The sequence below is a fragment of the Castor canadensis genome, chromosome 10, assembly GCF_047511655.1.
Source record: "Castor canadensis chromosome 10, mCasCan1.hap1v2, whole genome shotgun sequence".
NCBI lineage: Eukaryota > Metazoa > Chordata > Mammalia > Rodentia > Castoridae > Castor > Castor canadensis.
Window position 1 is genome coordinate 146,034,876 of NC_133395.1, and position 71,087 is coordinate 146,105,962.

Consider the following 71,087-nt stretch of genomic DNA (forward strand, 5'->3'; position numbering starts at 1 on the left):
TTAATGAGATGGACTTGTCTAAACACCAGTGTTTTAGTTGCTCATCACAGTTGCTCTAGGAGCTAAACCCAGGCATCTTGGTAGCTTAGCAACACCTTTGTGTTTGGTTCCTTACATTGCAGCAGTCTGGCAGTAAGCGGTCCCATATGGGACCAGTCAGGCCCAGGCTTCTGCCACCTCGTGGCTCCTTATCAGGTAGCTGTTGGGCAGAGAGGTGAGCAAGACCCCTTTGCTTCTGGATGTAGTACATTTCTACTCCTGTCCACTGTTCCCTAGAGAAAAGCCTAACTGTAGAACCATCACCCAACTGCAAAAGGAAGTGGAGAGGAAGATGCTGGGGCCTACAGCAAGTGGCTGTGCTCTGAGAAGTACAAGCACAAAGACTCTTGGCCTCTCTGTCTTTTCTCTTGTCAATAAAGCTGCTATAACTTTCGAGTTATGAGTGGGGCTCTAGAAAGAAACTAGATGGAATCGCCTAAATACAGGGTGGACCTGGCTTCAAAGGTCCTCAGAACTACTTCAGGAAGAGGTAGGGAAGGCACAGAGGTCCCATCCAGAGGCTATTCTGTTTGCTGTAGACTTGGCATCACTTAGCTTCCCTACCTCTAAAACCTAGTCATCAAACATATGAACCACCTGATGATGGTATAGTAAGGGTCAGAAGACAGATGGAGCAACTGGGCAGGGGTTGGGGTGGCACAGGGGGCAGTATACAGGTGTTTCAGGCTGTAACTGCTGTGTGGAAGTTGGTGTGTGTGTGTGTGAATAGCAGGTGCAGCTCAGCTAGGAAGTCCAAGTGGTCTAAGCAAATGAGAAAGGACTTGGATAGTGCTGGAGTTGGCATGGCCAGGTCGTGTGGACGGTCTGGCCATCCATAGGAGTCTGCTGAAGTTAGAATTATTCAGTTTTGATGGGAAACCATCAGGTGTTTATCACAGAGCTGTCTTACACCCACCTCCCTATGCCGACCTGAATGGAGCTCAGATTTGGGCTGGGAACAGGGGCTTTGTGCGGGACACATTGCTCTGTGTGAGGCAAGAGCTAAGCCTCAGAAGCTGTGTGTCTCAGGCCTTGGAGGCTTGCTCTTTTCCTACTCAAGTGTGTCCTGAGTGAGGCCTCTGAAGTTCCCTGTAACCTCATGTCCTGAGTCCTCTCCTCACAACACCCAACACATGCTTATGCCTGCACACCTGCATACGCACGTGAATACTGGGGCCCACGGATGAGCGTCTGCCAGGGACTATAGGTGAAGACCAAAGGTCTAGCTCTGTTCCTCTGGGTAAGGCAGAGTTGCCAGGCTTCATCTAAACCCTTGGACCACTGTAAGGGTCTTAAAAGTGTGAGTGTGGGCCATTTTATGGTCACTAAGTTTCTGAGAGCAGGACTTTGTCTTGGTTGCTGCTGGGTCCTCTGTGCCCAGCACATAGATGGGGTTAATAAACCTTTGAGGGCTTGATCTCTTCCTTGGCTGTCTCTGGCTCAGTGTCTTTGTGTGACTCTGGAGCTGTGTATATGTGTGTGCATGCGTAGTGGGACACTTTCTCTGCTATTTCAAGGGCTAAGCTGGAGGGTGGCGGGCCAAGCTCTCCTGTTGTCTCCAGCACATTCTTCTGGGGCCAGGAGTGTTGTTGTGGCAACCAGTGACTGCCCTGTCAATGGAGCAGATGTGTGTGGCCACGTCAAGGGGCCTTGGTCTGTCTGGACACCCTTAGCTGGCCCCTGGGCAGGCCGGCAGCCCTCAGGCAGGCCTGCCTCTTTCCTCCAGGTCCTCATCCCAGATGCCCACCTGAGCCCACCAGCCCCCAGCCTAGGCCCAGGCAGGAGCCTGGCAAGTCTGGGAACAGGTTCTGAATGTTCATTCTTATTTATCAAGTATTTATTAACCCCATCTGTGTGCTCTGCAGCATCCAAGGTGAAGTACTGCTCTCATGAAATTTAGTGACCATTAAATGCCCAACACTCACACTGCTAGATCCTGACCATGGGCCAGGCACTATGTGTGTTAGCTGATCTAGTCCCTATTGCAATTCTGTTACTGCCTCCAGCTTTCCAATAGGAAAATGCTGACAAAGAGAGGTAAAATTCCCTACTCTAAAGCACACAGCCAGAAAATAGCAGAGCCAGGTCTGAACCCAGGGCATCTAGCTCCAGGGTCCATACTCTTAACTATTTTGCATTTTGCACAGTCCCTAATAAAGGAGAAATGTCACTTCAGGTAGTGGTACAAAGAAACAAAAAATAATAGATGAAGGGCACTAGAAGCCAGGGCATGTATCTGATGTGTTGGCATTTGAGTAGAGTCCTATAAAAAGATTCACCCATGTGAAGATCAAAGGAACATGTGCAAAGGCCCAGAGGCGGGTTAGGAATTGGCTTGTTGGAAGACCAGAAAAGACCAGCCATGGTGGCTAGAGCCTAGTGAGGGGGGCTCTCTGTGCTCTTAATAGGCAGACTCCCAAATCTTAGTGTCTCCCATAGTAGCTGTAGCTCTTGCCTATGGGTTTTCCTGGTCAGCAGGTGGTCATTCAGGGACTTAAGCCCCTGGGTGGCTGTGGCCAACTGTGTAAGGGAAGAAGTGGGAGAAGTGTTGATGGGCCAGGAGGTGGAGCACGTTGGCTCTGTGGTTTAGAACCCAATCACATGGCCTAGCAGAGGAGCTGAGTGAGGTGGGAAGTTAGCCAGACCTGGACACAGGAATGGCTGGCGGGGTGCAGGCAGAGAAAAATCAGGTTTGGTGTAGTCTGTACAGTTGGTTGGATTTGCTGATGGCAGGAGTGAAGGAAGACAAACCCCAAGAGTAAATCTAGGATGCTTTGCTGCCCAGGGAGAAGCCAAGGCTTGAGCAATAGCTATGCTCCTTTGTGCTGACAGCGCTGTCCTGCTGACATGATTATTCTCACACTGGTCCTCCTGGCTGTCCCTGTGCCCTTTGCCGTGTGACTGGGCAAGTCTCCCCCATGCCTTGAGTCTGGGCTGGGCCTGTCACTTGCTTCTGCAGTAGGATGCAGTAGAAGAACGGTGGTGTCATTTCTCAGCCTGGGGCTTAAGGAACCTTGTGACATCTGTTCCCACTCCAGGGTCCTTGGCACCTGATGCTGATGAGAAGTTATTGGAGGATGAGGCTGTGTGGAAGACAGGGCCCAGTCATCCTAACAGAAGCTGTCCTAAACCAGACTGTAGTAGGCTGACTGCAAATATGGGAGAGTTTTGCCAAAATCAGCAGGCCCCTACCTGATCTAGGCTGTCTCCAGGTGTTCCAGGGAACCCAGCCAGGCCCAGAAGTGCTCAAAGTGTCTGTGGACTCGTCAATAGCACACAGTCACGTGCTGTATCATGACATTTACTTCAACATCAGACTGTACACACCATAGCACTTCTGTAAAATTACAATGCAGCTGAAAATCACTATTGCCTAGTATGTTTAGTGTACCTTTTTTTTTGGAGACAGGGTCTTGCTGTGTAGCTCAGGCTGGCCTTAAATTCACTATATAGCTGGGACTATAGGCATATACCACTAGCCCCTGCTCCTTGCTTTACCGTTTCTATGTTTGCATACACAAACACCATTGTATTACAGGTGCCTACAATATTCAGTACAATCACAGGCTTCACTATATCATCTCGGTGTGCAGTGGTTACACCATCTAGCTTGTGTCAGTATACTCTATCATGCTCTCACAAACTTACTGTTTGAAGATACTGGGTGTTATGGTGATTTGTTCCTCACAACAGATGACTGATCGACTTCCACAAGTAGGCAAATATGGTCATGGAACCCAGAACAAGGATCTAGGTCTGTGCCTGTCAGTGACTTGTTATCTTCCTGCCTTGTAGCTGGCCCTGGAGCCCTGCCAGGGAGCATTCTCTGATTGCAGTGGCCCAGGAAGAGATGAGGTTGATGGCTGCACATGGGCAACACCAGGTCCATGCTCCCACTTCTGCATTCACCCACACATTTCTCTACCCACCCACCCACTTCTCTGCCTATGTTCCCACCTCTCCATCTACTCACTTCTCTATTCATGCCCCCACTTCTCCACCCATTCTTTCATCCATCCACCTCTCTTTTTTTACCTGTCCAGGTACCCATATAAAGAACACTCTGCAGCATGGTTCTTGGCACCAGCTCATCCCTTCAGGGCTTTTGAGAAAGCACACATCTTGCTCCATGGAGTCTTGATCTCGTCTTCAATTCAAGTCTACAGTGTGTGCGTGCATGTGCAGGAACTTTATCTTTTCCAGCCTTCCCTCTCCCGCAAATTGATTTGCTGCCTTAGTTGGTGCTTTGTGGTGAAAAGCCATCCCAGGAGGCACAAGTCCTGAGCTTTGTCTTCATTCTGCTGGGCATGCTGTGTGACCTGGAGTAAAGTCCTGCCCTCTTAGGCCTGAGTCCATCTCTAAAACGAGAAGTGGGCCATGATGGTGGCACAAAGTCCAAGTTCAGCTTGAGGTCGTGTTTTGCTTTACTCAGTGGTGTCTATCAACATGCCAAAAAATTGTGTTTAGAAACCCAGATGTTTGGTCTTTCTTGAAAAAAAGGGCTGGGTGGTGGCTTAGTAGTAGTGTACTTGCCTAGTTTATGTGAGACCCTGCTTTGATCTGCAACAGCACAAAAGAAAAAAAAGGGAGAGCACAGGATCCAGGGTTGGGAGCCTGTAGTATGATATGGGACCAATCCAGCCATTCTTCTCACAAGCCCAGCCACCCTGACAGGCCCTTTCATCACCTGGACAGTGAAGGAGGACTGGGGGTGACTCAGTTAGTTTATGTAACCGCAAATAGCCATCTGGGGAGGCTGACCAGAACCTCCTCTATTCCAGATGCCAATTTGACCAGGAAAAAATTGTATTCTGGGAAAATCCCCACTCTTGAGAGACACCATAGGTTTTCCGAAGGCAGAGAAAATGTGTCACAGAGGCTTCAGGAAACTCTTGTATGTTTTCTCCTTACCTATTCATTTATCCACCCATGAATTTATCTGTCTACCTACCCAACCATTGATCTATCTGTCCATACAACTGTCTATCCACCCAGCTATCCATTTATCCTCCTATCTATCCACTCACCCACCTATCTGTCCATTTGTCCACCTACCTATCTGTCCGTCTGTCTGTCCATCTATCTATCCATATATCCATTCACCCGTCCATCCATCTCTTTATCCACTTACTGCATTTTTCTTCACATGCCCACTCATCCAGACACACAAGTAAAGAAAAAGTTTTAAAAATATATCCAAGGGAGGAAACTGACCAACCGTTCAGCCACATTTATTTCCCATGCTGTGATCCATGCCTGGTGCTGCGATCAGCAAGTTGGACATGGCCTACGTGCTGAGGGACTCTCAGCACATGGAACCTGGGGCTGTGGTCTCAGAGGTATCTGAGTTTCACCAGCAGGTGTGGGGGCAGAGTTCAGAGGTGCCATCTCTGGTGGCTCAACACAATCACAAAAGTTCCCTGCTGTGTGCCTCACTGCAGGCCCTCACCTGTAAGCCTACACACCTCAGCAATACACGGGGGACCAGCAGATGCTCAGGCCATAGCTCCATGCATATGACTCAGTCTCCCAGGTACATGGAGACACACAGATACACACACACACACACACACACACAAGTGCTTTTGGGTGCTTCAAGGCATAGTCACGTGAGTGCATACACACATGCGCACAGGTAGAAATGCAAGTGGACATACACGAGAACATCCACAGCCTCTTAGAGGGAGTTTCCAGGTTTAGAGGCCTAGAGTTAAGCTAGAGTTACAGCAGAGAGACTGTGCCCACACCTCTTCCCTGGGAACAGGGCATCCAAGAAGTCCCTGTAAATCTGACTGCTCATGCTCCCACCCCGCCTGCTTCTCTACTCCTTATTTGAGGTCTGTACCTTAACTTCCTGGGATACAGGCAGTAGCAGGACTATGTTGGTTAGGTACAAGAGTCCCTGAGCTGGCCTCTGTCTAATGACGGCCAAGTCCCTGTGATGATTACATTAAGCAGAGGGTGCTGGCCCACCCTCCACAGTAGCTAGCGCACCCAAAGGTTACCACTCAGTGACCTTGCTCAAAGGCCTGAGCTTCCTAGGATGAGGTTGGGGTATGATTTCTTCCCAGTTACTATGGCTGATGCCCCAGCCCCAGGCAATTGTGGGCAACCCAGTTGTGTAAGGTCCCTGTTGGACCTGGCCTTACACCCTGGCCTCACCCTCCTGCCCCCAGTGAGTACCAGCATTAAGAAGCACAGACCATGGGGGCAATATAGGAAACTCCATATAAATAAAATATTCATAGAAAAATAGTCTCTTACAAAATTTTCTGTTATCCAGTGGCTCACTTTCCAGAAGATGGAAACTGCTGGGAGTTTATTATTATCCTTCCTCACTCTAATGCAAACGGGATTTTTCTAATGGCAAAATTTGAACTGGGGAGGACAAAAGAATTGGAAATGTATTCTGGAAAAATATGTCTCCAAATCTGGACCAGCTTAAATTTCTGGATAAGTAGCAGCAAACAGCAATACATATATGAAGTATGTGTATATATCTATGTAAGTATAAAGGACATCTGCTCTTTGTTCTTAAACATCTGGTGCTGCAAGGGGGCACTGCAAAATCAGCTAGAAGGAGCATCTGCATAAAGAATAACTATGCACAGTTCTAGTTGGCTCTTGGTCCTAGCGACAAAATCATCCTGCCAGGAAAGCAAGCAGTCCACTTTGATTGCAGAAAACGGATCTCGATGAGGTGGAAGAATTTTTTAATTAAATAAATTAATATTATTTCTTATCAGAATAAATTGTTAAATATTGCTATGATGAGGCCCAAGGATCAGAGTTTTTGCTGCAGAAGACTTTTATCCACCATGGAGGGACCTGGGCGGTGTCAGGGGGAGGGTGGAGCAGCATTGGCAATGGGGCAGAATAGGGGAGGGCTCTGAGGGATTTTCCTACAGGTGTCTGCAGGAAACCCAGAATCAGTGCCCCTCAGCAGAAAAGACAAGCTCAGTGCTTCTACAGATCCCTGTGAAGATGGAGGCAGTGGCCTACAGAGAGATTGCAGCTTGGAGACTGTCCGGTCCTCTCTGCGATCTGGCCAGTGACAGAGGGTGCTCAGCCATGGCTCACTTGCAGGTGTACATCTCGGTGCGCTCACTGCAGGTGTTGCACTTGACGTAGCAGCACCAGTGGAACTTGCAGTTGCATTGCCACACGCGGGCGTACTGGTGGGTGTTGTAACCACGACCACAGCACATGAGGTCGCAGCCGCTGGCCTGGGGAGCCGTCTTGTTGCAGGCACGTCCCTGAGTGCCTACACTGCCTGTTACGGGGTCCTCCTCACAGTAATTGGGCGACTTCTCAATGTACACCAGGTCTGTGTCCATGGGCTTGCGGTAGGATAGTGGCTTCTTGATTTTCAGGAAGGTAGGTCTCTTATTGCGGCTGGCGCGCACAGGTTCCACGTGAACGGCCTCATTGTACTTGTCCTTGAGCACGTAGCCCAGCTCCCGGAACTGTGGCAGTGTGGTCCAGCATGTCTTTGTGGTACAGGAGCCTGATACACCATGGCACTTACACTCCAGCTTCATGTTCTCCTCCAGGATCTATAGGGCAGGCAGGGAAGAGCACAGCGCATGTCACTGCAGGCAATGAACAGCCAAGTGCAGCCCCCAGCCCACCTACCCCTGCCCCACCTAGCTAATTGTGGCTTTGGGTATTTTTGTTTTTTTTTGATGTGGGGAACTTGGACCTGGACTCCAGTCTTATCTCCACAGCCTTGGTGCTGGACCTCCCACCTGGACCTGCATGCCCTGCTTGCCTGTCAACATCTATGTGGTACCTAGTTTGGTGCTGAGACTGGAGCACACATTGGTTCTCTTTGGCCTGCATAGGTCTAATATCAATTGTGAACCAATGTTTAAAAACTAGGAGGGTTTACTTTCAAAGGTAGGATTCCAGGTTTTCTTGTAAAATTTGGGGCATCTGGCAACACTGGGGTAATAATCAAAATAGTTAATACCTGGCGCAGTTGGGCCCTGAACTGTTGGCATAGAAACTGATCCCAAAAGACAGCGTGGCCATTCACTGTGCCAGGCTTACTGTGTTTTTCAGACACTGCTGGGACGTGCAAACAGACTGTGGGTATGTCAGAGACCAGCTTTTCAGAATCTCATGTAGATGAGGATGCACACACCCAGGACTCAAGACATTTCATTTCCACACCGCACATGCACAAGGAACAGGGTCAAGAATGGGTATAGCAGCCACATTCCTAGGAGCTCCCACCTGCTTATCATCCTGTGGAATACCTAGCTGCAACTACAGGCACTGGATGGAAAATGGCAGGGCAGTGACAACCAATGGTACAGCAAACCACACTAACAGGACCAACGTCAGAAATACATGAAAAGAAGTAGTCATGCTGGATTTCCACAGGATGGCTTCTTTTGAATAAAGGCAGGCAAAGCTGGGTTGTGTTGTCCAGGAGCCCATAGGGAGGGAGATGGTATACTTAATTAGAAGTAAAGAAATGAGGATCACAAATGTCAAGGGGGAGAGGCTTTGGCTGGCCAGGGCCACCCAGGGATCTTCTAGGGTGCTTGCAGTGTTCTCTTTCCCATATTTTCACTTTGGAAAATAATTTGACAGTTCCTCAAAAAGGGAACCTAGAGTTCACCTATGACCCAGCATACATACCTGAGATAAATGAAAATATATATCCACATAAGAACCTGAACATGAGCGATCATAGCACCATTAGCCATAATAGCTGAGGTGTGGGGACCACAGATGTCCAACCACAAATGAGTGGGTATATGAGACGTGGAATACCATATAATGGAGTATTAAGTAGCCAAAGCCAGGAAAGAAGTGCTGATAGATGCTGAGAGTGTGGTTATTATTAAAGAGGCAAAAGTTAACAAGTGTTGACAAGGATGCAAAATTACTACCCCTTGCACATGGTAGGAATGTTAGGACAGCCATTATGAAAGTCAGTATGGAAGTTCTTCAAAAAATTAAAGTAGACCTACCATAGGATCTAGCTACGATATATGTCCATCCAAAAGGAAATGGAGTTAACATGTGAAGAGACACCTGCAGTTGTGCTCTCTAGTCACAGCAGCCAAGGAGTGGAATCAACATACATGTCCATTGATGGATGAATAGATAAACAAAAATGTGATCTCTACACACAATGGAATATAATTCAGACAGAAAAAAAAATGAAATCCTGTTGTTTGTGACAATATGAATGGAACTGGAGATCCTTTTGTGAAGTGAAATAATCCAGGCACAGAAAGACACGTACACGTGTTCTCACTCGTGTGAAGTCTAAAGACGTCTCATACACTGGGGGTTTCCAGAGGCTGGGGAGAGTGTGGATGCTAAGTTATAGATGGGAGAAAGAAGTTCTGGTGTGCTAGTGATAAGAAGTTGCATTGTGACTACAGGTAACAAAAATACACTGTGTATTTTAAAAAGCTAGAAGAAAGGATTTTGAATGTTTTTGCCAAAAAGACTACATGGCTACATTGTGTGGTATGTGATTTATACCAGTAAAGCTGTTTAATTAAAAAGGCAATGCTAGCACTGGAAGGTTCTAGTGAAAAAGCAGTGTGAATGCCCTTGTGATTGTTTTTGCTGTAGTGAGCCCTGGGCAATGGGCCCTGAGCCAAAGGCTGGGATCCAAGTCCTGGGGGCATAGCTGCCACTCCTGCCTGAGGCCACATCTCTTCCGCATGGGTCTCCCTCTTCCTCTGGGGTCACTGATGGACTGAAGCTGTGATGGCATTGAATTGGCCATTAATCAGGTGACATCCAGCCTAACTCTGCTAACTCTGCATTCTGAGAGCCACAGGGACCGCATTATGTCTGCATTAGTTGGGCATAATCACAGCTGGCCTGGCCAGGGCTGGTCACCCAACGGGTAGCCAGCTTTTCCCAGAGGTAGACAGCCAGAGGCAGCATGTGCAGGACACAGCTGCATTCTTTGCCTCCTCCCTGCTCCCAAAGGCCAGGCTGACTCTAGCTTCCGAGCTGCCTGAGGGGACAACTTTCAAGCTGTCTTTTTTACCTGAGGATCAGGATCCTGCACTTCAGTTTCAGGTAGTCTGAGGCTCTGCAGTCCCTGTGATGATACGGTTCAAGGCACTTTCCCAGGTTCTGGCATGTAGTAGGTGCTCAGGAAGTGCCCAAACATAGCTTACTAGGGGAAGGCATTCAAGCCATTCCACAGGCTGCCTCTGGGTCCTGGAGTAAAGACAAGCTGCATAAGAATGCTAGGGTTGTGGGCTTGGCCAGTGGAAGGCGCTGGTGGGAGACCAAGGGGTAGAAAGTTCTGGGAGTTAATGCCCCTGCTTACTCCCAGCTGGGCCCCAGAGGATGGCCACAGAAAGCTGTGCCCCCAGCTCCTCCTTGGGTCTCCTCTCTGTAAAGTTCCTCTGGGTCCTAGCAACTCAGCCTTACATCCTTCAGGCTTCTGATGCCAGCCCCAATGTGCTGTACCATCCTGGCTCCATTAATTTTGTCCTATTTGATTAGCAAACTTTTTTAATAGCTTCATTGCAGTATAATCGTCCACATACCAGACAGTTTTCCCATTTAAAGTGCTCAATTTGGTAGTTTTGAGTATGTCTCCAGAGCTGTGTAGCCATCAGCACAATACAGTTTTCAAATGTTTTCATCACCTCCAAAAGAGCCCCCTTGTTTTTGCATCATTCCCCATCCCACTCTTCCCAGTCCCAGGAAACCACTAATCTCCATTCTGATTTTATAGATTGGCCCTGTTCTTGACATTCACATAAAAGAAATTGTATAATAGGTGGCCATTTGTGTGTCTGGCCTCCGTCACTCAGCATAGTGTTCAGGCTCATACATACTCCACATGGTAGCGTGTGTCAAACTTTCCTTCCCTGTCCTGGCTGAGCAGCATTCCCTGGTGTGGGAATCTCACCCACCCATTCACCAGCTGTTCCACAACTTTCATTCCCAATCTGAATGTGCCCAGTGCCCCTGCCCACTACTGTGGGAATCCTCTTGGTACCTCCACAAGGCTGAGCAGAGCTTGTCCTTCTGGCTCTAGACCCTTCCAGCCATTCCAGGTGTCTGGCTCTGCACCTGCCACTTCCTCATCTGAAAGCCAGTCTTTGCATTTAGATTGTTCCAAGAATCAGCCCACAGTTCTACTGAATGTGTAGTGTAGCCTGTGAGGATGCTCACCCGTGTGTGGTTGACAGAGCCTCAAAGAGGCAGCTTTGGAGACATCCGAAGGCTGAAAGAATGTAGAGGCCACCAAAGGGGATGGTCCTATCTGTAATGGCAGATCTACCACCTGGAATGTTCTGCAGCTGTTCAGGAGAAGGCAGAGACTCTGCACTCACCCAGGAGGGCCAGTCTACAAGGTGCATTCTTAAGAGAACAATAGGAAAATATGAAGTGTGCTCTTGTTTGTGTGAGAAAAAAATCTGTTCAAGAATGCACCAACAAGTGCAGAGTCTTTACAGGACCACACATGGGAAGTTGGCAGGAGTGGCTGCCTCTGGGGAGGGCACCAGGCGCCTGAAGACTGGGTGGATCGACAAGGGTCTTACTTTTCCTGGGTTTGCTTTTTTATTTTTATGTTTTTAGTGGTGATGGTGATAGAACTCAGGGCTTCACATGCTAGGCAAGCATTCTACCTCTGAGCCACATCCTCATTCCTGGACCTACCTTTTGAATATTCTACCATGTCAGAAAAAAAGTCACCTCCTCCACTGAGCCTCTCCTGATTTTCAGGGTAGACATCCTCCTGGTTTTCACAGCTGTCCTGTTGGAGCCCTGTCTTCTGGTCAGGGTGATGACCCATGCATATGTCAGTGTCCCCCACTAGGCCAGCAGCAACTTGGGATGGACACAGACCTTGACCGCTCTGGTTGCCCTGTAAGAAAAGACTTGCCTCATAGCTGCAGCAGCTCTGTGCTGGTGAACTAGCCTTGAACCAAACCACACCAACCCCCACTTTGTTGTGATTTTCAGTTTCTGTGGGGTGACTGGATGCTCCCTTCATGGCCATTTTTAAGCAACCACCAGTTTCGCTGTGGGCTTACAAATTCTTGCATATTTACTGCTGGGTCTTGGAAGTCCACAGGCAGGCTCTGGCTCCCCATGGCCTGAAGTGTGAGCAGCATGCAGCCTCCAGCTGTGGGAGCACTGCACCTTCCCTGGTGGCCTGCCTCTAGGCCCTGAGAGAGGTGGGGTTTCAGGGTCTGACCCTTCTAGCCAGAGGTGGGATGCTTGGGTGGGCAGTACCTGCTCCAGAGCTCCCCACCAAGGTTTTAACATCCAGCTCCCCTTCCCCTGCCAGTCCTGCCCCTACTTACCCCATTATGGTCCCCAACAAAACCTGGACTGAACTTCCATCTAGACTTTGTTCCCAGAGAACCCCACCTCTGATACTTCTCAGGAACCTGGCCAGTATATTCACCTCCAGGCTCTGACGAGTGGCCTAGAACAGAAGGGGCACTGACCCCTGTTTGCAAAGGGAATGTCCCTACGTGTACTCATTTGTGCAGTGAGAGTGAGAACCCATTACTGCCTGCTTTGGGCCATCACCCCTGTGGGGGGTTCCAGGGAGGGCTGAGTGCAGAAGGTACTGTCCTCTCCTGTCCAAGCTGCAGCCTCTGTGAGCTCTCTTGCAATCCCAAATCAAAAGCAGCTGTGCCTTACTCACCTCCCCAAACCTAATTAGAAACCCGTAGGTGCTGTGGAGGGGATGGGTGAACAAGGACAACTGGGAACAGGAGAAGCAGCTCCAGGAAACTTCCCGGAAGGAAAGGCTGTGCTGGGAGCCCGGTGGCAGAAAGGGCAGACTAGAGTAGCAGATCTAGAGATGGAAAAGGGCACTTCAGATGTGCCAAGGCCTTTAGTGTGAAGCTGAGACAGGAGAATGCAGCCCAAGGGGAGTGGAAAGGCAGAGGCATGGCTGGAGAGCAAAGGGACAGGGTGCCGGAGCTGAGAGGCGGGCAGGGAGGTGCCTGGTTCACCAAGGCGTCCATGTGAGGCATTGATGAGGTCTGCTTGGCACCTGTGGAGAGCATTCTGGATAGAGTGGAGATTATTTTGGAGGCCAGAGTGGCAGGCTGGGCACCTGGGTGGAAGCTGTCACCAGTGCCCAGAAGTGCTGGCTCCAGGACCTGGGAAAGAAGAGAATGAAGGAGCACAGAGTGTGGTGCTTGGGCTATAGTTGATGGGGACACTGGACCTGAGCTAGGGACCCAGGGTTTGCAGGGGAGACAGGCTTGAGGGAGAGCATGTGTTGAGGGCACAGTGAAGATGGTCAGGTGCAGCAGATGGCCAGAAAAAGGGACATACGAGGAATGTGTATGTGTGGGGTCTTTGGGTGCAACTGAACTCTGACTTCAGTCACCTGGTCCTACAGGGGACCATGCAAGTGGAGTCCCAGGCAGATTTCCTTCCTTCCACAGACTAAACTGTGCCTCAGCCCAGCCAGAAAAGGGGTAAATGCCTACAAGTTTTAATGCAAGAAGTAGAGTAAAGAAGCACAGGTGGGAAGAGACTGAGAGAAACTCTCATGGTCCAGGATCAACTATGATGGTAAAAAGCCAAGAGGCTTCATACTAACTGAGGTCTGATGCACACAACCAGTGAAGGGATGGTCTTCCTTTGTGACTTCTCCATCAGATGGACAGAAAGAGATAGAGCAGCCAGGCATGGTGACTGTAATCTTAGAGCTTGGGAGGCTGAGGAAGGAGGATTGTGAGTTCAAGACCAGCCTGAGCTACATCATGGGACCCTGTTTGATTATAGAGGGAAACAGAAGAAGGAGCTAGAGCTGTTCATCCTAGAGAAGGCAGTCTCTAGGGTCCCTGAGCACTAGCCCCACAAACTCTGCAGACCTATCCCAGGGCAGGGTGAGCAGGGAGGGACTGTGTGTCCAAAAGGCAGAACTCTGACCTAGGATTGCCTAGGACAGCAGAGCCTTGCTCAGTGAGGGACCAGAGCTGAAGGGGGTTGCCAGAGGGGTAAGCTCCCCATCCTGGAGTATGTGCAAGCAACAGCTGGGGTCTGAGAGGGGATTCCTGTACCCACATGGGTGGGGCTGCAGCTGAGATCCTTCTCTGTCCCCCAGAAGTGCCCCAAACCTGTCTGGAGCAACAGGAAGGATTTTCCACACCGCTGGAGGGAGAAAAATCAATCTCTTTCTGACAGGTCCCCCAGGAAGGGCCAACAATGTACCAGGTGCTGATCAGAGCCCAGAAATACTCAGGGTGGGGTTCTCAAGCCTGGGAGGGGCCTGGGGAGAAACTTGGCTTCAGAAAATCCCTTGATTCATAATGCCAAATAGATACCATCAAAGTCAGCCTCCTGGGTCTGTCCCAGACTCTTGGGGCTGTCCAGAGGAGCTGGAGTAAACTTCCTGGGAGAAGAAAGGGGTTTTGAGATGATGGCAGTGCCATGAGGCACTCCTGTGACTGGGAGTATCTGTCATTCTTCACTGGCATTTGGAAGGGCACTTAATTTTAAACATCAAAAGCTTCTTTCAATGACCCTAACTCTGAGCCACCCTGAAATACTTGGTGGCACCAAGAAAATCAGGAGGATTCGCAACCTCCCAGAATGTATGGCGCCTGCTGTGCTCTCCTCCAGGAAAATAGTGCCATTCAAGCCTGACCCAGGCCTTCCAGGGACTCCACAAATGCCACCTTTCCCTCAGAGCCACCCTATGCCACCACCCAGCCCCAGCAGGTACTCTGCCAGTACCTGACACCCTTCTCTGGTGTGTTGTTTTCCAGCAAGCCTGGTATAGCATAGAGCTCTGCATGCATTGGCTCCTCTATGAGGCTTTCCCCCGATAATGAAACTGAAGTAGCCCCACAGATCACTGATTGCAGTCCCCACAGTCACCTCTCCCAGTCCCCAAGTTACCTCTCCCACTTCCCACCAGTCACCTCTGCCAGTCCCCACAGTCGCCTTTCCCAGTCCCCCAAGTCACCTCCCCTACTTCCCACCAGTCACCTCTCCCACGCTCACCTGTCACCTCTCCCAGTCCTCACTGGTTACCTTCCCCACTTCCCACCTGTCACCTCTCCCGTTCCCACCAGTCACCTCTCCCAGTTTCCACTGTCACCTCTCCCTGTTCCACAGTCACCTGTCTCATTTCCCACAGTCACCTCTCCCAGTCCTCATCAATTACCTTCCTCACTTCCCACCTGTCACCTTGCCCAGTTCCCGCTGTCACCTCTGCCATTTCCTACTAGTCACCTCTTCTGGCACCCAGCAGTCTCTTCTGTTTCCTGCCAATCATTGCTAATAGTCTGGTGACACAGGCCAGTCAGGGCCAATCAGAACAAGTCTTGGGTATTCTTTGTGAACTTAAGTCAAAACCTGTTGGTTATTTCTTACCAAGATACACAGAGGAGCATGCAGGGGTCACAGCTGTGGACTGGCATCTTGCCACAACATGAAGCAGAGACGGGAAGTAGGGGTGGTTATACAATGAGTTATACAATGAGTTCCTAAGAATATTATTTGTGCCCTGGATCAAGGTAGATCTGAATTCATTATTTTCAGTTCTGTGAATTAATGAATGCTTTTGTTAAGGCAGTTTGAGTCAGTGAAGCTGAAAGTATTCTAACTGGTACAGTAACCCTTTCATCTGTGCAATCGAGATGACTTGTAATGCAGGTGGCCATCTCTAGTTGATGTGTTTTAAGCCACAAGTGATGTGGAGCAGGCTTGGGAGCTGAGGGAGGGCTTGCTTGTTGAAAATGACTTGGGGAGGATAGGACCTTAAGGATTGGAGACTGAGCTCTGCAGTAGCTAGGCACTTGCTGCTTCTTCTCCCTTGATCCCCTTGAGCTTGGCCAGCCTGGTTCCTTCACAGGGAGGGGTTATTTCTGGTCCATTTGCATCCCAGCTGATGAGCAGTGACCAGGCAATCAGAACCAGTCTCTACATGGCAGAGAGACATGCCATGGTTTGACAGAGGCATCTTGAAGAAGCAGAACCAAGCAGCCCAAGAATGCTAGTTCAAATTCTACCACTGCCACTGTATACCAATGATAGTTTGAAGAGAATAGGGCATGCTTGCTACAGCCTGCCTCCCTCTGACTGCAGAGGCCGAAAACAAAAGGAATTGGAAAAGGAGACTACTTCTTTCTTCCTGTCTTTGTATCTTGAGCTATAAGAGCATGATTCCTGGAGTTTAGCCATACTGTGACCAATAGGCAAGAAAACCAGAGGTCAGCAGGGTGATAGTGGCAGAGTGGTCCCATAAAGTGATTGTTGAGCCTCTGAAAGAAACTATATCCAGATGTTTATTTTGAAAGAAAAAGGAAACTCCTGTTATCAAAGCCACTTCTGGTTTGGTATTCTGTTACTTGCAACCAAATGTATTTGAAGTGATTTGTTCCTCACTATAAAGCAGAGGCAAGTCTTGCCTCAAAGACAGTGGTGGGAATGACATGAGACAAGGGCTGCTGGGAGCCTGCAACCATGTGTCCCATCTAAAAGGGCTCTAGCCTGGGGGGCCTGGCTCTCTTTGTTCCCTGAGGGCTAGGATGAGCTGGCACAGTGCTAGGAGGGCAGGGCAGGGGCAACAGACAACAATTGGTTGGGATTTCTGGTTCTACCTCCATGCTGCTGTGAGGCTACAGGCAAGTTTCTTTCCTTCTCTGGGCTTTGGTCTTTCTACATATATAATGAAGCAGCTAGAGAGAAACCAGGGTCAGAGGGGAGAAGCAGGAAGGTGAAGTCAGCCATATCCTTGCAGATGTTCCTGAGGTAGGAATCAATTCTGAGTATTACAGTAGCTGCAGAGACCCAGGAAGTAGCCATTTCCCCACAGACCCCCTCCTCCTCCCACTCCTCTTCCGCATCATTTTCCTGCTTCTCCACCATCTCCTCCTCCCCTTGTTCCTCTTGTCTTCTGATCCATCATGCACCAAAAACCTTGTTGCACTCCGTGGCAGCTGTATTCCTCTGGGCAACTCAGATGAAAGAGGGAAAAACGGCTCTTGTTTTTTTCCTGTAAACATTTGGGGCATTTCTCTTTGGTTGCATTCTTTAAGTCATACTGGACACAGTGACTTCAAGCAAGTGTTCCTGACTGGCTCAGGTGGGGTGCAGGTCCAGCTGCATTCCACAGACCCAGACCTGGGGCCGCTGCAGTGTGTACAGGGCTGCCCTGACTGCAGGGAGAGCTCCTGCTTTAGCTTGAGTGCTGTAGTGCCTGCCAGGTTATAAGTGCTTGGATAACTGCTGTCCGGCAGTTAAAGCCCAGAATCCCTTGCTGGTTCTTCAGGTCCCTGTGAACTGACCTCTGGTCAACTCTGGTTTCTGGTTAGAATGCTCTCCCTTGTTCTCACAGACACACACACTAACCTGCCCCTGCACTTGTGCACACACACACACACACACACACACACACACACACACACACACTCACACTCACACAGACACACACCCTGGTGCCCCCTCCACCCAACTTGTGGAGGCCAGCTGTCCCAGGCCTGACCTCAGCTTTGCTCACTATAACTAGGGTCTGATGCCAGCCCTTGGTAGAGCCCTTAGGGGCACTTGGAGCAGTAAGACCCATTCAGAGGAGGGAGCCGAGCCTGGGGAAGCCTCCTACCCCTCCTGGCTCTCCCAACACCATCACTCCACTGCCTCTCTCCTGCACTCACAAAAGTGGTCCTGTGGTCTGGGTTGGGTGAGGACTGTGGACTATGGACTAGAGGGACTCTGTCAGGTGACTTCACCTATGGCAAAGGAACATGAACCCATGTCCACATGTGCCTTCCAAAGGAGCATCCTGGCTGGGACTTGGTATCCATCTGCTCATTCATTCATTCATTTATTCATTCATGCACCACATGCTAAGGGCTGATACACCACTGCCCTGAGGTGGGCAGCCAAGTGGGCAGGAAGAGGCTCACCTCTGTGGTGGGAAGTGTTCACACATCCAGCTGTCACATAGGCACAAGGCTAATGTCAGCCCTCTGAGTGGTGGCTCTGAAGGATAGCACTCCACAGCCTGCCTGGAAAATATGTATAGGAGAAGGGGAGCGATGCAAATCTATGGGGTGCTGGCCAGCATGGGGCCATTGTGGACATCATGCAAGTGACACTTGTGCTGTGGCTGTGCTTTGCAAAGTCCTTACTATCAGAGACACACACAGGAGTCTGTGGGTATAAAAAAATCACACTGCCTGGGATTTTCCCTGAACCCCTACAGTTCAGGGAGGCTAGGGAAGAAATAAAACAGCGCTGATGAGCGTGGGCAAATGTTGGGGCTGTTGAAGCTGGGGGATGGGTATGTTGGGCTCTCTGTTCTGTGTTCCATCTGTCCTCCAGTTATCTCCTCCTGTCTGTTTGACCTCATTCCCTATGCCCTGTTTATTCCACTCTGGTCACAGTGGTTCCTTCTGCACACCAGGCATGCTCCTGCCTCAGGGCCTTTGCACCTGATGTTTCTTTCTGCCTGGCATGCTCTTCCCTGTGCTCTATATGTTTCCCTTCCTCATTTCCTTCCAGCCTCTGCTCAAATCCTACCCAATGACACTCTAGTGGGGCCTTCCCTTCCCCATGCCCTGCTTTGTTTTGTTCCCTCAAACAGTACTTGACATAGCAAGCATTTTCTTTGTTGGATTTATGGTGTCTCCCAGGAAAATGTAAATGGCCCAAGGGCAGGAATTTGGCCTGTCTGTCCCCTCCTGTGTCCCCAGCACTTAGATCAGTTGCAGGAACATAGCTGGTGCTCAATAAATACTTGCCAAATGACTGACTGTTTGACAGCAGTAACAAAGAGACAGCTTATGTGAGGGACGAGGAAGTGGCCCCTCAAGCTGACAGGAAGGAGTGAGGAAGGGCTCACTACACAGGAGGGATGAGAAAGGCAGGGCAGTCAAGAGAAAGCATGTGGGCAAAGGCCTGGTGTGGTAGGAAGTAAGGCAAAATCAAGAATTGGGAAGAGCTGTAGACCAGGCCACATGGCTTTGTCCTGGTGAGTTCTCACTCTGTGTGAGATGGCATTTGAAAAGGATAGACCAGACATCTGAGCAGATGCTGGAAGATGTAAACCAGTCATGGCCAGAGTTAAGAGCAGAGAAGAGGCATGCAACAGGGGATCCCTGGGCCAACTTCCAGAGAAGGGCCCTATAGACATGCTCAGCAGTGAGCCAGCTTCGGTCTGCACAGCTGCATGGGGCTGCACCAGCCCCACAGCACTTGCTGACCTGCCATGGGGATACAGAGCCAGAGAACCCAGGGCATGGCTGACCTGTATAGCCGGACTGGTCAGACTGGACATCATCCAGTCCCTTTTCTCTTTGCCAGAGACCTAGGCTCTTTCAGGGACAACCTGAAGATGGTGAACTTTAAAGATGAGTGCCTTAGCACAAGTGTAGTACACAGGTCAGACCAGAAACATACGCCACACCAACCTTGTTCACGAATGTTCTTAGCAGTAATTGTCAAAACAGCAAAAATGTGAAACAATTCAAATGTTCCCTGATGGATGGGTGGATTGTGAAGAGTCATTAGACTACATGGAGTTCCTATTGTCACATTCCACTACAATGGAGTTGAGGGAAAGCATTCAGGTCACAGATGCCTGCTCCAGAACTCCCTCTCAGAACCAATCCCAGGAATCACTGCCTCTCCTTATGGCTGTCTTTATTTATGACTGGCTTTCCACAGGAACTGCTGCCACCTGCCAGTCAGTCAGCTAGCCAGTCTCCCAGCACCCAGCAGGCCAGTGGACATTCTTTCAAAATAACTTGCGTAGACTTCTCTGTTCTGTTAAAACTCCTGACCTTCCCTTTGTTTCCCCAACAAAGAGGCCATCCCGGCCTGGACACATGTTCCAGATTGCAATCCTGTTCTTTGTTTATTCCCAAATAAAAGTTCCCTTACTGGAGATTCAGCTCTATATTTTTGTTTGACTTTGACATTACAAACAAAATGTGGCCTGTCCATATAATGGCATATTATTCTTCTATGAAAAAGGAATGAAGTACTGTTAGCTTTCTGTCACTGTGATGAAGCACCTGAGACAATCAACTTATAGGGAGGAAAAATGTATTTGGCTCACGGTTTCAGGTTTCAGGCCATGGTCACTCTGCCTCGTTACTTTGGGCCTGTGTGGCACGGGACAGCATAGTAGGAGTATGTGGTGGAAGACATACAGACCAATGAGTCTTTCTGTGGGAGACCTGTCCAAAGGGAGAGACCTGTGCATGCTACCTTAGGGCAAGCAAACAGTGCACCTATGGGACAGGAGATTACTTGTGGGCTTTGAGGAATGAGGAGGAGTTTACTACTGGAAAAGCAAGGGAAGGGCATCACCAGTAGGGATGTCTACACAAAAGCCCACTGTGTGTGTATGGCGGGGGCCATGGGCAGGAAAGACGTTTGGTGTGGAGGCAGCGATGGCCCAAGGTAGGAAGGGAAGGAGCATTGAGATCCGATGGAGCCCTGAATGGACTTGCCAAGAGACCGAGAGTGCAGGGCTGGGGGGTCTTGCCCTTCCTTACCAGAGCCCGGCACATGGCTAAGCATAATGGGGGCTCCTGGGGGGCAGTTATGAACAACTTTACCCTGGAACTTAGGACTCCCCACTGCCTCTCAGTCAGGTCAAATAAATATTCTCAGTGAACACTTAGCATTGGGTATTCCCAGGCCACAAAGCCCATTCCAACCTCAGGCCTCTGCAGCTGCTCTTCCCTCTGCCTGTGACATCCTTTCCCCAGTTGTTCCAGCTCCACAGCTCCAAGCACTGCTTGCCAGCCACCCCTCAGCCAAGTTCTCAGGCATGTCTCTCTGTGTGAGCCTTGTGCCATCCTGTGTTACAGCCTCCCAGCCAACATGCTTTAGGATGACTGCTAGGCTCTCCCTTCCCTGCCCCAATGCATGTCTTGTGTGTGAGGCATCTGCTCTCAGGAGACAGTAAGCACCTGCCATGGGAATGAATGGGTGAGTGAGGGAATGAATGAATGAATGAACTCAAAAGCCTAGATGGCCATTTTATAATGTGGGATCTTATACAATAGGGGCTTACTCAGTCTACAGAAGATCAAGGCTGAAGCTCCCAGGAGGGGCTTTGGGACAAGGGCCAAGAGAGGATACCCCTGACCAGGAGCTAGGTCAGGCCTGGTCACCCACCCTCTGTGTCTCTGACACCCCCAGCTAAACTGCCCAGACCCCAGCAAGGCTCTTCCTGGGCAGCCAATGATTAATGAAGCCCTTGGCACCCCTATCCCACAGCAGCTCCTTAAGTCAGGAGGGCAGCCCTGTTCTTTCCCTACTTAGCATTGGTGTCTGGGGCTGACCCTAGTCAAGGTTCCATGCTGCTCTGCAGGCAGCCAGGGCCATATGCACCCTGAGGTGCATATGAGGTACCCTTTGTCTAGCCCTGGCAAACTCAGGCTTTCCCAGCTGGGTAACTGGGAAGACAAAGTGGATATCTTCCCCTGGCCATCTCACACTGAGTGAGTAAGGGCCTCTCCCCCTGGGTCCATGTTGGGGACAGGGTTGAGGGGTGTGAATTCCTGAGTTGCAAGGAGCTTCTGTGGGAGTGGAACCCAGGGCTCCTGAAGGGCTTGGGTTGTCAGCCCTGTTACCAAGGGCTGCATGGCTTCTGATTCCTACTTTTCTGCTGTTCCCGAGGCTCTCTGGAAATCCCAGGCAAACTCAGTGTGTCTATATGAGTGTGGCGGGGCTGGAAGGGCTCCTGACCATGTCCTGCTGCAGGAGCTAGAACCTCCTAGGCTGAGGGAAAAGAGGTTTCGAAGTCTTGATGTACAGTGAGTCCCAGCTTGGCCAGCTTCTGGCCAGCTCACTCTGAGGACGTCTCTTATCCTCTCTGGCCTAGATCTTTAAAGGAAAAGCAGGGATTGTTCATAGCAGAAGTCATCTCAGGGCTTCTGTGAAAGCCAACCGAGGCAGAGTGTGTGATGTACCAATTCACATGAGGGTGCTGGAGGAGGTGGCTTCAGGGGACCTGGTTGGAACTTCCACATTTTTCTAGGAGTATCCTCAACAGAGAATGTCAACTGGCTTGGGGACTTAGAGAGTAACATTGATCTCTCCAGCTAGTCCTGGGGCAGCTCCAACTCATTACCTATAGGAATAGTATGGACGTCCCAGAAGATAGGGAGGTCTCAGTCAGCAGAAGTATGCAATCCAACTTTAGATCTGTCCCATCCAAAACAGGAGCCACTGGCCACATGAGTGAGCACTTGTAATGTAGTGGTTAGTCTGCAGAGATATGTTCTAAGTATGATATTTCAAAGGCTTACTACAGAAAAGAATATAAAAGATCTCAGTGTTTTTATATTGATTACATATTGAAATGATAATATTTTGGATAGATTAGATTAAATAAAAATATTATTCCACTTAATATCACCTCTTTTTATCATGTGTGTGTGTGTGTGTGTGTGTGTGTGTGTGTGTGTTGCTACAGATGGAAGCCAGGGCCTTGCATGTGCTGGGCACATGCTCTGCACTGAGCTGTGGCTACTGGACCTTGTTACTTACACATGTGGCTCATACTGTGTTTCTGTTGAACAGTGTTGATTAGAATCCTTGCTGCTCAAAGTGTGGTCCTAGAAACAGTGTCTTAGTCTGTTTTCTGTGGCCCTGGGCTGCAAGTCTTAGTGGGGACCCCAGCTTCAGGAAAGGAATGGGAGCCCATGCTGGTGCCCAGTTGCCACTAATGCTTTTGCCCCTTTGTCCTACACTCCACCAGTGGTGCCTCTAAATCCATATATGCTGTCAGGGAAGAGAGGGCAGCTAAGCACAGCCTGGGACTCTTACTTGGAAAGGAGAAGGATCATGCCTTACACCATTAGTGGCCACCTGTAACTTCATAAAGTCTGGGAAATAACCTCAGACAATAACTGAGCAATAGATCTTTGTGTTTAAAAAAACAAAACTGAAAACCTTAACTCCCCTCCCCACATTCCTGTTCTTCTCTCTGAAAACTTGGCCAACAGCATTCAGTGGCACTAAATATAGAAATGGTGAGCAAGTAAATCACTCAGAGGTGCCACATGTTGCCCAGGGCCTGTTTCACGGTTGAGCTACAAACCATTGAGAGCTGGGAGCTGTAATTAAAATGCTGACGGCCTCCCAACTGGGAGCCTGTCCAGGGGTGCAGGGAGAGGGGCCTCACCAAACAGCCTCCCTGGCTTCCAGGACACGGCCAAACCCATGCTTCTCTTGCAGGCCTAGGGAGTGAGTGTGGCCATCTTAGCACACCCACCTGTGACCTGATTGTCCCCTGTGGCTCACTGCTTACCGGTGAAGCCTCTGTGCCTCTGGGTTCTTGAACTTGCTGCTCCTTCTGACTCAAGTGGTGTAGCCCAGAAGCCTTACTTCCTGTTGTTCTAAATCACCTTCTCAGAGAGGTCTCTCCTGACCACCCCAGTCATGTCCTTTTCCTGGCACCCCTGCTCTCTCATCCTGCTTTAGATTTTCATCATAGCATTTATTACTCTCTGCAATACATTCTTTCTATATTGGATGTTTGTTGTCTGACTTATCCCAGAATGTCAGCTCCATAAAGGCAAGAAGCATGTCTAATCCCAGAGCCTAAAACAGTACCAGACACACAAATAGGTGCTTAATAAATATTTGTTGGATGAGTGAATGCATGGATTTCCAACCTTTTCTTTCAGCTGGTCTGGTGATCTCACTGGGAAAATGTCCAACATTCTAGCAATGAGCTCAGCTTTTTACCCATTCATTCAATCAACTATCCTTCCAAATAACTATCCATTCATCTATCCACCCATCCATCCATCCACCATCCATCCATCCATCCACCATCCGTCCATCCATCCATCCATCCATCCATCCAACTATCCAAACATCCACTCAGCCATCCATCCATCCATCCACCAATCTATACCAGTCCCCAAAGGGAGAGCTGCTCTTCTGGAGTCTCATGGTGCCCTATACCTCTGTACCATGACAGCCCATGCTGTCATGTCTGCATGCAATAACAGACTCTTCTCTGTCTGTCATTACAATGACAGCCTCTCAAAAGCACAACTTCTGGCTTACTTGCCTCTGACTTCCAGAGCTGACACATGTAGGTGTCAGTGAAGGTTTGCTGAATAAACACATTTTCCCTTCCCTTTATTTACTTGCTCAGCATTTCATTCTGGACTATGAGGCAGGGACCATTTTTTAGTCATCTGTTGGGCTCCAAAATCTTGCACCTAACACAAAGAAGATAGTCTATAAATATCTAATAAATGAGTGAGTGAACTAATGAAGAAGAGAGAGGAAGCATCTCAAGAGTGTAGATTCTGGAGCCACACTGCCTAGATTCCCATTCTAGCTCTCTATTAGCGTGTGACATTGGATGAATCACTGAACCTGTGCTTCTGCTTCCTCATTTGTAAGAGGGAGATCCAATAGTATTTACCTCACTGGTTCTCAGGAGGATTTTATGAACTGATACACACACACACACACACACACATATGTCTATATATATGAAGTACTTAGAATAGTGCTTGGAGTAAGAAAGAGGTATACAGATATTTTAAATAAAATAGCCCTTCACTGCTGGCCTTTTGGAACAAGTATTGAAGGCACAGACTTGAACTAAAAAGGTGGGAGGGAAGCTTTGGTCTGAGCCCACGCTCACAGGAGGCCTTCTACAGCAAGTGCTCTAAGTTTTCACAGCCAAATTGGGATTCCTTGGCAAACTAACAATATTATGTTAGGTGGTCAAAAGTGCTATGGAGGAAAATGAAACATGGAAGGGAACAGGAAGTGGTGACAAATTGGGGGGCAGTTTCAAATAGATGGTTAGGAAAGGTCTTCTTGAGAGGTGATATTTGCACAAAGATTTGAGACAGTAGGGGGATAAATGTCTGGGAAGACAGCATTCCAGGAAAAGAAAAGAGAAGCACAAAGGTGCTGAGGAAGGGACATACCCACATGTATGAGAAACAGGGAGATGAACGTAGGTGGAAGAGAGTAAGCAAAGGAGAAGTAGGAGATGGGGTGAGAAGGGCAGGGTACCCAAGTCACATAGACCCTTCTTGGACATTGTTCTGAAAGAGATGGGAACCATTGTGAGGCATGGGCTAAGGAGGAAAACACTGCAAGAGGCCAAGCTAGGAGCATGTTGTACTGCTGCTGGGAGATGTTGGTGGCTTGGACCACTGGGTTGAGGGGCAGGTTGTTATAACGGGGAAGACTCGGGTTTTTGTTTTGTTTTGTTTTTGTGGTGCTGGGAACTGAGCCCAGGGCTTCATGCATGTGGGCAGAATCTGGATGGACATTGTAGGTAGAAATGAAATATTATTTTTAGGGTGTGAAAGAAAGAGCATAGTGGTAAGGCCAAGGTTTATCCCCTACACAGGAAATGGAGCCACTGCTTCCTGAACTAGGACAGGGAGATGAAGCAAGAGCGAGCCATGTTTGGGTAGGTAAGTTCTCAGTGCCGGTGGGCATCCTGGATCAGCTGGATGCAGGATGCTTGATTATTAGAGGGCAGTCTGGGCTGGAGACAGGCCTTTGTGGACAACTTTTATGTCCTGGGACATGGGGTGTACTTGGGTGTATGTGGCATGGGTCTGGAGCAAACAAGGGCAGGACCCTTTATGGATTGGCTGCTCAGATACAATTGACTGAGAGACCCAAGTGGACATCACCTATGTCAGAAAGGGGAGGACCATCAGGTGTCATGATGGCTTCCCTGTGACCTTCCTTTTCATCAAGGGGACAAATTTCAATGACTTCCTAACAGCTCCTTCTCCCCAAGTCCTTATAGCATGCTATGTGAGCAGGATGTGGAAAACAATGCAATTGTAGAGCTAAGAAGATCCTTAGGAATGGAACACAGATGTGGACAGCAGATTATGAGAAGCCTATGAGAACTTGACATAAGCACAGCTGTGCCCAGTAATTGTCAGGATGGTTTTGGCATGGCCCCAGCCACAGAAGAGTGCAAAATGCTGCACAGCTGCTTTTCCTAAGTTGTTTAAATCCAGAGAAGTAGGAAGGCAGGTTTCTCTTGTTACAATGTCACACCCCTCCCCAAGAACTGTTGCTCCACCTCCTTGTTTACCACTGGATATAAAAGACTTGCTGAAGGAGAATGTGAGGCTTTTTTGATGGGGAATGGATTGATTGGTTGGTGGCTTGCGAGTGGACTGCCGCAAAATGACGTTGTTGGTACTGAGTTATGCTAGAGATTAGAGGAAACATGGGACAGTGCAAGTCTGAGCACCAAGACTTTAAGAAAGCTAAAGAGAGAACACGGGACAGTGCAAATCTAAGGACTGAGACTTTAAAAGGGAACACGGGACAGTGAAAGTCTGAGGGCAGAGACTTTAAGAGAGATTAAAGAAAACATGGGACAGAACAGGTCTAAGGAAAGAGACTTTAAAGAATAGAAAAGAAGGAAGGTTTTAAAGAAAGACTTTAGAAGTAAGACCTTAAAGAATAGAAAAGAAGCGAAGTAAATGAGGAGAATAATAGAGAAAAGAAGCAACCAGGCTGTTGTGCGTCTCCATCCGAGTGCCCAGCACACCTGGCCCCAGCTTTATGCATGTCTGTCTTCTATCGTTTGTCCTTTCTGCATCTCCCATTCACCCCCCCCATAGGAGTGTGAAAGAGCTCGTTCTACACAGGGACTAAACTTGACTTGCTTTCAAGTTGCTATGGTGATGATGGCTCCTAATCTTGTATTCATAACAGCAGCTTGGGCTTCCTAGCATTCTGTGCACAAGCGTGTTCACTGAGACTCTTTGTGGGTGTCACCTCAGTGAATCTGTACAATGTTTCTGAGATGTACACTCTCAGTACCTTTTTTCCAATGAGTAAACTAAGGCTTAAGAGGGGGTGACTGCCCAAGTCGTGTAGCAAAGGAACTGCACAGTCAAGGTTTTCTTGGAAGCTCTTCCCACGTCCATGTCATTTCCACCACAACACAGAACAAAGACCAACTAGAATTCTTAATGAGTCAAGAGCAGGGTGTGACTGTCAGCTCACGCCTGCCTCCTGTCTGTCCAGGCCTCTCAAAGCCCAGGGAGAATAGCTCCCACTGCACTGAGCTGCATCAGAGCTTCAGCTGCCTCACCTGTAAAACAGGCACAGTGCCACCACTCACCTGGAGGAGAGCTGCAGGGCTTGGCCAGGAGTGGCAGGAAAACAAAGATCTTGCAAGTTATATGGTGTTTCACAAATAGAGTTGTCAGAGCTATTATGATTTCAAAATACTGCCAATCCTCCCACATCTAAACATACACATGCACAAGCATATGCACGCACACACGAAATTGCACTGGGGACCAACAGGCAGAGGGCAGGTGGCAAGGTGGGATAGCTGGTAAGGAATCCTGGCTCAGACATTCTGCCTGGGTAACCTCAAGCACACAGCTTTTTGCTGTGTATCTGCCAGATAGGAATGACAGTGGGCTCCGAGAGCATGTGGGAAGAGCATGTGGAATGGGGCAAGCACATGGTAGGCTATCCTTGGGATGAGTACATGGTGCCATGCAGTGAGCATCTGAGGGCTGCCTTTACGCCTGCTCATGACCAGCTGGCCAGGGCTGGCCCCTTCCCTTAGTGTCTCAAGCAGAACTTTGGGACTGCCTGACTCTACTGCTCAGCAGCCTGGCATGCTGTTTCTGTCACTACCTGAGTAGTGCAGTGGCATTAATAGCCCCCCAGGATGCTGGACAATGATGTGGTTTACCCCACAGCTTAGCCAAAAGGGAGAGCCCTGCTGGATACAGTATTCATGAGCTGGGTATCAAATGCACAGTGAAAGGGGACAGTTTAAGAAGCCCCTTTGCTAGGCAAGGAGTTCTTTTTTAGGGATATAATCATAGTTCCATTCTCCTCCAAGGACTCAGGATTATGGTGCCAATCCCTCTAAATTACCTGGCTGCCTCCTCCAGGACCACCTCCCTCCTTTTCCCTGCTGCCCCCACCAGCACTTGGATCCTTTCCCTTCCCCTCACCCCAGCAGATTTGATAACACCTGGGAACTCCAGTCCCCTCCAGAGGACAAAGGAGGCAATTGTGCCATTGGGCGCCTTTCGACTTGGTCTCACTGTGGTGTAACTGAGCCCCTTGACTTCACCTTGCTTGGGAGGCTCATGGTGCCTCAACATGACCCTCCCCTCCTCGGGATGGTCTCAGAGCCACTGGCTGAATTCTCCTGAATCCTTCCAGGAGAAACTAGATGGCCAGTATTGGAGACCCCCTGGGATGGCTGGAGACCAGGGAGGTGAATGAATTGGCAGCTACCACTGCTGAGGCCTTACTGGGTCCCCTTAATAACACTAAGGTCTGAGCATACTGTGGCTGCTTGCATCCAGGTCAGAGCTGCCCAGTGAGACTCCCTGTACCCAAGGCACTGTCTCACTTGGGAGCTGCCAGCCACATGTGCCTACTGACACTGGAAACATGACTAAGGAAGTGAACTGTTAACCTTATTTATTTGCAGTTCATTTACATGTAATAGACACATATGACTTCTAGTGTCTGTATTGAACAGTTCAACTATAACCACCTTAAATTCATTTAATCATTTAATCATCACATTACTATTATTATTAATATTAGTTATTTAATCATCACTAAGCTATTATCATTGCCCCTATTTCACAGATGGAAAAACAGAGGCACAGAGAGGCAAAGTAACATGCCCAAGGATGCATAGGTAGGAGGCAGCACAGCCAGGATCATGCTCCAGAGCCCATCCCATATACCACAGGCTCTCCTGTAAATGAGAAGGGAAGGCCAGCTATTTCTAATCCCACTGCGTGTAGCCCTTTAATCACTATTTTGAGACACTGGCCTTGGATTCATGTCACCCTATGTCACCAAGAATGTGTCAGGTTCCAGGCTAGGCTCTGGGAAACGCTGAGGTGAATCTCACAATTGCCTAGAAGAACAAAGAGGACCCTTTAGGGGAGAGGATGGGGCTTCCCAGCTTGCTCTTTGTCAGGCTAAGCAATCCCAGAAATGGTGAGCGAGGAGGTGGCCCTGATCTCTCCTCCAGGTTTGGGTGCCTCTGGACATGGCCTTGTCTATGCGTCTCCTGGTCCAGCTCCTCATGACAGCCTAGGTACTCTCACCTGGTGAGAAGGAGGCATGTAGAGTCCCCCTCTAAACATAGCCACCACGTCTCCTCCTGGCCCTGAAGTGAGCTCTCCCAGGCAGAAGATCCCAAATGAGGGGATGCACAGTGTCTGAATGACCATGATCCCCAAATGGCTAGAGAGTGGGGTCTTTGGAGGGGAGAGGGAATAAGGCCTGAGGACTGCAGTCTCTAATTTGCCCATTTCAGAGGATCTGAGAATCTTACAGTAACATTTTGGACTCTCAGTGTGTCAGGATCGGAAGAGGACAGGGCTAAAAGTATTTAAGTCCAAGCCCTCTGGGATGTCAGGATGGCTTAGTGGTTAAGAATTGAACCTTTAGGCAGGTGCTGGTGGCTCACACCTGCAATCCTGACTACCTGGGAGGCTGAAATCAGGAGGATCATGGTTTGAAGCCAGCCTGGGGAGCAAGTTTGTAGGACCCATCTCAGTGGAGAAAGTTGGATGAGGTTGTGTATACCTGTCATCCCAGCTATGGCAGGAAACCTAAAATAGGAGAATTGTGGTCCAGCCTGTCCGGGTAAAACCTGAGACCCTATCTCAAAATAACCAGAGCAAAAAGGACTGAAGGTGTGGGTTAAGTAATAGGGTGCCTGCCTAGCAAATGTGAAACCCTGAGTTCAAACTCTAGTACCATGAAAGTGAAGGAGGGAGGGAGGGAGGAAGGAAAGAAGGAAGGAAGGAAGGGAGGAGGGAAGAAAGAAAGCAGGAAGGAAGGAGGGAAGAAATAAAGCAGGAAGGAAGGGAGAAAGGGAGGGAGTTGAGTCTTCAGCTGGACTGTTTGGGTTTGGTAGCCAGCTGTGTGGTCTTGGGCAATTTTCTTTACCTTTCTGTGCCACCATTCTCACATTTGTAACATGGAGAGGACAGGGAATTCTAATCTGGTGGGAGGTTAGCAGCAATTGTGAGATTAAATTAGGACTGGTAGTGTTAAGGGCTAATATTAGACTCTTACCTATATGTTCCCTCAATCTGCACCAGCTTCTCTTACAGAGGCCTTATACCATTTTCTTTGTCAACTGAATTGACACTTACCTTTTCCCTATACCATCCCATCCCATGAGCCTTGGGCTTGCTGCCCTATCCCCCATCCTTAGGGACCAGGGATAGTGAGAGCCCCCCCAACATTGCTTCCCTCCTGGCTAAACCACTGGGCTCCCTCCAGGGCCAGGGTGTCCAGGCTGGCCAAAGCTGCCTTCTCCATGCATGCTAGATTGGACGTGAAGGGGGCTTTGGGGGCCCGAACACAGTGGAATGCCAGGGACCAGACCCCACAGATTTGGGCACCCAGAGGTGTGTCCTTTCTCCATGGGAAGGGCTGCTTCTGTCCTGCCCTGCTCCCCACCCCATGGCCTCCTTATCTTGTTCTCTTCCTTCTAGGGCACCTCTTCCTTCCGGGTCACATCCACTGCTATCACTGTGGCATCGATAACAGGAGCTTACTGGGCCTTGCCCTCACTGAGTCAGTGGGGAAAAGTGGAAAAACTTCAGGCTTCATGGGTATCTTCTGTCCTTGCCTAGGCCGGCCCTGTTTTGACCTGTCCTCAGTGGCGTCTGCTCCTATCCCGTTCTGGCTTCATCCTTTGGCCCCACATAACTGGCCTGGTCATCCCATTGGGGATCCCCCAATCTCCATCAGGGATGCCAGACCCCACCTTCACCCCTCATCCAGCAAAGTTCCACTGCCTGGTCAGCTACAGGGGGCAGGCAGGAGGAGCCTGAGCTGAGAGCCACTCCTGGGAACCTGCTTCTCTACTTGTTTGGTACAAGTGGCCTTAGCCAGGACCCTCTGGGTCTGGGCTGCAGGTTCCCATTGATACAGTGAGTCTCATAAGGGGAGAGTCTCCAGCTCCAAACAGTTGTACACTTATTCTCCCTGGCCAGGTCCATGGGCTGCTCTCTTCTCAATCACCAGGTTAGACTGTGCTGCCCCAGGTGCCTGGTTACAACAGGGGCCATGACCTAAAATTCACACCTTCTACCAGAGCTCATTCAGAGGGGTCACATAGAACCTTTAGATGTTATGCCAAGTCAGACACAAAAGACAAATACTTTCTGATTCCAGTTCTGTGAGGCCCTCAGAGTCCGTCATGCTCAGAGACTGAGAGTGAATGGTGGCTGGGGCTGTGGGACAGGAAACAGGCGTTGTGTTTGGTGGGGACAGAGTCACAGTTTGGGAGGATGGAAAAGTTCTGGACATGGAAGTGGTTATGATGCACAATATTAGTGCTCCTTGCTCCTAATATCACCAAATTGTGATAAAAAATGTGATTAAACAATGGTTAAAGTGGTAAGTTTTATGTTAAAGATGGCATATTTTGCCACAATTAAAACTAAATAAAAAATTTAGATAAATTTAAAAAAGAAACAAACTTGTTGACTAAAAAATTAATTAAAAGGAGAAGATCTGGACTTAATTTATTTTTATTATTTTGAGACAGGGTTTCATTATGTAGCCCAAGCTGTCCTCAAACTGGTGATCCTCCTACTTCAGCCTCCCTAAGTGCTGAAGGCATGCCCCATTGCAACCAGACACTTAAAACTTTTAGGAAAAAAATAGGGGAAAATCTTCAGCATGTAGGGCTGAGTGAAACAGGCTTAGACAATATCAAAAGCACTATCCATTTGCAAGTTTGAGGCCAGCCTGGGCTATATAGTGCCACCTGTTTCCAAAAAACAAGAAAAACAAATGCGCTATCCCTACAAGAAAAAATTGACCTCACCAAAGTTAAAAACTTTTGCCTCATGAAAGACTATTCATGCTACAGAGTGGGAAAAGATATTCACAAGCCATGTATCTGACAAAAAGCCTAGCATCTGAAATATATGAAAATGTCCACTCTCAACAGTAAAAAAGTACACAACCTAATTAGATTTTGGGCAAAACACACGAACACACTTCCCACTGGGGGATATACAGATAGCAAACCAGCACGTGAAAAGATGTTCAACATCCCTAGTCATTAGAGAATGATTGTTAAAATGGCAAAAATAGACAAAATAGTGATGTCACCAAATGTGAGTGAGGATGTGGGGAAAGTGGATTACTCACACATTGCTGTTGTGAATGGAAAATGGTAAAGCCACTCCTATATTTGGATCTTGAATGTCCCCAAAGGCCATGTATTAAAGTCCCAGTGTGGCACTGTTGGGAGATGGTGAGCTCTTTAGGAGGTAGAGCCTAGTGGGAGGTCTCCAGATCATTGGGGTTGTGCCCTCAAAGACCATAGTGGGACCCCAGTCCCCTTCTCTATATTTTGCCTTCTAGCTAGGAGGTGAGCACTTTTGCTTCACCATGCACTCCCACCAATATGTGCTGCCACAGGCCCAAAGCATGAGGCCAGCCAATCCCAGACTGAACCCTCTGAACTCATGAGCCCGAATCAGCCTGTCTCTGTATAAGTCAATTATCTCGGGTTAATAATGGAAAGCTAACACAGCTGCCATGGAGAACAGTGGAGCACTTTTTATAAAGGTAAACATACAAGTATGTACATTTGCACTCTTGGGCATTTATCCTATAGCACTGGAATTTTATGTTCACATGAAAACCTACACACATGTTCACAACAGCTTTATTTATGATAGTGCAAGCCTGCAAACAGCCCAGATGTCCTTCAGCACAGTGGTTGAATAGACAGCGTGGCATCCATGCCATGAACAGTCACTGAGCAATAAAAAGGAACTGTTGATACACATTACAACTTGGATGAATCTCAGGAACTATGCTGAGTAAGATGATCTCAGAAGTTTATGTCGTGTGCTTTCCATTTGCGTAATCTTAAAAGTGATGATATTAGAAATAGGCAAAGGAGTAGTTTCTGGGAGCAGGGGCAGTTTGCAATGAGGAAGGAGGCCATAGATGTGGGTGTCAAAGGGTGGTGGGTCCTTGTGTTCCCTGCCTCAACTGTGTCAGAATCAGTTTCTCGCTGTGGTATTGTTCTGTGGCTTTGTCAGCTGTTACCATGGGAAAACTGGACAAAGGAAACACAAGGTCCTTCTGTATTCTCACTGCTGGCATGAGAATCTATAATTATCTCAACATAAACTTTGCTTTAAAGTATAAGAAACCTGGGTAAAATTAAATTTGAGATCAATAAGAAATAATTTTTCAGCGTAAGTATGTCCCATAAAATATTTGGGACATAACTTAAAATAAAAATTACATGTTATTTACCTCTAATTTAAATTTAAGAGGGAGTCCTAAATTATACCTGGAAATCTTGCTCCTGAGAAATATTCCTAAGAAAGAACTGACCCTTGTTATTTCATTCATTCACTCAACAAATGTTTCTTTCGCACTTACTTATGTACTGGCACTGTCCAAGGCTCAGGGATACAGCTGTGAACATGGCCATCATATTCACATGTGGTACTTACACCTTGTAGTGGGAGGTGACAGGCAGTAAAGACAGAGAGCTGTGCAAAGAAGGTAATTTCATATGGTGGTATTAAGTGGTAAAAATGCAAAACCTGGGGAGAGAAGTCTGGAAGATCTTCCTGAGAAGGCACCTTGAGAAACCAAAGGAGCTAGCTATGCAAAAAATTAAGGGAAGACTATTTCAGACAGATGCAACAGCACATGCAAAGGCCCTGAGTGATAACAAGCTTGGCCAACTCAGGAATGTGTGGCTGAAGGCTGGTGAACAAGGGAGGGCAGCTGGAGACAAAGTTGGTAGGTAGTGTTCCTAAGAACTATGTCCTCACCACATGTCAGACCTAGAAGACCCCTCTGAGACCAAAGGAAGAAAGCCCCACCATGGATGAATGAGGTTTGCCCACAGGCTGCTCCTAGTCTGCATCCCCCAAGTTCTGGCTTTAGGCTTTGCCATTTTGAAAGCAAGAACCCCCCTCTGTGCCCAGACATGGAGCAGGGATGGAAGGGCATACTGGCCTTGACCCTGCCTGGCCTGGTTAGCTGGCTTCAGGAGAGGAGGGGCCTGGCTCCTCAGACACTTGACATGCCACAGCTGTCCACTCTTTCTGATCAAATATGCAAGTGGCCCTCAGCACGGTGAACAGGGGCTCTGCAAAGCAAGTCTTATCTGGGCCCCTCCCCAGCTGCCAGGGCCTGCATCCCTGCTGTGCCCTGACTCACCAGCCTCCCTGCGGCCAGGCTGGAAATGGGAATCTGCCTCCTGGGAACACCCAGACTAGACGGGGCAGGGCAGGAAGGGACAAGACTGACACCCCAACACCCCTCCATGAGCAAGGCACTGGGCAGGGATTGGGAGGTGACTCTGCACTCAGGAGGAATTCCATCTTCCTGAGCTCACCTCCCTTGGAGCAAGGCACATTCCACCAGGGGCCAGCCCAGTCCCAGCTGGGCCCCCGTCCCCAGGCTGCCTCTTGTGGACTCAGTCACCACACTCCCAGGCTGGAGGCTGATGGCCCTTCCCCCCTGCACTTTACTGTCATGTACAGCAAGGCCTTGACAATCAGCAGTCAGGCTTCATATCATCATTGGGGCTCAGAGACTCCATCCCTGGGTGGGCTGGAGGTCAATTGCTGGGCAATAGCAGAGGTCACCTCTAAGCACAACTTGGACTTCTTTCACCCCAGGGGGACATTTTCAGTGCACTTACAGTGTATGCAGATGTCCTGGGCTCCCCCAGTTCTGGGCACCTACCTGCTGGGTCTTTCCTTCCCACAGGTCCTGTGCACTCCCCTCCCCCCACTTTGCTCCTCCTCCCTACAGTCCTGCAGGGGTCAGGGCCTCAGCCACCAGCTCCTGCTGCTACCTCTTGCTGGCAGCTGCCAGGAAGCTTCTCCTTCTCCAGCCAGGAGCTCTGTCCAAAGTTAAGGATCAGGCACCAGTGGCCTGGCGTTTCCACCTGTAGCCCACCTGAGCTCCCACTCCAGTGTCCAGTAGCATCTTAATTATCCCCTCCAACACCACTCCCCTCTGCCCCATTCCTGGCCCTAGTGAGGAATACCCGCAACCCAAACACAACCTATTATCCTTCCCAAACAGCCTGCCCTGCACCAACCCCTGGATCCCTGCTGACTTTAGACCACCTCAGGGCCCTTGCCTATTCTCCGCTCTGTCCCAGGGAGGCCTGAAACCCACTCACAGCCCATCCTCATCAAGCTCTTTCTAGGGACCTCCAGTATAAGTATAAGGAGGAAGTCTCAGTTCTCAGCCCAGCATTCAAGGTCTTACCACCAGTTACTCCAACCACAGCCACATAGAGCTCCCCCAAATATATTTTTTAGGACTTCATGAGTTTTTAGTTTTGTTTTGTTTTGTTGAGGTATGGATGTGAGTATGTGTGTGTGTGCGCACGCGTGCACCAGGGATCGAACCCAGGACTTAGGCATGCATGCACTCTACCACTCTTCCTGCTTCTGGCTGAACGGCCCTCTTCCTTCTCACCACCTTGCTCACCCAGAGGATTCTTTCTTATCCTTCAGAGCCCTACTAAAAGATCCCTTCTTGGCCAGGTGTGGTGGCTCACTTCTGTAATCCCAGTTACTCAGGAAGCAGACATTAGGAGAGTCCTGGTCTAAGGCAGCCTAGGCAAAACGTTTGAGAGATCCCATGTCTAGAAACAAGCTAGCCATGGTAGTGTGCTTGTTGTCCTGGCTGTGGGAGATGTAAATGGGAAGACTGTGGTCTAAGGTTGGCCCTGGCAGGAAACTCAAGACCCTATCTGAAAAGCAACAAAAGCAGAAGGGTCAGTGGCATGGTTCAAGTGGTAGAGAGCCTGCCTAGCAAGCTCAAGACCCTGAGTTCAGCCTTTTCCTTTTAGCAATCTGCAGATGCCCTGCATAGGAAACCACTCCTGCTCTGCCTCTTCTGCACCTTCTGAATCACATTTCTCCTGGCTGTGTAGCTTGGACTTAACAATCTTAGCCCTTCTTATCTAACTCTCACTTGACTGGCTTGAGGGCATGAACCATGGTAGTTCACTTCCCTGCTGTCAGAAAGACTGGAAAGAAATGATTCAAAGCCAAAAAGACTGCCATACAGGGATTTCAATTCAAAGCTTCTGACTCCTCTCCCTCCTAACCAAAGATCCTGTGATTCCAAACCACCTGCTGGGGCAAGAACCTGATGGTTTACCTTCCCAAGCTGAGCAGACTGTGACTTCAATCCAGAAGTATCATGGCCCTAAAATGCCAATGGAAGGACTGCACCTCTCAAATCAGTCCTGTTCAGAAGGTGTCTGTGGCACCCTTGCTGTCTTCCTTACTTGCTGCCCACCATGGCAGAGAGGGACTCAGGGAAATGGAAAGCCTGCCCAGCCAGCAGTGGTGCCCAGCCTCTCCAGCACATGGCCACGTCTGTCCACCATGGCCTGGCTCTGTCTGAGCTTGGACCCCTGTGGAAGACCCATGAGCACGGATGTCCTGCACTGACTCCCCCTCCTCTGCCAGGTGAGACAGCCTGTGCAGCCCCTTGGGGCCTGCAGAAGGCGCGTGTGGACCTCCTCCTGGCTTCCCTGCCCCCTTTTCTCTCTCACCAGCTGCTGACAAGCCCCAGAGCCTGTGGTCAGGTTGAGTCTTGTCTCCTTGCAACAGGAGTGAGGCAGCAAGTGATAAACACAGTTGTGATCCTTTCCAAGACACTCCGCCAGGAGCTGTGGTGGGCCAGCCCCTTTTCTCCCTAACTTCACACGCTCAGCACCCATGGCAGCCTGGTTTGTGTGTATAGGTGTGTGTGTGTGGGTAATTCTGGAGGGCACCCTGAAGGATCCTGGGGGGCTCAGTTGACAGATGGGGAAACTGAGGTCTATCTATCTATACCAAGAGGGTATAGAGCTTACATCAGCCAGTGGCTAACGTGGCTCCTGCCCCAGCATATCTACATCTGGACCCTTGGGATGCCCTGCAGCAGGATCAGGTCCTCTGGGGGAGGCTGGGAGCCACTTCCTCTTATGCTCTGGCTCAGCTGTGTGGCCTTGCTCTGGTTGCCCGAGAGCTGGTTGGTTTTTCCTCTGGACTTCCATTTCTACGAAAAGATCAGACTGCTGTTGCTCCAGCCTTTCCCCATGGACCCTGAGGAGTCCCCAGTCCACCTCTTGCTCAGAAAATTGTATTGGCTCTGGTTGAACTACTTTTCCAGGAAGCCACCCCAAGGGTCCTCCCTAGGCACAGCGGGGCTGGGTAGGTAAGGGAGTATCCATCCCTTCTGCTTAGCAAGATCATGTCAGGTCTGACCTGCTGCCACCCCATCTTGTCCTGGTCCTCTCTCTGGCTCCTCAGTCTGTCTCTGTGCCTTCTGCCCTTTCAGAAGAAGTTCTTCCCCAGAATAATCAGTGATCTCTGCACAAGATACTCATCTTCCACCCCATATACATTTATAGAGTGCCCACTGTATGCAAAGTGTAGGAACAGCTGTGCCTGAGACACCTGGAGTTGCTGTCCTTATCAAGCTTACTGTTTGGGGGTGAGAGAAAGCCATGGAAAAAGGCACCACCTGAGAACCAAGAAGGAAGCTTCTCTGAGTGAGATATCATGGCTAAAACTTGGGCAATGAGGAGAAGACAGCTGCAGGAAGGTCTGGGCAGAATGCAGAGTTCACTCCTTGGCCAGAGCCTATGCAGAGCCCCCAAGCCTGGGAGGGGTGGGAGGTGGTGGAGCTCTATGGAGAAGCATTTGTGAGGCAGAGGAACAGAGAGGGGTGGCTTGGTACCTGCTGGGGTAGATAACAGGACATGTGGAGCCACCACCAGGAACCATAAGCACATCTGCAGGAGGTTGGGGGAAGCAGCAGTTGGAAGGAACCTGTGCAGAGCCATGGTGAACCAGGAGCACAGGCCCCATCCACGGGGTCCTGATCAGGCACCAGCCCATTTTAGCCATGTGAGCATTTGGGCCCAGGTGGCCTGGCTCCCCACTAAGGTGTTCATGCTCCCCAACACCTTGCTCACAGGACAGACTCCCATATGACACTCCCCCTGCCGTGTGCAACTTGGAATCATACCTGCCCTGGACTGAGCACTAAACGTGCTGCAGAATGAGTGCTTCCTGCCTTAGCCCCCTACCCTCCTCACCTTCTGCCCCGAGAATGCAGGAATGAATGGCAGAGCCCAGTCTGAGCCCAGGCTGACCACCCAGCCTTGCTCTGACCACCACACAACAGCCACAGTCACATGTGCAGCATGCAAAGAATGTGAATGCTGCAGCCAGATGCACTGGGTTTGAATTCTGACTTCGCTTATTAACTGGGAGACCCATGGCACATGACTTAGCTCTCTGTGCTTCACTTTCCTCACCTGTAAAAGGAGGAGGGGATGATACCACCTCCTGGGGATGTTGTGACATCCAGAACAAAACTCTGAACACTCATTGTTGTCACCCAAGGTCAAATGGGCAGCTGGTGGCCCATATTTGGCTAGTATATGCATGTGTTTGGGCCCCCAAGATAATCTTTGATTTTTGCTTTTCCTATTTTTAAAGACCCGTTTAAATACAAGGGATTGCACATGAAAATCGGAGACTAAACTCAGTCTAGCCACCCTAGGTCTCTACCTGGGGCACTGCCTGTGACAGGCAGCACTGACCTGGGTGCCCCAGGGTACCTGCCAAGCTGCCAGTGCTTGAGTACTCCCTGAGATGGATAGTCATCCTATGATTGCTACCATGGTCTTTTTCTTGATGACTCCATAGCTGGTCCTCACACTGCTGTTTCTCAGTGGCTGTGGCTGGCCCTCACACTGGCATGGTCTGTCTCCCTGTGATGCCTCTACCCTACAGACCCTTGCCCTGTGCTCTGCTTCTACTGCCCTTGAACAGCCAGCCCCACGGAAACATGCTAGGATATCACTGGCTCTCTTCTAAGCTGGGTGCAGAACCCAGAGGACCCGAAGGGGCAATAAAGAGGGAACAGTCTCTTTCTTTATTTTGAGCTCCAGATCTTGGTCAAGGTGACCAAGAATAGGTTAGCTGCTCTGGCAGCTGATCCATGTGGATGACTCCTATTGAACTCACTCGAGCCCTTCCTCCCAGTCAGAGTTCTGGACAGTGACTTTGTACTCCAGGATAAGAGTTCACAGATGTCCCTCTTACCATCTTGCTGAGTGACATCCAAATCATTTTCATGTAGATTCAGTTTTTCAACTTTTCTAGTAACCGACAAGCTTCATGCCAAACACACATCCTGACCAGCAGCAAGTCAATGCTAGTTGAGCAGAATGCAGCTAAGAGCAGAGCCCTGTGTCTCATCACCAGATACCCACACCAGCCATCCCTAACAAACTGTTTTACAGCATCTGTGCAAGAGCCGCCCGGCTCCCTCCCTGGCTGCCTACCTTTCGGCCTGCCTCGTTATTGTGTAAGTTCATGAGAGTTCGGGCATTCTGCTTGATCTCTCGGGCATCCACAAAGACTTTGGCGAAGCCGATGCCGTAGCGGATGTCGGCAGAGCAGCCACCCCACTTCCAGCCCTCGTCCCGGTGGTACTGGCCTTGCTTCTCCTTGTCGCAGCCGCAGTCGCTCAGGTTGCCCTGGGTACAGGCAGCTGTGATGGCGTGGGCCACGCCGGCAGCAATGATGGCATAGGTGAAGGCAGCCTCCCGGCTCCCTGAGAGGGCAGAAGAGTGGAGAGAGCTTTGTAGAGCTGACTGTGGGGACCCTTGGCCCAGGGCATCTCCAGAGAAGGCTGGGCCTTGCTCAGGAGACAGTGCAGTGACCCCAACAGGCCAACCAAGTGTCTACTTCTTGAATGCCCAGGAAGCCCCATCTTGGGGTGGTGATCGTGCCCCAGCCATTTGGTCCCCATCCCTTGGGAGTCAGCTGAGCAAGAGGGAGTCAGGCACAGGTGAATGGTTGCCCAGGTTCAGGAAAGCCAAATTAGGGGACATTCTAGCCCATTTCCACCCATTGTGCTTTCCTGGGCACATTGGCTATGGCCACGTCTCCTGCACATGTGTACAGCACTCCCCCTAAGCCATGCCTCTGTCTCCTCGGCTATAAAACAGGACATTCCAATAGCACCTTTCTCACAGCAGTGTTGGAGAGCAATGGCTCATCTGCCCAAAGCTCCTGACCTGTGCATGACTATAGCACCTGCCTGACACAGTAGCTCTTGCTCTTGTGGTCATTGTTACTATTGCTGTGTGTCACTTGTCTTAGATGTGGCCCCTCTCTAGATTGCAAGCATCCCTGGTGGAGGTGGAGGGTTTCTCAGCCACGCAACTACAGGAGAGAATCCTAGGTGGGTGTCATGTGCTGTTGCCACTTAGACTTTTAGCTTCTCTGGACCTCAGTCTCCCATCTGAAAAACGGAATCAAGAGCTGTGTCTATTGCACAGAGAGAAGATCAACTGAGACTCTCTGTGGAAACCCGGCATGTGGGATTGGCCTTAAAAGATCACTGGTGGTTGCTCTCAGAGCCTGGAGTACTGGGTCTCTAGGAAGGCACCTGGAGGAAGAAGCCCCAGCCCAGGGCAGATGCCTGGGATGGAGCTGAACAGGCAGTTAGGGGCTAGAGGAAGTGCTTCATGGGCTGGGATCTAGAATGAGGCAACCTTCTAGTGGCTTGGAGTCTCAGGTCTCACTGTCCCACGCACAGGAAGACCTTTCTCCTGCCTACCTCCTTGTCTGCCTCATGGCTGGGTCACCAGGGATGCCCTGTAAGCATCCCTGGTGGAGGTAGAGGGTTTCTGAGCCACAGAAGTGCAGGAGAGAATCCTGGGTGGATGCTATGTGCTGTTGCCACCTAGACTTTTAGTTTCTCTAAAGCTCCCTCCAGGCTGCTTAGACAGAGACAAACTGTCCCACACTAGCACTGCTAGTCCTGTCTAGACTGTGTTCCTATGGCAGGGCAGACTTTGCTCTGGAATTCATGCCTAGGGCATCCCTGTTAACACCAGGGCTGAGGATACCTGGGTTCACATCCTAGCCCTTCTCTTTCCAGAGCCTCAGTCTCCTTGTTTATGAAACATGAATAATGCTGTGCGTACCCAACAGGAGTCACTGAGAAGGGCAAGGAGAGAGAGTACCTGAAATGCTTAGTCTGGTGCCTAGCTTAACAAAAGTCCCCAAACTAGGTCCTCAGGGGAATGGAGCCTCTGTCCTTCCTCTCAACTGCACCTCAATCTCTGGAAACTGCGAAGGGCACTATTTGAGCACCTGTTGAGTCCCCAATTCTGTATTTACCATTTTCTTGGTATTATAAAACATCTGTGTGTAGCCTGTGCCAACAGGGCCAGGCACAGAGCCCCATGGGTGCCAGGAGACCCTAGCACAGGCTACACTTCTGGCATGGCAATGAAACCTGTTGATACTTTTATTACATGAAACCAGGAATTCTATGTAAGACCTAGCAATGCCTGGCAGGGCTCACAAGGGGACAAGGGAACCAGTGAGGTCATGTGTTGTAGACAGAACGTGCAACAGAGCAGATAGGAACAGAATGTGGCCGTCCTGATGCTGTTGGGCTCCACAAAGGTGGGAGCTTTCTGGTTAAGGCCTGCAAAGCAGGACCAGGCCTTGAGCCCCACCTGAGGCAGGCCGTGGGATATAGCACTTGATGAACAGCTTCCCAGGGAGAGAGCACAGAGGAAGAATCTGTACCCCATCCAGCCCCGGCAAGATAGACAAGGAGCAGGCAGGTGTGACCCAGTAACTGGGCTCAGCAGGAGGTGGGAGGCTGAGGGACAGGATCCATGACTTCCTGGGAACTGGTGGCCACATTCCTGCTTTGCACAGATTGAAAGCTCACATTCATCCCCTGTAACACAAGTGGGAAGATGGGCTCCAGGCCACTGATTCCCCAGGACCCCAGAGGAACAAGGACAAAGCACCCCAGCCCCCACTCCAGGTACCAGTTCATATTCTGGGGTTTCAAACACACAGAAAAAGCCCTCTGAGATACCCACCTCCAAGGGTAGAGCCTCAAGGACATTGAAGAAAAGAGCAATCAGAAGGGGAGAGTGGGAGAAGTCTCTGTTGCACTGCTTTCTAGCTGAGTGACTTTGGGTGAGTCAGCTGCCTCTGTGTTCTCGTTCCCCCATTGTAAAATGGGGTGATAGCAGTACCCACTTTATTATGGTGGTTTTAAGGGGCAGAAAAATTGCCAATGGCAGAGCAGTTAGCAAGAGCACGGCACCAGGAATTGTCCCCAAATCTTAGTTTACACCATGTTTATTGATGTGGGCAGTTGTGGCTTCTCATAGGAGGCTGAAGGTCAAGCATGGGGACTGAAGACAGGCCAGGAGAAAGTTCTGGCTTCAGGACACCCACTGATGGGTGGCAGAGCTGAGCTGCACACCTGCCTCCTGGACACCTCCTATAGACAGCTGTCCCCAGGTATGAAATGACCCCAACGTGCAGTGAGTGGGTGCTGCTGGTTGACTCCAGCAGCTGGCAGGAGACAGTGTTGAGAGTGGAGTATACAAATGGAGGCGGGGACCCAGAGCTTGGCCCCAGCTCCTCCTTGGGGTTCTAGAGCAGGGTGGGCACTGCCAGCACAAAGCTCCTTGTGGTGATTTTGTGTCCCCATGCCAGCCTACACCCAGCGGGTGTCCACCCCCTGGGTTTCTCTGAGTGCCCTGAGCAGCACGTGGCAATACGGCTGATGAGTAACAGCCAGTTGAGAGGACCATGGTGTCTGCCCTGCCTTCCAGACTCATCACATACCCTGAGGATGGGGAAGGGCAGCAGCACCTGGGATGCACTTAACTACCCTTGTTCAAGGTGGAACACTGATCAGAGCAGAGTCTCATCCTGGACTGGCTTTGCTCTCCTGGCAACACTTACCCTCGGCAGCACTCAGTGCTTTGAGGGCTGAGAAGCAAAGATGGACAGTCACTCTTGGTGTCAGAGCTCCAGGGACCCTGGTACCAGCTGGTATCCCTGTACAACCCTTTGGGATGCTGAAGCCTGTCTGTTTACTCCTGACAGTGGCCCAGCCCTCCAATGGACTGAGACCCTCCAGTCCCCCTGCTCCACTGAGCACTGAGGCGCTGCCCTGGGCATCCTCTGGCTGGGAACTTACACCAGGCCTGTTCATCTCTTGAGATTCTGATGCCTTCTCTGAAATGGCAGTGACAGCATCATGCACCATGGGTGACTGAAGGGACGAAAATACAGATCAGGGAAAGGTACTAGCACAGCACCTGGCGTGTAGCAAGTGTTCAGTAATGCCAGTGTTGTGGCCGTTACTGTTGTCATTACTGTCACTATTAAGGAGTCCCGTTTGAGCCTTGTTGCATCCATGATGTCCTAAAGGACCTGGCAGCCCCAGTCAGAGGCAAGTGTGAAGGGCTGATCCAGTGTCTGTCTGCTCAGCTAACTCCAGGTTCACAAGACCACTGGGAACAGGTCTGTCTTGCTCCATCATCCTTCATCAAGTGTGAGAGACCAATGAATGAGACCCACCTGAGGTCCCATTTCAACCGGCCAATGGCTGTGTGACCTTGGGCAAGTCACTTAACCTTCCTGAGCCTGAGTTTACTCATATGTCAGTAGTCCCAATTCATAGGCAGAGACAGATATCACCTGGCACACTGCAGATTCTTAAATGGTAGTGAGTAACAGAAGAATTGTAATGAATGAAATTATGGGCTGTTAGGAGGTGCAGAGAGAAGCTCCCCCACCTTAGTTTCCTTCAGAGTCCTCATCGCTCCCTGCCACTTTAGAACTTCTTTGTTTATTGTCTGTCCTAGTCACCCACATCCACAGCCTCTCCAAAATATCATTTTCTTGAAGACACTCAGTAAATATCTACCTAGTGAATGAATGAATGAAAGCAAGCTCCAAACAGCGGGCACCAGCCACATGGTCTTCATGATGCTTGCCACTTTCAGCACATTGGAAGAGGGTGCTCATCTGTTCTTGGAAAACAACCCCTGGAACAGCTAACATCAGCACCCCCATTGTACAGATGAGGAAGCCGAGGCTCAGGGAGGAGCCAACCAGGCAGTCATGGCACCTGTGATGAGTTGCCCCCAGCATACTTGTACCAGGCCTTGAGGTGGGAAGGGACAATTTTACAGAGGAAACAGGATTTGAGAAGAAAAGTGATTCACTGAGGTCTCCCACCTAGAAACCAGCCTGAACTGAGACTAAAGGCCCAAGTAACAGCATGTCCTTCCTCAGCCCCTCTGCCTCCCTTCCTGGCCTGTAACTGCATCTGAGCCCCACAGTGAGAGAGGGATTCTTTTGGCCAAGACAGCAACTCTTAGCAAAATGCACTGACTTCTGGCAAGAGTTGGTGTTCAGTTGTTATCAGGTAAAACCTGTCAATAAATAATTTACCAGGCTCACTTAAGTAGAATGAATTGCTAAGTTGGAAACTTAGGGTTTCCAACTTAGGGTGTGATGACAGACAGAAGGAAGGAAAGAGCCCTGGAACCTTAATATTGCACTCTTAGGGTAAGAAGTCACACTAAACTATTCACCCACATCTCCTTCACATACACAAGAAGGTTTGGGGGGGACTGAAGCTCAGAGAGATGAGGTGACTTGCCAGACTGAGCAGGATGCAAGCCCAGAGGTCACACACTGTCCCCACCCTCTCCAGAGAACTCCCTCTGACACTGACCATGCACACTGCCCCAAATTTAGCCCATCCCCCATTGACAGGGTAGCCTGTCCTCTGGGACCATCTGGAGCACATCTTGTGGTCCCTTACTGGACCCCTGCAGGGAAGGTTCTGTCCTGCAGAAAGGAAGTAGGTTATGCCAGATAGCAGACACTCAGAAAGCATGCGGGGCCTTATGAAATGTAGGCTGCTGGCTGGGTTCTGTTTGGAGCATCCTATGAGGTGCATGCTGATCATTTTCAACTTCGTCTTCACAAATGTGCATCTTGAGGCCCAGAGATGTGACCTGACCAGTCACTTACTAATTCTAGTCCTCCTGACTTCTGGCCTACATCTTTGCCAGATCTTCCATATGGGGCTGTTCAGTGGACACTGGGCTCTGCTGGGGCTGGCTGTACCCCTGCCCAGGAGCAGAGGAAGAGGATCCATCAAACCCTGCCCTCCTGTACCTCCTCAACCAACCTCATGCCCAGTCTCTTCCCTCAGAAGACATTTCATGGGCACCTGCTACTTGCCAGGGACTTTGCTGGGCAGGGGAAACCAAGGTGAGGATTCAGATATGGCCATTTTCATAGGGGACAGACTGTAAGATCTTGTCACTCATTGGTGGCTGAGGACTCTGAAGAACATAAAACAGGGTGATGATGGGAGCATAGGACATGTGGAGCAGGGGTTTCTGTTCAGGAGAGCCTGCTGGAGATGGATTGCAGGGAGAGAGGGTTCCAGGCCAAGGGGCAGTGTGCACGATGGCCCTGACTGGTGTGGCCTGGAGTGGGATCAGGTGAGTGTTTGGAGGTGGGCAGCCATTGCCTGCCCTGGACAGAGCCCTCTCCTATCTCCAGAGTCAGAGGACAGACTCCCAGAGCCACACAAAGTCCAAGGCTCCTCCCAGAAAGATGGGTTCAGGACTTTCCCAAGGTCACCAGTGACTCAGGATACAGGGACTGAAACCAGGGTTTCCAGGCAACTCGTGCAGAGTTCCCACCCTCCCTCCACCACACTCTCCTCCACGCTCCACCCACTTACAACTCCAGGTGAAGTTTCTAGGCAGAAACCTGGGAGGCTTCAGCTCAGACCTTGGATAAGATGGAGCTTGTTTGTCCCTTCTCCATCCACCCTAGTGACCCTGAGCAAGTGCTCTGCCTCCCAGAGCCTTGGCTTTCCATCTGAGAACTGGAAGGAGGGCACTGCCAAGTTGTCCTTAAGATTACTGAGACTTCTTTGAGATGCACCCCTAGAAGGGTCTCCATAAAGCATGGTAAGTTTTGTCACTGAGATGAACATGGGGAGCCCAGCTAACACCCTCTTGTGTTCAGCTCCATAACAATCCCACAGGACAGAGGAAATGAACAGATGTGCAAGCTGGCCCAAAAGATTCCATCCACCACCCTGTGCAGCCACTGCCCGTGGTTTGCACCGGAATATTATCTGGGTGTATTTACGGTATCTTACTGGAAACCACAAAGTGCATTGTATTTTTTTTTCTCCCTTGCTATTTAAAGCCAACGGGTCAGAGAATGAGCAATCTACAGTGACACAAGCTAAAATATGTGATGATTTGGAAAATAGACAGATGGAAAAAGGTGGCTCTTGCCAGCCCCAGGCCATAGCAGCTCCCAACCCCCTGGGCTCAGAATGCCACACGGGGCTACCCATGACCAGAGGAGTTAGGGAGATTGAATGCACAACTGGAAGATTTGGTGGTTGGTGTGTGTTTGGCTGAGAAGGGTAAGTCGGCAGGCTGCAGAGAGGAAACTGGGGGAGGGGTGTGTGCTGTCCCCCCATTCTGCCCTGCTTTCCTGTCTTGGCTCCATCCCTGGGTCCTTCTTCCCATGGAGCCAGGCCAGAACACACTGCTGACGGTCCATCAATAGTCAGTGCCTGATCCGACTTGCTTTCGTGCCTTTCCACATGCTGTTCCCTCAGCCTGGAAATGCCCTTCCTATCTCTTCTGCTTGGTGAGGGGCCCTGAATGTAGCCAAGTGGTTTCAAAGCAGACCTGGGAGGCCAGTAAACCTGGATTCACAACCTCGCTTCACTTTCCAGTACAGCTGACCTTGGGCGAGGTAACTCACGTTGCAGGGCCTCAGTTTCCTAATTTATAAAGTAGGATTAATGAAATATCCACCTGGTAAGATTGTTGGGAGGATTAAACAAACCAATGCCCATGATGGGCTCAGCCCATCCATCAAAGTAGCTGTGATCAAATGCAGTACTGTGTAGCACCATATCCACCAAGACGTGCATGCTGTGTTCCTCCACTTACAGCCAGCACCTTACCTTTCCCTACTTTGTATTGACTTGAACTGTCATTCTCTCTCCACTAGGTTGCAGAGACCTGGGTTATTTACCTGTGAACATGAATGAACGAATGACTGCGTGTGAAAGCAAGTGTGCGTGTGTGCGTGCGCGCGCGTGCGTTCATGTCTGTCTGTATCTGACTGTCTACCATAGGAAAGCTGGAAAGAGAATGGTGTAACAAAAGGCTCATCTCAAAGAATAGTGTCAGGAGAGCTAAAATCCAGGATGAACGAGGCTTGCAAAAAAAAAAAATGCAAACAAGACAAAAAGCCCTTTGTTGGCTGCTTTCTAAGCGAGAATGGGGGAAAGAATAGAGCTTTTGCTTGGGCAAGATGGCGTATTGTTAAGAAATGGCAGAGAGAAAGTGGAGCTGGCCCGCCCCTTGCTCTGTCTCCCTCACGGGAAAGGGCTTCAAATCCATCCCTCTAAGCCTCCATTAACGCACCAGACGTGGGCTCCACTCTCACAGCTAAAATGGACAAAAGATGGCGCCTTTTGTGGACGTGCTTGGATTCTCAGGCAAGGGATCTGGGTTTAAACTCCTACCTCAAGGAGAGGAGGAAGCAGCTCAAGTGGCTGCTGGGTGGACAAGTGGTGGCATGGTGATGAGAGAAGAAGCCCAGAAATGCATCAGAGTCCCCCAGTTGGTGGACAGAGCAGGGTGGATTACAGGGGCTGAATCCTAGGCCATTTGTGCTCACCCTGGAAGAATTCTGGCAGGAGGGTACCAAACAGGAGCTGTGAGCATGTGGAAAAGAATGTGTCATCCTCCAGAGCGCACGTTGGGAGATCACTGTGTCTTTTTCAACGATAATGCTGGGGACACAGCACATTTCTGTGTGCACAAAGAATGTGATTATCTCCCCATGTCCTGTCCCCACCCTGAATCAATCCCTTGGACAGCTCCCGTCCCGAGCAAGCCCTCTGAATCTGGTGCACAGAACCCTGAGGGATGGCTTGGCCTCCACCTCTTCCTGCAGCCCTCTGACCTCCTGCCAGCGCCTGAGAATCCCAGTGACCCAACCTCTCTGGCTTGCAGGTTCACACTGTCCAGGTCACATTTCTGAGTCCTTCCTGTGGCCCCTGGCCTTCCTTCTCTGGGCTGTGGCCTAGTCTGTATTTCAGAGGACCTCTGCAGGCAGCTTTGTGCCACAGTGCACCAGCCCCTTCTCCAAGAGCACATTTCAGCCCTGACTTCCCTGTCTGTCCCCAGCAGACAGTCAGCACTGCAGGACAGAGTCTGAGGATGATCCAGGTGCTGGTCACTGGCATTTACTGTGCAGAGGTTCTATCTGTGGGATGAGTGAATACATGGTTGGACAAACAGGTGTAGGGGGTGTGTACCTCCACAAGCATTGCATGAATTTAAGCAAACATACATAGGAAACATAAAGTAAAACCTTATGGACTGACAGTTTGGATCTGCTCTTCATATGTGGGCACTTCATACATGAGGCACTTCCATGAGTGTTTTTCTGCATTGCATGGAACCCAGAATTCTGAGTTTCATGGACAATGGCAGGGACTTGAAAGGGGAATGTTGATTGAAATAGATTTTACTGTCAAATCGATGTCAGAGGCTATGATGAGCCTCTTCTTTCTATACCTTTGGGGAAAGATGTTGAAATGGAGGGTGGGCGAGATTCCAAGCTGAGTCCACAGACAGACTACCACCTGTGAGAGTATGTAGTGTGGCGTTTCTCAACCCGGGTGCCTCCAAAACAGCTCCGTGGGACAGCTGATGAGTCCAAGGCTGGGAAAGAGTGGATATCCAGGTGAAGTCTAGTCAGGCTGTTTCTTGTCCACAGGACTTTTCAGTGCCTTTTTTATGCTTATAGGCACTTTGACACTCTGAGGGCAGGGAGTATAACATGCTGAGTTCCTCAAAGTCATTATTCGTGAAACCCTATTTTCTCCCCACCAAGGCGGCCACCAGTGGGATAGAGCAGGGGTGGGGCAAGTGTTCTGCTGAACAGACTGGGCACAGCTCCTCTTGAGTCATGCTGGCATGGTCTTTTCTAAGCCTTGACCTAGTCAACATTTTTATCCTGTTGGAATCCAATGTACAGGTGAAAGGGAGAGCTTGCAGAACAGTTGATCAGATAGGTATTCTAAAGGCTGTGGTAAATGGGGATGTTGGGCCAAGATGAAAATGTGTAGACATGTTCAGTCTTGTATTGGGTCAGAAACAGAAGGCATTCATGATCACAACAGAGAAAATGTGGCACTTACTAACAGTGTGAAGTGCTCTGAGACCTGGTGTTCAGAAAATGAGGCCAACCTGCTCTTAAGGACTGGGAACACCTGTAGACAGACACATGGGGTAGAAAGGAGCCAGTCCGCCCATGTCATGGGCTTCTTCATGTACTCCATGAGTACCTACTGTATGGCAGGCTATGGGTGTCCTGGGAGAAGATTATTGATTGATAGGTCCCAGGCTGCATGGAACCGCAAGCTGGGGGAGAAGGCTAATGTGGGACACATTCTTGCAAAATACGCAAAGTCACTTTCAAAAGTGCTTAAGTGTGGGAAAGACAACAGCACATGGGAGTGACCCATGGAGGTTGCTGTCTCAGGTGGCTGTGTGAAGAAAGGCTTCCTGGAGGAGGTGGTCTGGAGGAGAGACCTGTGTAATGCCAGACTGAGCAGATTACCCACCACGGCTCTGCTGCGTCTCCCTTGTGCCCTTCAGCTACACCTGCTGCTTCAGAAGTGAGTTGGGACAGAGATCTGCTCCAGTCCTTTAGGTGTCCCTACATCCCCTGAACCTATGGAGGCTATGGTACCCTCCACAAGCCAGGCACAAGTCAGAAGCTTCTGCCCCTCACAGAGCTTCCTTCTGGCTAGAGAGATAGCTATGATCCCAACAGCCCAACTGAGACTCATAGAGTGCTTCCTGTGTGCCAGCCACAGCTCAGAAGACTCTGTGGAGTAAGTCATTGTATCCTCCCACCCCCTTATCATTGCCCCATGGTCAAGGTCCACAGGTAGCAAACTAGGGAGCAGGTGGCTTCAGGGCTAAACCCTTACACACCACTACACAAGTGAGCAAATAGCAGAGAACGAGTCCTGGAGCAGCAAAACACAGGCCAGGGTAAATAGGGATGGCAGCCTACACTAAAGAGGCTTTTAAGAGAGTGGAGGGACTAAGGGAGAGCCATGTGGGACATCTGGGGAACAGCAAAGGCAAAGGCTCCAATATGGGAGGACTTTGGCTGAGTTTGTGAAGAAACGGGAGATGAACATTCTATCTTTGAAGCAACGCTGGGAAGATGCTGTGCTGATGGCTTTGTGGATTAGGGTTCAGGGGAGGAGGTGTGGGCACTAGGAGATGGACGAGCTTGTCCAGGCACAATTCTCTGAAGATGGAGTTTTGAACCAGGAGGTGGTAGAGGTGGTGAGAAGTAGACAGATTGGAGACAGAGTTGGAGACAATCTAGTAACCTGACCAGTATTTTCTGTCACACCAAGAATAAAATCTTGAAGAATAAAAAGAGCATGCATGGCGAGTCCTGGAGCTTGTGTTTATATGCGATGGACACACAGGCCTCTTGGAAGTGGGAAAGAGACATCCTCTGATTGGCCCAACCCACCAGGTGCCCGGGTCTTATATCCTGTATCATAAGGTGCTGCTACTACCTGGCAAGGTGGGCTGTGTGAATCTCCCATTCTTCAGATGGGCAGACTGAGGGCAGAAAGGTCATCAGCAGTGTAAGGCTGAGGTGAGTTGGAAACTCAGTCATGTGAGTCTGATTCCAGAGTACACATTGGCTACTTCACAGCCCAGCCAGCAACAAGGCAAGAAGTCCTCAAAAAATGAGCTTCTTCAAGAATCTCAAATGTGGAAAGCTCTCATACACAATCCCTCTAGCAACAGAACTCACCGCACACCTCACCTTGCCACAAAACAGCCACAGGATAAGCTAGCTTCTGCCCTGCTCCAAGATGAATGGAGATGGACATCTCCTTTTAGGTTGATAGGGACAACATGAAGTGACGTACCATGAAGGGCTGTCTTTGCCCATGACCATGTGGATCCTCAAGAGAGTGAAGCCCCACATGACCCAAACTCTGCCTGATGCCACCCTGGCTCCCTTGTGCCATGACTTCAGTACAGCCTGATGGGAGAACCCACACCCCAACAGGAAAATGGGCAAAAGGCACAAACAGGCAACTCTAGGATGAGCAAATACAGGAAGAGATTTCAACCTCATCGTCTCTCTGGGAAATGAAAATCAAGATGACAGTGAGCCCTGTGTGTCACACCCATTCAGTTAGGCAAGAATGTGGAGGTCTGGACAGTCCCCAGGATTGGAGAGGCCATGAGCAGCACAACTGGCTGGCTTGTGCAGTCCTGATTAAATACAGCTAAAGTGAGATAATTTACTTTGGGGGGATATATCTCTGTGATAGATATAAACCAGTAGGTGAATGGGAGCTGTCAGATCCAGGACAGAGAAAGCTTGGTGTAGGAGGGAGAGGCAGGGAAGGTGGAAGGGAGGCTCCCAGAGTGGAGGTGAATTTGAGGGGGGCTCTCTGTGTTATTTAAGAAAAGAAGGGGCTGGGGTGAAGCTCAGTGGTAGAGCACCTGTCTAGCGTGCTTGAGGCCCTGGGTTCTATTGCCAGCACTAAAAAAAAGTAAAGAACAGAAAAGGCCTAGAGAGAGTAGAGGGAGGAGAGGACCTTCTTAGGCCCCCAGAGGATTTCCCTGGGCCTGGGTAGCATTTGATCAAACTGTTAAGAGGCCACATACCACACTCAAAAAATAAAACAAAACATAAAACCCTGGCATTCAGTGTTAAAGAGTTGTTGGTAGCCAGCCTGTCCATCCTGTTTCCTAAGCCCCCACTCTGTCTCCTGAAGACCCCTGCTCGCCATCCCCTCAGCTCTCATATGCCCATGTCTTTGTTTTTCTGTTCCTTCTGCCCACATCCCATTCACTGGCCTTCACATTTTTTTCCACTCTTCAAGACCCAGATTGAGGGCTGTCTCTGTGGTACAGACCATTCCCTTCATCTTGGGGTCCCACTTCTGAGCACCCACCACACCCCTAAATCATGGAACATACTGCTTTCTGGTTCTTGTCAATATGGGCTGAGTTAGGTTGAAGCTCTAACCCCTGGACCCCAGAATATGACTGTATTTAGAGAGAGGGTCTATAATGAGGTAGTTAAGTTAAAGTGAGGTCACAAATACAGGCTTAATCCCTTGTGACTGGTGTCCTTATAAAAGAGACTAGGATACAGAAGCCAGAGGCCCATACACAAAGTAAAGAGCAGATGAAGACCCAGTGCAAAAACAGCCTTGACCAAGCCAAAGAGAGAGGCCTCTGGAGAAAACAACCCTGCTGGCACCCAGATCTCGGAGCCCAGCCTCTGGGACTGTGAGGAGTATCTCCTATCTAAGCCAGGAGCTTAGCCAGTCAGCAGCAACCCAAGAAGACACCGGTGAGCAGTCCCTCTCCCCTAAGAGATGGGCAAGGTGGGGCTCCTACACTGGCCAACAAAAGCATGTTGCTCTTGGCCTCCGTGGTTGACAAGCCTCGCTAGCTAGTCCAGTCAGAGTGAGCCCTGGGACTCTTACAAGTCCAGCCAGAAAAAAGCCAAGGCTCTTTCCTGCAAGTCTTGAACCTGAAAGTTGTGGCACTGGGGCTTCATTGGCCATCTGGATGCCCCAAGAGGCAGCCCTGGGGTTGCCAGAAGGCATCACTACCTCTGCTCCAGCCATCCTGAAAGCCAGTGTCATCCCTGACTTTCTAGTTCTTTAGGCATCTGTAATTTCCTCCTTCACTTGAGATGTCTTGAATTGGGTTTCAGTTTCTAGTTTCCAAGGGGGCCTTGCCTGGTGTACACTCATGGCCTTTACAGATCTATGCAGGAAAACCCAGATTTCTACTGAAGAAGAAAGGCAGAGCCTGGAGGTTCCACAGAATGGAGGGTCAGCAGGTGGAGGGGAGTCTCAGCATAGGATGGAGAACCTAAGAAGAGGCTGCCTGTCTACCCACCCCCACATTCACTTTCCCCTTCCTCCTCCCCTCAGATCCTTAGCTTGTCTCTTGACTGCTCTGAATAAAGTCTGAACTTCCCAGCCAGCTTCCCTTGCAGCTAGGTGTGGCTATGTGACCAAGTTCTGCCCAAAGGGATATAAGCAGATGTGTGGGGTAAAGTTTCTGGAAGTCTTTCCAAAAGCAGAGCACGGGTCCTGTGGTACACAGTGTCAGGGTTTCACATGTCAAAGACCACACCCTTGTCCTCATGCCTACAATGCAGTTCTAGTTAAGAAGGCATTTCCAGAAAAGCAAACTTGGGGCAAGAGCTCAAATGAAGAGCCCAGATATCCTAAACTTGAGGCATGATTCTTGGTGTCCTTGAGTAGATACTTGTTCACACATAAGAAAATCAAAGTGTACAGGGGAAGTGACTCTCAAATTGCTTGGGGTTCCATCTTAACCCATCTGCCTCAGGTGTCACTCATTCCTACCATCCTAGAAGCCCAGGCCAGATACCTCCTTCCTAGCTGGACTTCAGGTTGTCAGTGTCCCTCTGTCCTGTCAGCTAAGGTCTCCATTGTTATTGCTTAGGCCCAAGCCACTGTCATCTTCTGCCTGGAACCCCAACCAGACCCCTAAGTCCCACTCTTGGCCTTTTGCAGCCCATTCTCTTCCCAGCAGCCAGAACACTGCTAGTAAATCTGGTTGTGGATCCCATCTCTCCACATCTCTATGTTGGCTTTCAGTTGCATGAAGGAAAAGCCAAATGCCTATCCTAGCCTGACAGGTGCTGCCCCAGCCAGGGCCTGACCACCTGAGCTTTCTGGTCCCCTCCCTCACTGGACACCAGTCACACGGGCTTCATTGCTGCTCCTCCAGCCTCCCACCAAGCATGGTCCCACCTTGGAGCCTCTGCACCTGCTATTCCCTGTGCCTGGCATGTTTTTCCCCAGTCGTACCAAAGGATCCCCTTAGGAATCTAGAGGTCTTTCCTGACCACACACACTGGCACAGAGTATCCAGCCACAGTGGGCACTCAGTAAATAATGAGGGCATGCATGATGAACCCATGAATGAATGTGTTGGTACCCATCTTTTAATGAATCTTTCAGAATTCCTATTAGGTTGAATCATATGATATTGTTTTCTGTGAGTCAATAACCATTGAACTGCAGCAGTTTCATATGGTTCGACTACACGCATATGGTTCATGCCCACACCCTAAATCCTCCAAAGCTTCATGTCCTAGAGATTCAAACTCATTAGACAGACTCCCAACACCTCCTGGCTTCACTCCCTTCCAGGTTCCCTGAGCATCACTACTCTCAGGCTTTCTCAGGCTCCTCTTTTTACTTGAATACCCTGTGGCTGCCCCTGTCTGCCCACTAGCTAGCATGCCTCTGCTCTTCCCTGGCATATGGGTGGTGGTGTTCTTCCTTCTCTGAGCCTGCAGTGGGTGGCTTGTTTCCACAACTGTGGCCAGCAGGGGCAGCTCCATCCTGGTCCCTGTGCCCCCTACACTGTAGCGCTACTGCCACAGTCCCACGGTCACCATCAAAATGTGGCCATGATCTGGCCATTCCTATACTGAGACTGTAGGCTGGGCTGGGCTGGACCCTGTCCTGGGAGAGCTGCCACTCACTTTTGCTGACTTTGGGCACCTCCCTTTTGAGTTTTCTTATCTGTAATGTTTCACATGTCAGCAAAGCCATTAGTTTGAAAATAATGCCAGAGTCTCAGCCTATGCCCCAGGAATGGTGGGAGGGATAGGAGATTTGAACAGGACAGGGCAGACAGGTGACAAGCAAGGAGGGACTCAGGAGACTGGGATTTCAGTGCCCTCAGCTGGAGGCAGTGTTGACACCACTTCACTGCCTGAGCTGGGGCAGTCCCCTCCTCTCTCTGGAGGCCTTGGTTGGTTTTCTACCAACCAAGCCCTAAAGCTGGGAAGAGGGAGAGCAAAGGCATCCAAGATCCAAGACAGGGTATGAGACAAAGGGCCTCTTCAGGGCAGGAGTGAGGCCACTGCTTGTCCTGACTGACTTAACACCAGTGCTGCAGTTCTCCCAATTGGAAGAAGGTACCTGCAGAACCTGGTGACAAAAGCATGTCTGCTGCAGGAGTGGAGGGAGGCTATCCTTTCCAAGACAGGGAAAGGAAACACTTGGCATGAGCTGGCCATAGAGCCCCTGACCTTCTGGAGCTAAGTTCCAGCCACGTGGTACTAGATTGAGACAGCCAGAAGTGCTGGCTGATGGAATGGAGCTTTCAGTGAGGGGACTGGTGATGGCTTGGCACGAATGCTGGGAGGGAGCCACACACACAAAGGACACAGGTACAGGACTATGGAAAGGAGCTAAGGCCCCAAAGTGGGAGCCAGTGTGTTATGTCTGGAAAAGAGGATCAGCTGCACAGGCATGGGAGGGAAGAAAGGAGCAGACACAGGCAAAGAGCATGCAGATGAGCAGTGGGATTTCATTCGGTTAGCAGGAAGCCTCCAAAGGGTCATAAGCAGAGTAGTGCCATGCATCTGAAAAAGGGATGCTCCTGTCTGCTGGGGACAGAGAGTCTTTAGCATGGCTGAGGGATGCAGGGAGATAGGGTGGGGGAGCATGGGGCAGCCTAGGAGCCCAGATGTGAAACCAGTGTGAGCTGAACGGGATGCAGAGAGGATATGGGAAGGGGCTGGGCTTGCTGCCTTCAGGCTGAGGGAGGAGGGAGTTCAGTGGTGCCTTTGAGCAGGGAGTAGTCCAAAGAGACCCAGGCTGACCTGATTTTTAGGGAAGTTTACATACAAAAGTGAGTTTGTTGTGTTCTTTCCTCCAGTACAGACAGAAGATCTCAGCACTGCCTCCCCGACTGACCAGAGTATCCTGGAGACCAACATCTTTCTGCATTCTTTTTCCACCAGAAGTTTCTCATGATGGCTTTACAAGTTGCATGTGTGTTTCAGCACTGTTTGTATCTGCAGGTGCGTGCATGCGAAAGGGCAGTTGTGTACACATATCTGCACGTACAATTCCCAAGAACAAGGCTTGCAGTGAGCAGCATCCAGGACCAGCTGTACCATGTTACGAGATTAGGTAGGTTGGGCAGCAGTAGGGTGCATTGGAGGTGGTGGCAGCCAGTGGCCTCTGGGCTCCATTCACAGAAAGCTGTGTTCTCAGTCACATCCCATTATAGTCGTATGACACATACTAAACATCTGTCAATATTTTTAAAAGAAGCTGGAAATCCACATTTTAGGTGTGGAGTTTTAAAATCCCTTCTTAAAATTTGTGCTTCAGTTTGAAACATCAGTGATCTATCAGCCCGTGAGCATTAGGATCACGGGTTGCTAGTTTGCATCTTGTTCTGTAAACCTTTGAGATGCTATGGCTTCACACTAGATCTGGCCTTTATCAGGAGACCTGCAGGATCCCAGAGGCAAGGCATTCTAGCATGGGACAGGTGAGGGGGTCCCAGAGGGCTCCCGAGGGCATTTTGTTCTCCCTGCAACCTGTAGGACCCTGCTTGGGGAGTCTGGGTGAGCACATACCCACTTTGAGCTCCTTCCCGAAGACTGTGCGTTCCCCCAGCGCTGAGCAATTCCAGCGGCCATTGCGGAACTGAAACTGACACTCGTCCAGGCCCATTTGTGAGCCCTCTCCTATGACGATGATGGCGTCGGGCCGGCTCTGGCAGATTGCCCGCTGTCGGGGAGCCAGGCCTGGGATCTTGTTACAGATGATGCTCGCGCCCAGAGCTACCACCGAGGAGAAGCCACTGGAAAGGGGACACAGAGAGACAGAGGTTGAGACCTGTAGGAAGGCCCTCAGTGGCAGGCGCTGGAGGCTGAGGGCTCATCTCAGCCACTAAAACAATCTACCACATAGCCAGAATGCTGGCTGTTTGAGGAAGGGGTAGCTGGAGCAACGAAGTGGACATATTTTGGCTCCAAGTCTAGAGGAATCTCTGAAGACCTAGCTGACCCCTAGGAAATTTTTATACCAGCAGGCAGAGCAATGATAGATGGGGCCAAAAATTCAGAGGAACAATAGTCTAGCACCTAAGGGTATCTTCAGTTGAATCTAAGCTTTCCTTCACTTTTTGGCTGTGTGACCTGGAGAAGTTACATCCTGTCTCTGCATTTCAGTTTTTCCATTGATAAAATGAGGGTGTGTGTGTGCATAACTAGTCCTCACTTGGTAGGGTGGCTAAAAGTGAAATGTGTGAAAACATGGAAAGCCCTTAGAAGCTCCCTGGCACACTCTTAATGTGATGGATACAAGGGGTGAGTGCTGGAGTCACCAGAACCATCCAAATAAAACTAAAAGTACCATGCCACAGTTGTTCCACCATGGAGTGGCACTGAGAAGGAGCCAGGGTTACTGGGAGACTTCCCAGGGACTTTAGGACCCAAATGCCCTGTTAAAGGATGGATAACCTGAGGCCCAGTGTGTATCAGGGCTGGCCCAAAGTCACTCTGCCACTTATATCTCTTAACCAGACCTCTCTAGGTCCCAGAGGGCACCCTAGGAGCTAAAGGCCAAGCCCTGCCTGACTATCCCTCAGTCCCTCCAGGGAGGGCAGTTGGTTCCTGAGGGGCAATGCAGGCCCCCAAGTGCCTGCAGGGGGTGGGGCAGGAGAGGTAGAAAAGCCAGGGGAGGTTATTTTCTGATGTTTTCCGTCCTCTCTTCCCTCCCCGGTGTCTCCGCCCCGTTTCTAATGAAAAAAGAGATAATGCCACAAGCGCCTGGCCAGTCAGTCCGCCCTTTCGGCTGGCTTTGGCTTCCTGGATGCTGGATGAGCACCGGGCGGCGGGGCCTGGGCCAAGATGAAGATTAAAGCAGAGGGGAAAAAAAAGCCACCCAGACTCGGGCGAATCAATAACACTTAAAACACACCCGCAGGCAGGCAGCGCAAGAGCCCAGCAGCCTCCTCTTTGCCCACGGTGCAGACTGAAGGCCACCTAATCCACTCCTCATGCACTTGCTTAGGAAAGTCCCGCTCCAGAGGGCCGAGGTGGGAGAGTGGGGAGACCCAGGGTGGTAGTGTCAAGACACAAAGGATCTGCCACGCCCCCCACGCCCCTCTCTATGGCCCCTGAAGTGCAAGCCTCCTGAAAAGCAGTAATAAGTGGGTTCACTGTTGGGAGTGGAAGGGGAGCTAGAGTGGCAAGTGTGTGAGACCTGCCAAGGCGGCCCCTCTGTCCGTCCTGACCCTTCCACACACTGCACGCACAGCACACTTTACCTCCTAAGTACAAAGGGAGACTGTCCATGCAAATGCAGCGCAAGTCGTGTCCAAGCCACCTGCTTCCACTTTCCAACCAGAGTGCCACCCCAGCCCCACCTCCTACACTCCCGTTGCGAAGTCCAAGGGCTGCTCCATGCCCACCCCAGCGGCCTCTGCTGCTCTATTACAGGATCGGGATGTCCCCTGAGTGTATCTCCCCTACCTTTGTGTTGTCTGTTGGGAGTGCGTGCGAGGCTCTGTTCCCTCGACTTAGGGCTCTGGGAGTCCCTAGAAATCAGGCGGTGCCAGGGATCTGAGAGGTGGCTTTATATGTTTTTTTGTCAGGAACCTCCCTCCCTCTGGGTCCCTGTTTGCATGAACCTTCTTCCCCTGTCACCTGGGACTGCCCTATCCTAGAGCGACTGTGCCCAGAGCTCCTCTGGGGTCTAGGAGCTGAGCTCCCAGGGACAGGCTGTGGACCAGGCTTGGTGCTGTCTCCGTGGCCACTGGGTCTCTGGGAGAATCTGACCCTATCCAGGCTAGTCCCCCTCCCCCGTTTAGCGTCCCTGCAGGTCATCTGTTTGGGGGGCCTACTACACTCATGTCCTCGGGATGGCCGGTCCTCCTGCCAGTGTCTGTGGAACTGTGGGCGCCCCTGGGGCGTCCGCCTGCGGGGACCTTTGTGTGTAGAAGGCCCTGCACCGCGCCCACCTGCCTTTCCCCTCACAGGGTTAAGTTGGTGGGCTGCGGTCGGCTCATCTCCATCCCCGGGCAGAATCAACTTTACCAAGACGCGCGCGGGGAGGGCGCGGGCGGCCCTTACCCGATCCGGAGGTAGACCATGCCCAGGCTGAGAAAGAGATGGCCCAGGCAGTGTCGCGTTTTCCGGGTCATAGTCCCCGCTGGTAGCCGGGGCCGCGGGCCGGGCTGTGCTGATCCCGCGGGCAGGGCCCGGCGGGGCAATCCACATAGCCCGCCCGCCCGGGAGGCGCGGGCCGAGGCGTCCCCGGGGCCGTCGGTCCGTGCGCTGTCGCAGGCTGGGCGCCCGAGACTCGCGCGGAGCGCGGGAGCCACGGAGCGGGCGAAGGGAGGGAGTAGCGCGCGGCGCGGGGCGATGCCGGCTGCGCACGAGCGATCGCTGCAAGTGTTAGAGGCGCGGGGACTGCGGGGCGCTGCTGCCGTTCGCCCCCGCCCCTCCCCTTCCCTCCCTCCCGGTCCCTCCCCGCCCCTCCCTCCCTGTCCCTCCCCGCCCCCAGCGCCCGCCCCGCGCTCGAGCGCCCGCGGGACAGGGCCGCCGGCCCCAAGCGCGCTCCCGTGGCGCTCCTCCGCGCGCGGGGCGGGGTGGGGGGCGGGTCGCGGAGCCGGGTTGGAGGGGGGCGGTGGGATCCCTCCTGCCCCCCGCTCCTCGCTAACTCGTCGGTCAGGGGCGAGCAGGTGCCCAAGGGCTGTCCTCAGGATGGAGAGGACCAGGACTCTCCCGAGGACCCTCGCGCCTTGTCCGCCAGAACGGAGCTGGGGTGGAAGAACCTGGGTTTCCCCCTCCACCCGGAGCAGGAGCCCAGCTTCCAGGAGGTCGCCTCCTGCGGAGCTCGGCCGAACCGAACCGAACCGAATGAGAGGGAACGGGGTAACTGGCTGAATCCAGTCCTTCCTTCCCCCCTCGTCCACCCGAGGGACGGGCGGCCGCGGTGACCCGACGGGACAGCCTGTCTGGGATCCCGCTGCCTGCGGGGAGTCGGAACTGGACTGAAGCCTGGGGACCGCGCACGGAACCGGGTCCTGGGCACCAGGGCTGCGGGTGGCGCGGGGGCGCAGGTGGCCGCTCGGAGAGCGCTCGCGGCGACACCTGGTGGGCGCGACGGGTGATGCTCAGGGGACAGGATTCTCTGTGTGTCCTTGCTGACCAGGGGCCTTGACCCCCTTCTTTGGTACATTCCTCAATCCCGGGAGATAGAAGATATCGGACCAAAGTTTCAGCTGAAGAAACTGAGGCTTAGGGAGGTGAAGGCGTTCTCCTGAAGTCACCAGCTGGTGAGCGGCAGAGACATACTGGAAACAAAGTGTCCCCAACTCTAGTCAGACTCTCCTTTTCCCGTGTCCCCAGGCCTGCCTCGCCTCCACCTTTGGGGTCGCCTTTCTAACTCACACGCGCACACACGCGCACACAGAGACTAATTCCCTGGAAGCCACTCTTCGTGCATCCATTCACATGTCACAAACGCCTGTGCTGGGCACCGCGGTGGGCACCACGGTGGGCGCCCTGGATAAGAGGAGCAAGGAAGGCAGGCGTCCTTCCTCTTGGGGTCAGTGTGGAGACACGCTGTAAGTGAGCACACACAGGATTTCAGACAGCACAGGCTCACTGAAGTTGTCAAGACAGCTGATGGGAGAGAGAATGTAGGGTGTTGGAGGGTCTATTTCAGATCTGAGGAGGGGGCTGGGCTGAGCCCTGGAGGACATGGGATCTGGGGGCCTGGCATTCCAGGATGGGGAGCCACAAGTGTAGAAGCTCAGAAGTAGGCATGAGCCCCTGAGAGGGGTATGGGACTGTGCTCCAGTGAGAGAATACAAGTGGGTTGGGAGGGAGGAAGGAGAAAGGCATGCAAATCCTGGAAAGCTGTGTGGCCAGTTGGGACTTAGTATTAATTGGGAAGACATCAGAGGCATGAAGCAGGGTGACTGGTGTATGTTCCAGAGCAATCAGGTGGAAGGAATGATGCTGTAAGAATGGCTCATTTTGTTTTGTTGGCTGGAAATGTCATACTGGAGCCCTGAGCCTCCATACAAGAAGCTGGCAGCTGCCAAACTGGGAGGAAGCCTCAGGAATATGAAGAACCCACTCCAGTCCTGTCCTGATGCAGTACATGACTGCATGACTAGTGGCCAGACAGGTGGGTGGAGGTAAATGCAGAAGACCCCAGCTCCCAGAATCAAGTCATCCTGGCCTTCTGGTCGGCCCAGCTGAGACATTGTAGACAGTGGCCTGTGTATCAACCTGAGTTGAACACTGTCACCAGTGTTGGGGGACATTCATGACCTGGACTTTGGGTCAGGTGCTAGAGACAGGCCAGTGGACCAGGACAAATGCTGTGGGAAAGCAAGGAGGAGATCCAGGACTGAAGAACAGGTCGAGACAAAGTAGGCTTTATCATAGATGGACGTGGGCTACACGTAGCATCGATGGAGGCTGGTACTATCTGTGCTCTCAAGCCTCTGAGGAGCATCTTGAACGAGTCCTCCGAGGATAAGGGGACCACTGTCCCCTTACAATCTCTACATTTCGCAATGCCTGTGATCACAGCACAGCAAATCAAACGGCTACCACTAGCATGTACAGAAAGGAAACAGATAAGAGAATACACCACACGCAGTGAGGTTCCGTGTGTGTGTGTGTATTGTGTGTTTCCATAGTGGGCATGGATGTCTGTGGGTTGTGATTTACAGAAAGCTGAGAGGCCCCCATTCTACCATCATTCCTTTGCACAAAGCAGGAAAACCTTTAGCTCTCTTTTCCACAAGGTAAACTCCTAACTCATCCACCACAGCCCACCTGAGTCTCAGCTCACCTGAAAAGCCTGCCTCGATCCAGTGGCTTCTGTTCTGAGCACTCGGCTTTTTCCTCTTTCCTTCATTGGTCAAATATTCATTAAGTATTAAAGTGAACCAGGTCCTTGCCAGATGGGGGGACACAGTGAACACAAAAGCCCAGATCTCCACTTTGAAGTGGACACATTTTAATTCACTTCCTCCTTCGTGCTGCCAGTGCCCCTGAGCTGATCCTGCAGAGCCTTTCCCACCTGGAAGATGTCTGGGCTCACCCCGCCTCTCCTCCTTTACAAGGACACAGCTCCTTGGGATAAAGACCCCCCACCCCGCCTCTGTCCCCAGCACCTGCCTGGGCTTTCATCAGCTGAAGACCAGGTCTTGCATCAACTGAGGACCCCAAACTTTGCATCAGCCAAGGACCAGTGCTTGCTAGAAAGACGTACACTTTGGGGTCACTAAGCCTAGGTTAGATCCCAGCTCCCCCACCTATTAGTGTCATGGGCCAAGATAGTTTTTGTTTGCTTGTTTGTTTGAAGTTGTTGGGAGTTTTCTGGGGCTAATAACTTCCAGGTCATTTAATCTTTGGGGGACTGGGAGCTCCCCTAAAGGGGAAAACTGATTCATTGTAAGATCCAGAACCACACAATGAACTGTTTTGTGACTTGGTGGGACTCATTGCCAGAAAGTCTTTTTTGGCAGAATCATGCTAACCCAGAACCTCGCTCCACATTTGGCGTCCTCTGCTTGGATCAGGGAAGGAAAGGGCACCTCTCTTGAGCAGGTGCCAGTTCCATTTTTCAGCTAAACCAAGCACACCTGGGGCAGGTGCACAGTGTGCACGGTGCTTTGGCACCACCTGCTGGAGATAGAGGGAATGGCGGCTTAGGTCTCAGGGCTGCAACAGTGATTGTTTCTGACAGGCCTGGAGCCCCTGCAGTTCTGCACACTGCTGTAAATTGTGGCTCCGGAGGGCCTCGGATCCCGGATCCACCACTTGTCACCTCTGTGACCTTGGGAAGGTCACTTGCCTCTCCCCGTGCCTCGTTTATCTGGAAACTGGGAGGTAGGAAAGGTTTCTACCTTGGGTTGCAGTGAGGTCGGAGAGGCCCCAGGAAGGACCTTGGACGCTGTGTGGAGCACAGCAAGCGCTTTGCATGCATTTGCTATGAAACTGAGCAAACCAAGCCACCAGGGCTCAAGAAAGGACGTCCACGTTCACGGCTGTGTTCGTTGACAGGTCTCTGGATGGGCTGTATTTGTTCCCCCATTTTCCTTATTGTGCTTTTAAGAGAACTTCAGCCTCACAGACTAAAGAATCTGGAGATGCCGCGGGCCCCACGCTGGGTGCATCCTTGCTGAGTGAGTGAAGGAAAGAAAGACTTCTGGTGGGGACGGTGCTCAGGAGGTGGTCAAAGAAGGAGCTGTGTGAGAGCGGCCTGGTGGCGGGTCAGAGACGCCTGTGGGAGGAGCAGATGGGGACAGTGGTGATGGCCGCCATAAGGATTCCTCACTTCCTCCTGAGGCATCCCTGGAGACCCCTCCCCTGGGCATTTCTCCCTGTTGTTGCTGCAGCCATCTGTTGTATCACCTTGGCCACACGCTGGCTCCCCGTCACCTGATATGAGCACCCTAAGTGCAGGGCCCAGCTGTGGCACTCAGGTGAAGTTCACAGGACCCCACACAACCAGCTGTGGAGAGCCAGAGTCAGAAAGGAGAAGTTGGGCAGAAAGTTGCAGAAACCATTCTTGTGTCCATTGTAAAGGACTGAAGATTTCACACTGCAGTACGGTGTTTGAGCAGGGCTGAGGCCCAGTCGTACATGGGACTTCATAGTTGAGGTGATCCTCTGTGACTTGGTGGCTGTCCAGCGTTCTACTCTTGGACTGGCATGGGTATCTGCTTGGAGAGCTTCCACTATGTGCCAGGTCAGAGTCTCTTTTTTGGGACCACTCGTGGAAGCTCTTTATCCTGCCTTAGAGCTGTCACTTCCAGGTCCTGTCTGCCAGGATGGAAGCATGTGGAATAAGAAGGTGGGGCCTGCAGACTCCATACCCATAGCTGGGTTGCAGCAGGAACCCAGAAACCTTCTGTATTACTGATCTTTCAGTTGCTGTGACAAAATACCTGAGACTTTAACTTAAATCAAGAAAGGTTTATTTTGGCTCATGGTTTCAGTCCATTGTCCTTAGTCCTGTTGTTTTGAGCCTATGGTGAGGGAGCACATCATGGTGAGGGCACTGTTCCTTTCATGGCAGTGAGAAGCAGAGGAAGAGACAGGAAGGGGTGGGGGGTCCTAATATCCCCTTAAGGGCGCCCCCAGTGACTTCATTTCCTCCCTTCAGTTTCTACCTCTTAAAGGTTCCACCACCTCCCAACAGCAACACAGACTGGCAACCAAACCTTAACCAGTGGTCCTTTGGGGCACATGTAAGGTCTAAGCTATAGCAGTCTCCATCTGGTAAAGTAAGGCCACAGCACCTCCAGCTGAGCTGCAGCAGCATACATCTTAGGGAGCTCCTGACACCGGCCAGGCTCCCTGACTGACCCTTTCTATTTCTTCACTGCCGACAGCATCTTCCCCAGCCAGCCATGCGGGATAGCCCTGACTTTACCCTTCTCCAAGGAGGAGGCCCATGCCTCTGCCCCTTCATGGCACTCCCAGCTCCCCTCTTAGCATGGCTTTATTTATGTCCCTAGATTTTATTTCCACCCAACTTTACCTTATATATTTATTTGTTGACTTATTTTTAAAAACATTTTTATTAGTATATGATAGTTATACAGGGGGTTTTGTTGTGACATTTCCATATATATACATGTCTTATACCCCAGTTGGTTCATCCCCTCCATTATTCCCCCTCCCATCCCACTCCCCTTCTGAAGATGACTTCAACAGGTTTCAATGTTCCATATTCATACCTGTATAGAAAGTACCTCAGCCATGTTCACACTCCTTTACCCTTTTCACTTGCCCTCCCCCTCCCTCAACATGCCCTCCCCTTGACATGACCTGTTTCACATTCCTGTCCTTCATTGTTTGTCTGTTTATTGTTCATTGGGGTTTTGCACATGATTTCTTCTCCATCCCAGCTCTCCCCCAGCATGAGGCTATGCATGAGGGCTCCCCTGCAGCTGATCTGGTCCTTCCCCAGGGACCAGGACAGGAAGGGCTGGAGCATCCTGACAGGGAACAGCTGGAACTTGGGTGCCAGGGCTGGAAAAGCCAGCTCGCTCCTCCTGCTGTGCCCTCAGCCTGTCACAAGTCTGGGGAAGGAAGTGTGCAAAGAGAGTCCATCCACAGATGAAAGCTCCCAGGACACATGGCAGCCAGGGGCAGAGATCCTCCCCAGGGGGCAGTTTTGACTCCCAGCTGAGCTTCATGCTGTGTGATCTTAGGAGCACGAGGACCTTTCTCAGCCTCAGTTCCCTCATCTGTAAAGGGATGACAACAACATGACCTCATGGGCCTTGGACAGCCACGCAGAGCATTCCGCAGAGTGTCCAGCATGTATCATGCACTCTCTTCAGGATGGCTGTTTGACGAGGATGACCACTGTGTTGATGTGAGTGAGTTGGAATCCAGTCCTTGAGGGTCAGAATGAATCTGGGCCACTGTGTCTCCTACTGCCCCATGCATCAGTTACCAAGTCACAAACACAGATGCCAGATCCCTCCCCACACCTCCCAAGCCTGGCTTCCTACAAAGGCCCCCAGGTGCAGTCAAGACAGGGTTTTGTTTGAGCACAGGCCTTTTGCTCCTGTTGGGGCCAGTCTTTCCCCAGAGCCTCACATCCGCTATGCCATCCCCACTGAGTAGTGGCCAGCGATGCCCAAGCATCTCAGGGACAGCAGCCTGCTGCCTTCCAGGGAGCTGCTAGCATGTGGAGACAACACAGTTCTTCCACACATGGGAAATGAGCAGGTGGAGGTCAGAGGGATCAGGGAAGGAAGGACCAGTCCTCGGTTTCTCAGGGCCTTGACTTCTCCAGCTGAAAAATGGGGTCGTGGTGCCTAAGCTGAGTCTGCGTCTTACCAAGAGGGGTTTGCAAGCCCTTAGGCCCTTAGGTTTCCAGAAAGGCACGCTCAAGGCTCCAAGAGGGAGACTTTGAAAACTCTCATATTTTCAGCCTTACATGAACCCAACACACACATGTTCTGAGCTCTCAGGAGGACAGGTTTATGACTGAGAGAGACCCTCTCAGTGATTCTCTTGCTGGAGTTTGTGTTCATGGTCGTGACTTTCATGCTCTAGAGCTCTTGGGGAGAAAGCAGGGTTGCCAGCTTGTAAATAAATAAAGCACAGATGCCCTGTGTTGTGTGGAGGAAGGGTCGCTATTACATCTCAATGCAGGCCAGGTCATGAGCTGCCGTTTGTCTTCAGCCAATCAACAGTTTTTGTTGTGCGGTCAGTGTCAGTCGCTTCAAAGCTAGGTTTTGCAGTTGATGGTACTTATTTATGTTTAGCCTGAACAGTTGATTTCAGAATAGCCAAATGTAACATTTGTAATTTTAAGATACTGCATTTAAAAGCTATGGCATTTAAAGCACCGTTATCTGTGAGGGGAGTCGCCACAAGCTGCTTTCCCCTTTCAAGGAGGCTGGTCCTCAGGTGTGAGAAATAAATCCCTGTTGACTTTACAGGGTCTGGTACACTCACAGTGGCTTGTGAGCCCATTCACTGACCACCTGGTCAATAGAGTTTTCTGTTGAACTTGAGGTTGAAATGATTGTGTGGCCACTTTACACTAAATAACTACCATGAGTGCAGGTGTGCACATGTGGACTTTGGGACTGGCTGGCATCAGAATGCCCTGCAGGAGTCCTTGGCAATTTTGATAGCCTAGCTCAGAGAGTCATAAGCTGTTCTCCTAAGGGTCAGCAGGGCAGGAGCGAGATCAAATGGGCATCTGGCTCACTTGCTGTGGAATCCTGGGCAAGCGCTTTGCCCCTTCCAGATTCCATACTCCCCTCTGGAAGAATGAGAAGTCTGGACAAGTCCAGTGCCTCATCCAGAGCAAGCATCATCCCCAAGGCCAGGTTTTCCTGGGCAGTCTCCATGCTGTGCCTCCTATGTGAGTCTCCTGTGCACCCAGGCAGCGAAGGAGCAGGGGCAGCTCTGCTCCCATTGCAGGGAGCATCAGTCAGCAGGAGAAAGCAAACTGCCATTCCATATGCCTCTTTAGTCCCGTGCCCTGCAGCAAGGGACCAGTCAGTCCCCAGGTCATCCTGGTGTGGAGGGTCACTGAGAAGTCACCTCAGCAGAGTGCCTGGAGTGGGGCCTTACTTAGATTTCTCTGAGCATTGTCAGCCACACTTCGCCTTGCTGGTCACTGCCAACTGACCGTGGGCTCCTGATCACTTTGGGTGGAGGGCACTTATCACAATTCCACCCCCAAGGTCTTCCTCAGGATAATCTCCGTCCAGAGTGATTCATTTCATGGGCTGGGCCTTCCTCCCAGGCCTGAAATATCTCCTTCCCTTCAGCATTCCTGGGTCAGGCCTGTGACCCTGGCCATGTGACTTCCTCTGGGCACTGGCCCTGGGCCCCTGCCTGCTTAGCAGCCCCCAGGCTCTAGCTAGCAATGGTTTCTGGACCTGACATATCAGGCAGGGTTCAGCTAGGGAGAAGGAAGCCCACAGCATGTGGTGCTGGGTAAAAGTGCATTCTCAAATCTGGTTGTGTCCCTGGCCCAGCCACACCTCTGCCTGCAGCAGTGTATGTACACACACATAAACACACACATACACACACACATACACACACACACACATACATACACACATATACACACATACACACACACATACACACACATACACACACATACACACACACATACACACACACACATACACACATATACACACACATACATACACATACACACACATACATACACACACACACATACACACACATACATACACACATATACACACATACACACATACATACACACACACATACACACACACACATACACACACACACAGAGCGAGTCTCTTCTCTAGAGCCAACACCCAAGTCCAAGCTCTTAGTCCTCCTGTGGCTCTCCTGAGCACTGTCTCTAGAACAGGCAGATGCTGGTCAGAACCTCAGCTCCTGCGCTGATCTGTCATGGGCAAAGTGACTTTGAACAGGGCTTGTTGTTCCTGTGTATGAGGTGGGGCTCTGCCAACCAAGCAGTAAGCAGGGAACCGAGAAAGGGAAAGCTGAGGTAAGAGGACTGAGGATGAAATGCCCACAGGAAGGTAAATCACAGAGCTTGGCTCTAAGCCAGAGCCCTGGAGCAGTATGTCGGGTGTGGGTGTGGGCGAAAGTGTGAGTGACTTCATGTTCTTCCTAACAGAGAAACTACGTGCTAAGTGAACGTGCAATTTAAGGAAAAAGACCACCCAGCCTCTTCATTTCTCCACAATCTTGGGAAGATCTTGTGACAAACGTGCATTTTGGAAACAAAACAAATATGTAGAGTTAGTAACTGCTTCTATTTCTATTAATTTTTTTCTCCTGTTAAATTCAAGTGAAATAAGCTTTATATACCGTATTTTAAAATCTAGCATACACAGTATGATCTTTTAATGAAGTGTTTTTTCCTTCCTCCCATTCTGCCTCCCTTCTTTCCATCCTTCTACTCTTCCTTCCTCTCCACCCTCTCACCCTCTTCCACATGTGTGCTTAGAACGACATCTCGAGTGGTGCCGCCTAATGCTAACTTTAGAGATGGGGGCACTAGGCGTTTTAGTGGTCCCAGTCCCCTGCCCATATTTGCAGCATTTAATTGTATAGGCTGAATTACATTATCATCACCATAAAAGAATACAAATTTACTAATATCCATTTTGTAGGGTGGGGACATGAATGACGCGGCAAGGGAAGCGCCTGGCACAGCTAGGCAGGCAAGCCCAATGCTGAGCCCCAGGGTTCCTTTCTGGTGATGCACTTGCTGCTCCTTCTGCCTGATCGCCCCCCCCCTTCTCGCTTTAGTAAATTTCTGTGCATCCTTTGAGACCTAATTCCAGGTGAAGAATTTCCTGACACCTCCACCTGGACAATCAGACCCTCTCCGAGGAGACTCAGAAGCTGAGCAGTGACCTAGGGACAGCAGAAGGAGCAGGGAGCACTCACATAGAGGCAGTGTCCAGGGAGGACGGCTCAGGGAGTTTTGGCTCCAAGCCCGCCCCTGCTTTATTGAACTTTGCCTTCGGGATGGATGTGTTCTGGGGTTTCTCCAGTGTCCTTCCTATAAACTTTTTTTATTTAAAGCAACCAAGTCAGTTTCCTCAGCTTGTAGCCCATATTACTGGATTCAGGTCACTGGGTCTGGGGGCCAGAAAGTTCTTAGTTTTGTCAGAGAAAGAAGTCACGGAGGGACACAGAGGAGACTTAAGTGGGAACAGGATTATTAATGCAAAGCAAAGCAAAGTGCACCTACCAGATGGGAGGGTGGCAGGCTCAAGAAGGAGCGCTGTGCTGGAGCTCCTAAAATCTCAAGGTTTTATTGGGGCCTTGGACATGGTAGTGGTCAGTCCTGGAGAACTGGGTTAATGTGTCATTCACAGTGGTTATGAATCATCAACTCCTCTCATATGTCAGGTGGGGGAGATTTTGTCCTTGGACAGTCAGGGGCTGTCATTTTCCATGGGCCATGGGGGCTGTGGGTCAGCAAGGCCCTGCTGTGTGTCACATATTGTTCCATTAACGTCAGCGGTCCAGGATGTGATTCCTTATCAACATCCAAGCCATCAGGTTTCCTTACTCCCTTCCTAACTCCCTTCCCCACTGCTGCCCTGACCCTGCTTCTCTGGGCTGAGTCTCACCTAGAGAGGGTTGTGGAAGGAATCATACATTGCATGGACATCATCATAAGATGGCATCCTAGCCAGGCACAGGTGGCTCAAACCTGCAATCCTAGCAACTTGGGAGGTAGAGATAAGAGAGGATTGTGCTTAGAGGCCAGTCCAGGCAAAAAGTTTGCAAGACCCTCAACTCAACCAATAGCTGGGCACAGTGGCTCATCGGACCTGTCATCTCAGCTATGTAGGAGGCTGAGATCCAGTGGTCATGGTTCCATGAAAGCCAGGGCAGAAAGTTTGTGAGACCCTGTCTCAACAGAAAAAAACAGTACAGAGGCAACACACCACTCATCTCAGCTATTTGGAAAAGGACAGATAAGAGGATACAGGTCCAGACTGGCTGGGGCAAAAAGTGAGAATCCATGTCAAAAATAACACACAAAGGACTGGAGGTGTGGGTCAGTGGTAGAGTAACTGCCAAGCAAGCACGAAGTTCTGAGTTCAAACCCTTAGTACTGCCCCCCTACCAAGGGCATCCTGCAAGACACAATCTTCTGAAATATGGTTCATGGTCAGACACCTGTGCAGCCTCTTTCTGAGATGCCTGCGGCTGGAGGGCAAAGGCAGGCTCAGAAGGAGCTGGCCAAGGAGCTCTGCCCATCCTGGAGAGATGGAACGCGCGCAAGGCCACCAGCTACTGGAAAGCAGAGGGCAGGGCTTGTGCCTCGGGGCGCTCCATGTGCAGGGCGGGGACCTCGCTGTCTTGCTCAGTGGGTCTTCTCTGGCCCCACATTCTTCCTGGCACACAGATGGCACTCAACTTGTGCTCACCAACATGCTAATCCAGCATTGTCAGCAGCTGCACTTTGCAGTGGAGATATGTGCCTCAGGTGAGAGGGCTGCACCAAGGTCACTCGTTGAGATTCGGGGTTCTGATATGAGGCTACTCCAGTTTTTTGCCTCAACCTAGCGGTGTCCAGACCACACTAAACTCTGGAAGGGGCTCGCAGAGCGACTGAATGGGAGAGGCGCTGACAGGTGCACATGTAGGCTTCACAGGTGACTGAATGGGAGGAAGTCGGGGCTCAGCTGTGCGGGACTCTCTTGGATGTAGGTCGAATTGGGGCCAGAAACACCAAGCAAGAGCCCAGAGACTGGGAGTCGAACGTGAGATTTCCAATGAGATACCGAGACTGGGCTGTCAGTGTGCCCAAAAGGGACAAGTGCAACTGAGCGAGTGGCAGGAGCCACGCGGACCGAGCCATTGGGAGGATCGAGCAAGCCAAGCGTTGCAGAGTGCAGCCGGAGAGTGGGCGGAGTCAGCAGTGGGCGGAGTCAGCTGGGTGAGCCGAAGGAATGGGCGGGACCAGTCCTGGCCTGTGGAGCCCAACCAATAGGAGTCAGATTGGGCGGAGCCTAAGGGAAAGAGCGCGTTGAGAGAACTCGACAGGCGGAGTTTTCTTCAGGAGGTGCGGGGCTGGACGGATCCGAGCGGTGAGCTGGCGGGGACCCCCGGACGCTGACGGGACCGGGACTCCGGGACACTGACGGACACCGGGAGGCCGGGGGGACCCGGGAGGCTGACTGGACCCGGAGGCCGGGGGGACCCGGGAGG

General features: G+C 50.8%; 1 protein-coding gene across 1 annotated transcript; it reads right to left on the reverse strand.

Moving 5' to 3' along the window:
• Window positions 1-3,536: 3,536 nt before the first annotated feature.
• On the reverse strand, window positions 3,537-59,261 carry Wnt7a (Wnt family member 7A). The gene is made up of 4 exons (XM_074044564.1): window positions 58,953-59,261; window positions 56,451-56,677; window positions 39,386-39,657; window positions 3,537-7,595 (listed from the first exon to the last, which is right to left on the reverse strand). The coding sequence occupies exons 1-4, from the start codon at window positions 59,021-59,023 to the stop codon at window positions 7,116-7,118; spliced, it is 1,050 nt and encodes a 349-aa protein (XP_073900665.1). The 5' UTR covers window positions 59,024-59,261; the 3' UTR covers window positions 3,537-7,115.
• Window positions 59,262-71,087: the final 11,826 nt, after the last annotated feature.

What these genes read in the sequence shown, in the direction of transcription:
- Wnt7a (XM_074044564.1), bottom strand. Translation starts at nt 59,023, where the DNA reads ATGACCCGGAAAACGCGACACTGCCTGGGCCATCTCTTTCTCAGCCTG. An exon ending in ATGGTCTACCTCCGGATCGG is followed by an intron (nt 56,678 to 58,952) that starts GTAAGGGCCGCC and finishes TCCCCTTTCCAG; the next exon opens with TGGCTTCTCCTCGGTGGTAG. An exon ending in ATAACGAGGCAGGCCGAAAG is followed by an intron (nt 7,596 to 39,385) that starts GTAGGCAGCCAG and finishes CCTGCCCTATAG; the next exon opens with ATCCTGGAGGAGAACATGAA.